The 70495-nt window shown below is 40.7% G+C and overlaps 1 pseudogene; it reads right to left on the bottom strand.

Moving 5' to 3' along the window:
• Positions 1 to 11506: 11506 nt before the first annotated feature.
• LOC112615254 lies at positions 11507 to 24484 on the bottom strand (annotated as a pseudogene).
• Between the last annotated feature and the right edge of the window lie 46011 nt (positions 24485 to 70495).

Genomic DNA, 70495 nt, shown 5'->3' with positions numbered 1-70495 from the left:
TATTGGGAGGGCAGGGAGGAGACACAAACATTTAGTCCAGAGTAGCCTTCAAGGCCTGTTATAATCCTGCTGCTTAGAGCAGTGCGGTATTTTCCAAAGTGTGGTAGGCAAACCACCAGGGAGATATGAGATGATTATTAGTCACACCCAGATGAACATTTTTAATAAGCAGTTACAGGTATATTATTATAATTTTCTTCTATTTAGGGTACTTGATACTGGATTTCAATGTATGGCAGTGACAGAGATTTTCCTTTTAATGAAAGTTTAAAAGTTGATTCAAAAATATTAAGGAAATAATAGTGTAGACACAATGCAGTACTATTCAGCCAAAACATAGAAATAGATCCTGTCATTTGCAAAAACATGGATGGAAATGGAGAGTATTATGTCAAGTGAAATAAGACAGGTGCAGAAAGACAAACGTCACGTGTTCTCACTTATTTGTGGGATCTAAAAATTAAAACTATTGAACTCACGGACATAGAGAATAGAATGGTTACCAGAGGATGGGAAGGGTAGTGGGAACCTAAGGGAGGGAGGTAGAGATTGTTAATGGGTACAAAAAAATAGTTAGAAAGAATGAATAAGACCTAGTATTTGATAACACCACAGGGTGACTATAGTCAATAATAACGTAATTGTACAGTTTTAAATAACTTAAAGAGTATAATTGGATTGTTTGTAACACATAGGATAAATGCTTGAGGGGATAGATATCCCATTCTCCATGATGTGCTTATTTCACATTGCATGCCTGTACCAAAACATCTAATGTACCCCATAAATATATATACCTACTATGTCCCCACAAAAATGAAAAATTAAAAAATTTTAAAAAATAATAGTGTAGGCAGTACATGATATGGCAAAAATCATGAAGGTGGTATTTGAGAGGCTGAAGACTGAGAAATGGTGGGGTAATGGTTTAAAGCTTGAGCTTTGAAGTCAGACAGATCTGGTTTCCAGCACTGACTCTACTACTTACTAGCTGGGTGATGTTGAGCAGATATGTATGTGCTTCAATATAGTGCTAGGCACCCAGATTTGACCAAAGCTTCACACTACTGAAAGCCTATGAGGACCCACCTCAAAGGCTACAGTTGTCCCTCCCAGAAGAAAAAGGCAGCCAGTGCAAAGTACCTCAGTGAGAGCTGATCTAGGGCTGGCCTCAGACCCCAGACTTGATTTTAGAGTTGTGTGTGGAAGATCATTTTATAAAGTGCTGCCCAAATGCCAGCTAAAACTCCTCCAGCCCTAACTGTAGATGGTTAACCACATGCCAGAGTGTCCTAGTCTGACAATGCTGATGAGTCTTTAGCCCCGGTCTGGCCAACATTCTGGCTCAAGCCCATTGGGCCTCTCTTCTTAAGCCTTGCCTCTACCATGCTTTTGTGGACCCAGCCCTCATATCTTCTGAGATTGGGGGGAAAGGAACTAATTGAAAAAAGGCCACTCATGTCTACCACAGGTGGCCTAACAGTGTCTCAGAATCATTGTACTTCAGGGTTTCTTGGGAACAGAACAGAGGGACAGAAATGATCCATGACCACCCCCTCTCCACATCTTTTTATTAACCCATAAAACCAACCAGGTGTCTGTGCCTTTCAAACAACTCCTGAGCACAAAACCCTGGGAAGGGTATTTAAAGTCTATTGAGGGTGGTTTGCGTTCTTCTCAGGGGCCTCACTCTCAAGTAGGCCAACTTGCCCTTTTGTGCTGTGAATAGGCTAGGGTAGGTAAGTTAGCACTAAGCCTTCCCAGTCCAACTCCAAAGAGGATGTGGGAAAAACTCCTTCCTTACAGGAGCCTGCAAGACATCTGCAGGGAAACAAACAGCCCCTCCTTTCAGCTCACTAGTCCAAAAGCAACTTTTGCCAAGCATGGACGCCGCTTCAGGTTCCATCTGTCTTTCACTTGAATCTGCATCATTTCTCTTATTTAAATAGCCAAGTGAGGCCCTGGTGGTCCTCTCTAATTCCCATATTTGGTTTCTTTATTTCCATGGGAATAAGCATGAAGCCTGTAAGCAAGTGTCCTTTTTGCTTTCTCCTATTGAATATTCTACATGTAGTGGCTTCCTTTGAGTCCTACATTTTTGTTTATCAGGATAAGTTGACTTTAGGCTGAAAGTTTCAAAGGTCCTACATTTTTGTTTATCAGGGTAAGTTGACTTTGGGCTGAAAGTTTCAAAGGCCTTGACTGATTTGGGTTGGCTGTTGGGAAAAGAGGTTTAAGGTAGAATAAAGTAGTAGGGTTTTCTAAGGCACACAAAAAGGAGAAAAGATTAGGGGACAGGGCTCCTGAAAGACCAGCTGTTCCATCCAACTCCATCCTTATGCACACTATCAGTAGGGGCTTATTTAAGGCAACATTCCACCTCCACCCCCACACACAATTCAGCTCATTAGGGGGTCTACTGGCTTCTCATAGCTTCCAGCAGTACTGACGGAGATGATCTAACTCCAGCCGCTAAGGGTGTGCCAGTAGCAGAAGGCTTCTTAGGCATTTTGCCTTATTAAGCAGACCAACAACATGGTGCTCCAAGGGATAATTACCTGGGAATAGGGTTGCCAGATACATTACAGGACGCAACATTTGGGATATGCAAATGCTAAAAAAATCTCTTGTTTATCTGAAACTCAAATTTAAGTGGACATCCTATATTTGTATTTGCAAAATCTGGCAAATTGGCAGATTTAGCAAAACCCTATCCAGAGACCCCATATGCAACTCTAAATTGTCCTCTGATAAAGAGGTGAGAAATAAGGGTCCCCTAAGCTAAAATCTACTTTTTTCAAATTGTCTAATGAGAGTGAAACTCTCCAGCCCTAACCCCAGTCCCCAAACATGCAATAAAAACGCATGACTAGTTTTTCTATGTTAAGAGCAGCTGGCTATCTCCCTGGCTCCAATTTTCACTTGCCCTAGGTTAACTATCCACTTTTCTCACACAAAATGCACTCTTCCCAGGTGAACTCTGCCATCTGCAAGTTTTAGAGAAATGTGTAGAATGTCTCTTCATGAGGCTAGGCATGGAGATAGTCACTTAGAGGTCTCCAAGAATGTTCTCTGATTGTTCCCCATGGAATCAGCAGAGTTCAGGAGGAAGAAGGAGGGAGCTATTGTCCAGCCTTTCCCCTGTGACTTCTAAGTCCATCTCTTCAGGCCACTGCAGCCTGCAATTCCCAGCCTGGCTCCAGTAGCTTTGTTGGTGGAAACATCATTTTGCTCACAAAGACAGACTGAGATTTTCATTTTATTAAAATAAAAGAAATTTAAGATAAGAGTTTATGAGTATTCAGAAAAGCAGCATATTGCATGATATAAGACATATTTACATGCCACAAAAGGAGCACAAATATTGTACTTCCAGGATGCTTTGAAAAGTATTGGACTGTTCACTGTTTACTAGCCTCCAGGCATTATTACACAAACTAGCTTGGGAAAAATGGTGACTGCTACAGAGGCTTAGAAAATGTATAGGACACTTTCAGATTTAAAGCTGCTCCTCCCAGTACTATTTGGCCCACACAGCACACAGAAAAGAGACAGGTAAGGTGGTGGGCAGGTGGGTTTCACTGACACCTCCTGAAAGGGACATCATCTGAAAGTGACCGCAGGCCTTGGGGCTCTGGCTCTACAATTGTCAGCAGCTCATAGATTAAGCTTTAACAGAGGAATCCTGTCTGGTTATGGCTCCCCCAAGGCACCTAAGCTTGAAGTCTCTCACCATTTTATTCATTTAATCAACAAACATTTAATGAATTTCTACTGTGTGTCAGCAGAACTGAGAGAGCAGTGGAAAAAACGGATATAATCCCCAAACTTGTAGAGCTGAGGGACTAATGGGAGACACAGACAAGGAAATGAGCAATTACAATACATGATGTATAAGTGTAAGTGCTGGCTGGGCACGGTGGCTCATGCCTGTAATCCCAGCAATTTAGAAGGCCAAGGCAGGCGGATCACCTGAGGTAAGGAGTTCGAGACCACTATGGCCAACATGGTGAAACCCAGTCTCTACTAAAAATACAAAAATTAGCCGGGCATGGTGGTGCACGCCTATGATCCCAGCTACTCAGGAGGCTGAGGCAGGAGAATCCCTTGAATCTAGGGGGCAGAGGTTGCAGTGAGCTGAGATCGCACCTCTGTACTCTAGCCTGGGCAGCAGAGTGAGATTCTGTCTTAAAAAAAAAAAAAAAAAAAAAAAAAAAAGTGTAAGTACTATAGGAGCACAAGGAGGAACCCCTTACCCATTCCAAGAGCATCTGGGAAAGGACCCCCATGGAAACTGATGTCTGAACTGAGGCCTAAACAATGAAAAGGAGTTAAGGGGGAAAAAAGCTGTTTTAAGCAAGGGAACATGTCCCAGTGACCAGAAGGGAGTTTGAGGAGTAGAGGAATGGAAGCATGGAATTCGAGGGTAACCATCATCATGCATAGCATTTATCTAGGAGGTCCTGTGTGCCAGTGCTTTGCTAAGCATTTAGCCTCATTGGAGCCTCACAGCATCCCTCAGATGAGGCACAGGGAGATTAAGGGCCTTACCAAAGTCAAGCCTCTGGTAAGAGATGAAGCCAGAATTGAACCCCAGCCATCTAGCTCCAGAGCCAACATTCTTAACCTCCACTCTATAAAGCCAAATCTATATATCAAATGAATAAAACAAATGGTGGAACTTCAGCACAGGACTCTAGCCTTCACTCCTGGAGCCACCAACCCCAGCCATAGGTCCAAATCTATCCCAGCTTCTGGCCCTTTTCTGACCTCAGAACCTCTGTCCAGTCCCTGGTTTCTTGCCAATTACTCATGCCCAGTCACGACTCTCCCTTTCCCCTAGATCCCTGGTCAGCATTCCAGGTTCCCAGAGCTGAGACTGACTCCCTAATTCTCATGAAAACTAAAAGTCTTTCTTGCCTCTGAATCCTAGTTCCTAGTCCCCTCTTATCAGACCAACTGGTATCACACTATGCCTACTTCTCTGGATTTCTTACTATTCTGGTTTCCTTGACATCCGCAGATCGCTTCTGTGTCTCTGTATTTCCGGCCGACCTCTAAGGTCTAGCCATCCTCAGTCTAGGCTGACACAAATTGGGAGGAGAGAAGTGGAAAGAGACAGAGACTTGTGAAGGCAGGAAGGACAACTGTATGACAGGCTGAGTGAGTGGAGAGATTTGGGAATATGGGTAGGGCTGAGGCTGAGAACCTAGAAGCAGAGCTGGCCTTATTCTTAGGTGGAGTATGTGACCCAGACCCTTCCAAAATACCATATTCCAATAGCTACTTGGGGAATGAAATTCCCGTTAGAGGATGTTTGCAAAGAACTGAGAATATAGAGCCCAAGTGAGGAGAAACACCTACTGTGCTTAACGTTACAGTACAGTACATGCCTTTCTAAATGTTCACTTTGGTTGAGGAGGACACTCAGTATCTGAAATAAAAAAGGAGAGAACCTTGTAGTGAAGAATTGTAGCCAAAAGGGAGAGTTCAAGAGTATTCACAGGCATAGATATCCCAACCAGGCAGAGACGACAGCTTGACTCAGGTCCAGCTTTGCCTAGACATACTGCCTTCATCATACTACAGATGTGGTTTCTTTTTGGATGTGGTTTCTGACTTTATTTTAGCTCATGGCCCTGACAGAAAATGTAACATTATCTGCTATTTATTACGCACTGCCCTGTAAGACCACTGAATGTGTGATAGTCCCTACAATATAGAAGCCAATGGAAGAGTTCGTATTTTGGGCAACTCTACTCCCTTTTTCCTACTCCAGAGCTTATGGACAGCTGTTGAGCAAATGGAGAAGGCAGTTAGCAACCAGCCCAGGGCTTCTCAAATTTTAGTGTGCACATGATCACCTGGGGGTCTTGTTAAAATGCAGATTCTGACTCAGTAGTTTTGGGGTGGGATTCAGAGTTTGAATTTCTAACAAGCTCCAAGGTAATGCTAATGCTATCAGTTGGGGGACACACTTTAGATAGCAAGGCTATTTCTGCCATTCTGCATTCTAATACATTAACCTGCTTCTTCGTAACCTGTGAAGTGCTGAACAAATATGAAGGAATCATATTGGACTTTTATTTGATGAACCTGGCAACCCTAAATAGAATGAACACATAAACCCCATGCAGGAGAGAGATGAAGTGGTGGCTGCCCATTAACAACAACAACAACAACAGTAAAATTATACAGGCCAAGAGGGAGAGTTATATTTTCCCCAAGTTTCCTACAGCTGTTTATTGGTCATGGGACACATAAAACATCTTATGAATGTTTCACTGTGGAAGAAAAATTGCTTCAAGCTGAGCTAGGAGTTAGGTATTGCCATGGATATGGATATATTTTCACAGTTCAGCTCAATTACCACATTGCTTATCATGTTGCTTTACAACATTGTAGGCTATTAAAACTACTTTTTCATTTTACAGTATAGGAAACTAAAGCTGGCCAAGCAGGTGATTCAACTTGCTCAAAGTCACATGGCTAGTTAGTATCAGAACTGAACTAGAACCACCCAATGAGCACAATGCTCTTTCTACTGCAAGGATTTGTTAAAATAGTGTCTGAACAGGGGAAAGATTTTGAGTTAATTGACCACAAGTGGTCCCCATACCCTGCTGTGGGGAGCTTAGCAGAGGTTCCCTGAATAAAAACATAGCTTGGGACTGGAGAAGAAATTTTCCAGGCTCTCGGTCACTCAAACAAATAGACATCATTTTGAGCACGGATTGCCTATTTGTTTATTCAACAAACACTTGTTGAGCCCTGTGCTGGGTGGGGATAGAAATTTTTTTAAAACCCACAGTCCCTGCCTTGACAGAGCTTAGAATCCACTAAGGAGAGACTGATGTATAAATACATAAGTTCAATAAACTTCCATAGCTATAGAGGGAGCATAAGAGATGGTTTCAGAAAGGAAGTAATCAACCAAAAAGGAAAGCAGGCCAGGTTAATCACTAAGCATGATGTGAGGCAGAAACTTAAGCACAGCATGGTCAGAGTTCAGTGTAAAGAGGGAGGGAGGGATCTTTGTAAGCTACAGAGTTCAAGGAAGGCTTTTTGGAAAGTTAAGTCTAGAAGTAAGCTTTGGAGTATGTGTAGGAACCATATAACCAGAGAGGATACTTCAGATGAGGAACAGCATGAGCAAAGGTATAGACACAAGAAAGTATATTGTCTATTTGGGGATGGCCCTTTAGATATTAAGTTTAAAACTGTTCTTAAATCACGCTTCACCTTTTGCTTCTCTTTTGCCTTTCCTGTAAGTACCTCTGGCCAGCAGGTCACATTTGAATTGTTTCTTTACTCTCCAATCTCACTCTTCATGCTCACTGTGCCTCTGGTAGTCTGCAAGTCCACCATGTACAGTTGTGCATGTTGTTCACTGCACAAAGGATACCCAGTCATGGAGGTGAATGGGGGCTGAAATCCATACTGCACTGTACTCACCAAGTAATGCGTTCTTTTCCTAGTTTGATACATGCGTGCTTGCTAGGCCATGCCCCCAACCCAAAAAGGAGCACCTTTTCCAGTTTACAGAAAGGTACCCTAGCAGTGGCTGAGGCACTAAATCATATGTAGATGAAAGGTAAATAAGTGAGATAAATGAGATTTATCTCTGATTTGTGCCGGCTTCAAGTCTTTACAGCTGAAGCCACTAATGAAGCCACCACAGTTCCACCACAGTTTTTATACTAATCATGACTAAAGTAGGAAAAGTAGCAAGAGCCCCAGGGACCCTTCAGGGAGCTTAGAACTGTCACTTTCCTGGATCCTGTATGAGGTCACCCAGAGATGACCTATACCTGATGTGGCTCCCTTGATTTGATTTCCCTCTTATCCTAAACTGGATGACTAAGTGGTACCAGTTCCCGTGACTCAGTAATTCTTTCTCATAGGAAAACTACATTTCTGTATGACTCACAACCAAGCTTATTCCTTATTTCTTATCTCCCTGCCTGGCAGTACCACCAAAATCATCCTTAGAAATCAACTGGACACTTACTTGCCATACCCACCTACCATGGTTGGTAGTCTTGCGCCAAGTCCTGACTCCCTTTTCCTTCCCACCTGTCCTGTGCCACCAAGAGCCACTCTTCCCCACAAGCTAACAGTCAGAGCTTTCAGACCTCCAAGTTTCCCTGGCTTTATCAGCTTAAAGGGCTAAGCCGCTATAATATAAAAACCTAATAGTATAGGGAGTCAAAGAACTCACCACTTGTCAAGTTTCTCTCCACTTGACAGTCCAGGGCACATAGGTAGCCTACTCAGCTCATTCAGTCACTCATGGACTTGGGTTGATTCCTTCATGTTTCTCTACCCTTCTCTAAGGCAACAGCCTTATCTGCCAGTTTCAGGCTATATAAACAAAGCTGAGTAATGTGTGTTATAGGCATATCCATATTTCTTCTGTTAGTGGAAAAAAGTAAAGAGGAGCACATGTGCAAAGTTTAAAGGGCTGGGCCTAGAAAAAGGACACATCACTCCTACTTACATTTCATTGGTCATAGAGCCACACCAGACCACAAGGGGGACTGGAAAATGTACATAAGTACCTAGCTGGACATCCTCACCCTGGCTACAGGTCTATTATTAAGGAAGATGCCAAACTATCAGTAAAAAGCATTTATTTTGTCATAATTTTTTACCCTAGGTAGAAACTTGATGATCAAGTATAATAAAGTTTAACCAATTTAAATAGAATCAAACTTAATATATTAATAAATGTGTTTAAAGCAAGGCATATACTTTTCCCTTAGGCACTGTTTCTCAAAGTGTGGTGCATGGACTCTGGGTGATCCAGGGCCACTGATCATTCCCAGAAACCTAGCCAGTGACAGAGGAAAAAGCAATAATATTATTTCTTTACATATCTTCCACATATTTGAGATGTAAGGCTAATTATGATTTTTTACAGCAATCACATTACGTTCTTTTTTGTCAAATTACATTCTTAACAATCCTTATGTTTTCTTTTTTGTTTTGTTTTTGTTTTGTTTTGTTTTGTTTTGTTTTGAGACAGGATCTTGCTGTGTCACCCAAACTGGAGTGCAGCGGCACGATCTTGGCTCACTGCAATCCTCCCAGGCTCAAGCAATCCTCCCACCTCAGCCTCCTGATTTTCTGGGACTACAGGCATTCACCACCACACCCGGCTACCTTTGGTATTTTTTTGTGGAGACCAGGTTTAGCCATAGTGCCCAGGCTGGTCTTGAACTCTGGAGCTCCAGTTAAGAGAATAAACTTTCGGCTGGGCGCAGCGGCTCACGCCTGTAATTCCAGCACTTTGGGAGGCCGAGGTGGGTGGATTGCTTGAGGTTAGGAGTTTGAGACCAGCCTGACCAACATGGTAAAACCCCATCTCTACTAAAAATGCAAAAATTAGCCAGGCGTGTGGCACATGCCTGTAATCACATCTACTCGGGAGGCTGAGGCAAGAGAATCACTTGAACCCAGGAAGCAGATGTTGCAGTGAGCCGAAATCATGCCACTGCACTCCAGCCTGGGTAACAAAGCAAGACCCTGTCTCAAAAAAAAAAAAAAAAAAAAAAGAATAAACTTCTCAGGAAGTCTAAGACCCCAAGAAATGAGGTGGTTTTCCTAACATCAAGCACTGGGTGTGCAAACCGGCAGCTGCCGTGACAGTTTCTGGCAGTGAGTCTCTGACTCCCTCTGTTCAGGGAGGACCTGGGCTCCCTCACTTTGAGTCTTGCTCTTTCTTTTCATCTAAAAGGGTGGAGCGGATCCCCAGCTTTTTCAGTTCTTCCAGCAGGTCCCCATTCTGGTGCATCTGGGCCCCATTCCTTTGTTCTTCCCTCTAGCTGAGGAAAAATAACCACTAACGCTGAGGAGACAGGCTGTGAGGTTTAGCTCATAACTGATTAGCTCATAACTGACACGTGGGTCAAGTGAGGCAAACTGAATGGATTCCAACACCATAGTCTGGCGTTGCTATTCACCCCCCTCTACTAAGAACAAAATTCCGTCTAGTTCATGACATCTGAAAGGAGGTATCTCATGCTGCCTGCTTGGAGGGCAATTCATTTGGAAATCTCTCTGGGAAAGCACAGAGCAGAGCTGATTTATGGCACCACCACAAGGTATCACCACAAGCATCAGGACCAAGTGGAGCAAGTGCCACTGACCAGCCCTGAGGCCAGCATTCCAGCCTGTGAACAAATCCTGTGGGTTGGAATGCTGCTGCTAACCCAATGAGATGGACTACTGGCCCATGCAGCAGCCTCTGACAAGACTTAACTGTGAGAGACCTGGGCTCTGGGGAGGCCTCTTCCTGCTGTGTCACGGTGATGTGACCATGAGGGTGGGAACTGAGCCCAGGAAAAGTTCCTTCTGGACTAAGTCGACCCTTGTGCTGAATACTGGCTCATGCTGAGTGCTTTTCCCTGAGACTTCAGGGCCTGTGTCGCCCTTTCCAGACCAGTCCTTCTGGCCACTGCCCAGCCAGGATGTATCTTATGGCACTCTTGGGACTCTAGGGTGAAGAACCCACCAGATTTAGAAATTTTGATGACTCGGGTACATGGAAATTTGAAGGTCTCTCAAGCTATCAATAAAGCAAACAAATTAAAAAAATGAACAAAATCTCTATCAGAAGACAAAAATGTCAATGGGATTTTGGGGGCAGTAAAATTACATTGATTTTTCCTTTTTTTATTTTGCTGTATTTTCCAAGTATTATATTACTTTTATGTTGGAAAAATAAAGTTTACTAAGAAAAAAAGGTTTGTTGAATATTAAAGTAACAATAAAAATAATGATTTAAATGTTACAACTCAGTAAACACCATAAACATAAATAGTGAACAGGTCTCCAGTACAAACACAGAATGTGAATCTCTATGTCCTAAGAGAAATAAGCCTGTGTGTGAGTGACAATATCATATAAGAAGTCGAAAATGCAAACATGAAGTAAGAAGATAAATGTCTGAAAATTTGATTTTATTAGACCTGCCATCCATTTGCCCCAGTCTCCAGCATGCTCTTTATAATAAAATGTATCAAATTGTAGCACGAAGTCATCAAAGCTTTTACATAACTTTTTTCCTGTGTTGGCAATTTACTTACAATTTCTTCTTTGTCCATCGTTTTCCGTAACAGAGGAAGCTATACATAATTTGGGGGAAGATAATGTCTTTGCAGACTGACATATTTGCAGAGGGGTCATGAATAATGATTCCAAAGCTCCTAGTTTAACTCCTGAATCAGGCAAAAAATAAATGGCATTATAAGAACAAATTTTGTTTACAGCACTATCATAATACAGCACTGAATTATTACGGCGCAGTGGTTGCAATTAAGTTCACAATAAAATCTTCTTAGCCCAAACACCAGACAAACTAAAATCACCCGACTGCTCATGAACTGAAATGATCAGTGCAAGGCAGTTGTCTCAGTAGTGAAAACCAAAATCGGTAAGATTTTTCTGGCGGTGAGTCTCTGACACAAACGGCTCCCTCTGTTCAGGGAGGACCCGGGCGCCCTCACTTTGAGTCTTGGTCTTTCTTTTCATCTAAAAGGGCGGAGTGGATCCCCAGCTTTTTCTGTTCTTCCACCAGGTCCCCATTCTGGTGCATCTGCAAAAGAATGTCACAGCCCCGCACAAACTCGCCGTTGAGGTACACTTGCGGGATGGTGGGCCAGTTGGAAGAGTCTTTAATGCCTTGTCGCAGCTCGGGTTCGTCCAGCACTTCGTAGGCCGCGTAGTCGCGGACGCTGTGCAGCCACAGGATCTGCACCACGGCGTTGCTGAAGCCGCACTGGGGTTGCTCCGTCGTCCCCTTCAGTGAAGACAACTACTTTGTCCTTCTTCACCAGCGCGTGCAGCTGCTCTGCCGAGCCACCACCGCCCGCACCCGAGCCCGCCGCTCGGCCCAGGGACCCGCTCATCCCCGCAGGCTCGCGGAAGCCCACGACGGCCCAGGTCTTTGGCTGGCCACCCAGAGCTCTCCTCGGCCCGCGGCCACTTTTACATAATTATTAATCAAAGTACAGTTAACCCTGTGATAAGCCAATTGAATATTTTGAAAGCAAGCACAAAAGTAATTCTTTGCTGTATGAAGTTGATGAATATTGTGACGAAGATAGGGAAGATACTAAAGCTATGGGGGTGTCATTCAACATTATTAGACCTCTTGGCAAAACAAGTACAAATCACTTCATTGCCAAGAAGCTTATAAAACCAGGCACAATATCAATGACAAAATGACTTAGCGAAAGCAGAGTGAGTCATCAGCAGAATTTTTATAACGTCATAGGACATCCGTAATATCTATGGCACACAATATAAAAAACAATTATTATCACATGTGGACACCAGCAGATATTCTACTTTAGAGACAGGCAAAAACACTGATATGCAGACTCTTGACGTAGTAAGAGTAGTATGTACACACACACACACACACGCGCACACACACACACAAGCACACACGGGAGAAGTGCTCCACATTTTTGACCCTGAAATTCCATGCTATAAGAGAAAAGAGTTTTTTAAAAAATATATGCTTGTTACCTTAGATACAGATTTTCATGCAGTTGTTGTAAGAAATACTGCAAAGAGAAACCATGTACCATTTTCCAGGTTTCCCCCAACGACAGTGTCTTGCAACATCATACAGTATCACAACCAGGATATTGGCATTGATACAGTCAAGATACAGAATGGTTCCACCACGCAAGTATCCCTTATGTTGCTGTTTTATAGCCACACTCACTATCCCCACCTCCACCCCCTTCTTAACCCCTAGCAACCACTCACATGTTCTCCATTTTTATAATTTTGTCATCTCAAGGATGTTATTCATTTGGAATCATATACAATTTTGCCATTGCCTTTTTTCACTTAGTACAATTTTTGTAGATCCACTCAAGCTGTTGTACATACCAATAATATGTTCCTCTTCATTTGTGAGTAGTGTCCTATGCTATGGATATACCATAATTTGCTTAACCATTCACATGTTGAAGAACATTTGGATTGTTTCCAGTTGGGAGCTATCAGGAATACATTGCCGTGAACATTTGTGTACAGGTTCTTGTATAAATATAAGTTTTCTTATCACTGGGATAAATGCCCATGAGTGTAATTGCTGGGTTGTATGGTTGTTGCATGTTTGGTTTCATTAGAAACTGTCCAACTCTTTTCCAGAGTAGCTGTACCATTTTACATTGCCACCAGCAATATAGGAGAGCTCTAGTTTCTCCTCATAAAAGGAAAGGTTTTTAATTTAGTTAACAAGTGGTTTTCTTAATGAGTCATGAAGTAGATTGGAAAAGGGGCACTGCGGCCAATTCTGAAGAGCATTAGCCATGACTGCCGCCCAGAAATATGCTGCAAATAATAGAGGTTGCACCCAAATGTGAAGCCACTCACGACTTGGTTAACAACGACCAGCAATATGCCTTCTGATCACGATTCGGTGTTGAAAAAAACAAAGATTGTGAGTATAATAAAATTTTGGCCCCTAAGAAGATGTCTTCCCAGCATGCTGTACAAAGAAATAAGCAGTAAATACTAATCTCCACTTTTCCACACTAAGCGTGCCAGCTGTTGAGAGAAGCTGCTCTCCCATAATTTTTTGATACAAGGGATAGGGAAAGGGACCTTATGAAAATGATAATGCCACTAAAGAGCATTTGTCAGATTCAAATGCCTTGCTCAAGACGTATTTTATAGCCACATTTTCAGAATATTAAAGAACCTGTAATTATTAGTTCAGTCGTGAAATACTGCCATGTTTGATGTTAAAGATAAAATAATCAGAATTTTTTAAGAAGACTGAACTATGGTGCAAACAGTCTTATCACTAAGAATTTGATTCTGTCCCAACATGTGGAGACTTTATGCCCTTCTTGAAGAAAGAAATTGACTATGTATGATTGGGTATATGTAAATATCACGTTCAAGTTTTTCAGTAGAACTTATAACCACACTTTCTTGAACCAAGTGCAATCAAAGTGGTAATTTAGGAATGCACACCCATATATTTCCCAAGTTCAACTATTCTGTCTTCCAGCCTTTGCGTGTGATTTGTTCAGGGACTTTAGGATCTGATGGAGTGCTTCAAAGTATTATCAGGGAACTGTCCTTGTGATATCTAGCTTTTTGGATGTATAATATCTATAGTTTTGATAAGGCCACTAAATACTTGAGGCAGTTCCCAATGACCTAGGATTCTGAATTAGAATTTTTAACTTTTATTATGAAAAACTTCAAACATGTGCAAAAGTAGAGTAGATAGGATAATGAATGTCCAGGTATTCGCTACCCAGATTCAATAGTGGAATAAATGCTTCTGGCGCACTACATCACAGCCTCTTTCTCCACCTTGCTCAGCCAGAGCTGGGATAGACAGTTCTATGTAAGGTCAGACTCACATCATCCTAACAAACAGTATCCTGCCCCAAAATCAAGTTTCTCTCCTCTGCTTCTGCCCTCAAGGCCTTCATGAAAGCCAATCCACATGAAAACACATCCCAACCTTGGAGATAACCCTCAAATGAGGGGGACAAGAACTGGTGGATGAGAGCTGCAGCCTCTCATCCATCAAAGGGAGAGTTCTGGGAGATGTTCTATATCTTCCCCCAAGCAGTCTAACCAGAATTCAGCCCTTGTTGCCCAATGCAGCAACCTCATAATGCACCTTTCCACTGACTTTTTTTCTTTCTCTAATTCCCCTTACTACCTCACTCCTGCTTCCTAGAATAACACTCTAAATATACTAACTGCAGCCATGTCCTTGCCTCAGACTGCTGTGGAGGAATCCAACTAAGACAAATAGTGTAAAATTTTTAGAATTCTTATTTCACCTATCCTATAATATTGTGGAGCATTTAAAGCATTTTAAAGTGTTGTAAAGCTTGACTTTTTAAAATTTAATAGAAGTAGGAAGGAAAGAAATCAACTCAACATGGAAGCTGATCTGTGATCAAGCTGTGTGTCACCAAGGTAGACCTATATACCTTGGTGAATTATTGCCCCTAAATATCATCTCTTTCCTTAATATAAAACCATTATTAAGTACATTATTTTAAATAATACTTTAATGTGATGGTGAAATGAAAAATATGGAGCTTCATTTTAGTTTACCTCAAGGGTGGTATGTGTCAGCAGGGTGTCCTTTTTTTCCCTGAGACAGAGACAGAGTCATGCTCTTTCACCCAGGCTGGAGTGCAGTGGCACAATCATGGTTCACTGCAGCCTCAAACTTCTGGGTTCAAGTGATCTTCCTGCCTCAGCTTCCCAAGTAACTGGGACTACAGGTGTGCACTACCACACTCAACTAATTTTTTTGTGTATCTTGTTGAGATGGGGTCTTCTATGTTGCCCAGGCTGGTCTCAAACTCCTGGCTTCAGGTGATCCTCCAACCTTGGCCTCCCAAAGTGTTGGGATTACAGGCATGAGCCACCATGCCCAGCCCAGGATGCCCATTATGTGGCTCTTGAAAATGAACTATGAGGCCAGGTGCAGTGGCTCATGTCTGTAATTCCAGCACTTTAGGAGGCCAAGGCGGCTGGATCACCTGAGGTTGAGAGTTTGAGACCAGCCTGGCCAACATGGTGAGACCCTGTCTCTACTAAAAACACAAAAATTAGCCAGGCATGGTGGCATATGCCTGTAATCTCAGCTACTCAGGAGGCTGAGACAGGAGAATAAATTGAACCCAGGAGGCAGAGGTTGCAGTGAACCGAGATCGCGCCACTGCACTCCAGCCTGGGCAACAGAGCAAGACTCCGTCTCAAAAAAACAAACAAACAAACAAAAATGATGAGAAATGCTGACTGTTCAAAAACTCCCCAGGGCTGTTCACAGGAGTCTGTGAACTTCAGGAAAATGTATGCTGATGTGTGTATCCACATGTTCAGTCATTTTCCTGGAGGAAAAAGTCAGTAGCTTTCACCAGATTCTAAAGCAAGTCCTTGACAAAAAAAGGGTTAAGAACCACTGATGAAGGGATATCGGGCACTATGACCTCTGAGTAGGGATGACTTTATTGTAGAGAGAAAGCGCTTCTGGAACTCTAAATCATGCTACATGGCTGATCATCATCTTCACCAAGTTGCACAGTTAGCCTCATTATGTGAATCTAACTAGAATTGATATGATTACAATAAAAGGATTTTTCCTGCTCAAGGTCTAGTTTATAAAGAAATTGAATTTTCCCCTCAAGGCTTCATTTATAACAAAAGGGTTTTTTGTTTGTTTGTTTGTTTTTCATTCTCAAGGCCTTGTTTTCAACATCTGGATTACATGATCTGGTTCCAATTTTTTCCTCAAAGCTATCACTCTTAGCCTCAAAGAACTTTTGAGATTTTGCCAATCAACAGGAAAAATATTTAGATTACAATATGTGCTCTTTCCAGACTAGCCCTAGTTCTCTCAGATAGTTCTGTACCCTGAACTGGTGCACTTCCAGGAATGTGAGGGATTTTGCACCAGCTGTTGATGAAACAATTCCTTCCACCTGTGTCTTGTCCAGTCCCTGAATTACTAACTCAGAAAGGAAGTTGGAAAGTTAAACAGGCACACTTTCTCTAAGGAGCCTTAATTAGGTTTGGCATTTGAGTTTGTGGTTTTTTTCTTTCCCTACTAACAAAGGACTATTTGTACATCATAAATAGAAGTAGAGGAAGAAAATGATGTCTTAAATCATCCACTTAAAAACCAAGACAAAAATGGTACAGGTGGCTTTTTAAAAGAAGGAGGAAAAATCCCTTCCACATAAGCCCTTTTCTTGAATAGGCCTCTAACTAGCCCTGGTGCAGCTGCAAGGATGCATTTAATGATCCTGTGATTTATTGCTCTACAGAGGATATTCTCAGCCATCATCTGCAGAAGAGGCCCTAGCAATATGTAGAATGGGAGACTAAGAACATATTGCAATGGGCTAAATTTTCCATGTGGTTTCCATTTTCTTTCTTATTGTACATCAAAAGTATTTTTTTTTTAAGAAAACGATTTTTAGCCATCGCAAATATCCCCAAAGCACCCTGCCCCTAGGGCAGCTTGCAGCAGGCCTGAGCCAGAAACTGTGACTAGAAAGAGGAGGAGCTCAAAACATCCTCCATCTTGAAAGGCGAAGCTTCCTAAAGCCAGTTCTTGGCACAAAATCCTTTCTGACCTGAAGACCTATGACTTCTATTGGGTATCCCCAGACCAAGTCACAATTGTAAAGTAGTAAAGAGCAGCTAATATCGACTGAGCACTATGGGACACCAAATGCTCTGGGTCATTTACATGGATTATTTCATTTAATACTCAATTTATTGTCTCCATTTTACAGAGCCGAAAGAAGTTAAGTCACTTTACCCAAGGCCACAAAGTCTATGAATGGAAAGCTAGGACTTGATCCCTGGTTTGTATGATTTCAATAGTAGTGCTTTTAACTACTACATAGTTGTCACCCCTTTCTTTTCTTCTAGGGTCCCTCCCTGACCACAAATATAATATAATGTCAGGCATTCCTTATACTAGCCCCTAGCTACCTAGGAACTAAAACTACAGTAACCATCTATGCCTGTCCTCCAGAGTAATGCCCCATTGTACAAAATTTCCCATGTTATCTAATATCTCCCCATGGAACTCTGGGTTTCCCATCAAATCTTTCAATAAAATTATGGCTTTAAATAATAAAAATCATTTCAGATCCTCCTAATACTAATTGATAAATCTTTCTTGTATATACCCACCTACCCACATAAACACGCATCCTCTTATTCTACTAGTTCACCTATATTGAGTACTTACTATGTGCCAGACATCAAGGTAATCACTTCACATGAATCTTCTCATGTGCTTCTCCACAGTAACCCTATGAGGTAGCTACTATTATTACATCTGTTTTACATATGAGAAAACTGAAGCTCAGAAAAGCTCCAAAGTTCAGAAAAGCTCCAAGCAAGTGGAGAAGTTAGGGTTTGAATTCAGATGTGTTTCACTTGAGAGCCCAAACCCCTAAACCACTACATTCTACTTCCACTTCTCTTAACAGTGTTGAGTCATATTGCTAGTACATACCAGTCATATATGTGGTCAAAATAGCCTTTTACTTCTATGGAGTTCCTCCCAAATCCCACAGCCCCAGCATAATTATGAGAAAAACATAATACGAATATCAGTGGAGGAACATTCTAAAAATACCTAACCAGTACTCCCCAAAAATACCTAACCAGTACTCCCTTTTTATGTCAAGGTCATAAAAAAATAAGGAAAAAATTCCAGGTGACATCTATGAAAATGATGGAGTAGGGAACTCCTGTGAAAGTTCTCAGAATCAAAATGGCATCACTGTGGAAAACAAAAACAAAAACAAAAACCTGACAAATAGACCCAGGGAAGACCACAAAGGGAGGATTCTCATGCATAAATGACAGATAACAAGAACTTTCGGAAAAGACTGCAAAAGTCACAACCTTGCACAAAGCCCATCACAACCTCACACACACAAAAAATACTTCTGCAAGGATATTGACCCAGCAACTGCCTGTCCAGCCTTGGAGTGATGCTGCCCTTGTTACTGATCCTTGTAGCCAAGGATAAGTAACTCCAAACAATTAAGTAATCCTCATTTTTCTTTTAAAAACTTTGTCTTCATCTGCCTCCCCAAACACGCACATAGTTTACTATGACACATATTATCATTGCAATGCTCTATTCCTGAATACATATAATTTTCTTTTGGAGGGCCTCTCTCTGTTTATTGTTTAGGTTGACATAAATGGCGTCCAGAAGTGGGACCTGAAAAAGATCTCTCTCAGAAGGAATTGGTGATTCTTGGAATTAGTGTACAGTACTCACTTGAGCCCTTTGAGCTCTCTGCTTCTGCAGCCTACATTTTCTGCCCTAGTGAGTCTTCTGCCAGGCCAAGCCTCCCTCTTTTTGGTAGGTGATTTTGACTTTATTCAGGACTTGGTAATAAAACCACCTTAATAAAAGACCTTGCATGCCTCCTAGGATGATAAAAGACTTTTTGTCTTTCTGGTATAAAGACAATATCCTTCTGGTTTGAGTACTCTAGCTTCTTTAGAAGTTACACCCTGTCTGTGAGACATGTCTTTTCTGGTGAATTTACTTTTGGTTCTTTCTACATGCCCAATTTAATATTTTATTTAATCTCCATGCTTCATTTAAAATTCTTATGAGCACTCTAATTTTGATTTCATTTTGGTTTGGTTCTGCATCTCTATAAATGATTTCTCTCTTTTCCCTTGCTTGTTTCTAAAAATCTTCTGAGAGCAAAAATAAAAAATTGTAAATGGTGGGCACAAGGAGGCTGGTCAAAAGCCACTAGGGTGGCTGGGCATGGTGGCTCATGCCTGTAATCCCAGCAGTTTGGGAGGCCAAAACAGGAGGATCACTTAAAGCCATGAGTTTGAGACCAGACTAGGCAACAAACCAAGATACCCCCATCTCTCCAAAAACAAAAACAAAAAACTAATAAAACTAAAATTATTTAACAGCCACTAGGGTGATTACCACCATCTAAAACATCAGTCCAAACTCCTGACAGTCTCTAATAGGATTTATAAGATTTTCTTTGCTTTCAAGAGATTAATAAGAAATGGAAAGAGATTCTTAAACATTAAGGCATCCAGGTTTTCTGGGATTCCAGCCAGGTATATTAGAGATTCTAGTGCACATGGTTTGGTTTTCTTGTTTTTTTGTTTTTGTTTTTGTTTATGTTTTGAGATGGAGTCTCGCTCTGTCGCCCAGGCTAGAGTGCAGTGGCGCAATCTCAACTCACTGCAACCTCCGCTTCCCAGGTTCAAGCGATTCTCCTGCCTTGGCCTCCCAAGTATCTGGGATTACAGGTATCTGCCACCACGCCCAGCTAATTTTTTGTATTTTTAGTAGAGACAAGGGTTTCACCATGTTGGCCAGGATGCTTTCGAACTCCTGACTTCAAGTGGTCCGCCTGCCTCAGCCTCCCAAACTGCTAGGATTATAGGCGTGAGCCACCGCGCCAGGCCTAGTGCACACGTTTAAAATAATGGATAAACTACATCAAGAAAAATTCAGAGCTCAATGGCCATTATATAAACTGTCCGAGCTTATTTAAAAACAAAAACAAAAACTGAAACCAACTATAGAGTTAATATATAGAGCCTTCTAAGTTCTCTCTCTACTGTTTTTCTGCGTATTTTGAATCTGCTGACTTTTCTGCTGGTATTGAGATTAACTCACAACTTGTGGCATTCCAGCCAAGAAATAAAAGGTCTTAAAAGGCTTTCAAATTAACGGCTTTACAAATTACAACATCTCTATGGCAACCAACAACCTAGACCTAAGAGACATCCCTTTTAATATAAATTTAGGTTTGCCTAAATAACAATAGCTTAGGGTGATGGAACAGTTAATTGAAGAATTAATATTCTATAAGAAATAGAACTAGCTAAATGTCTATAAAAGCCTCTCTACTCAAATAGGACAAAATCTTAAGCTCAGAGCAATTATAATATAAGCTATCTTTGTCCAACATAAAAATTGCTTTGTCTGCCATGCAGGGGCCAAAAAAAGCCAGAAAAAAAAAACTGGTAAGATGCTTCCCTGCCCACATTAACTTGTCAAGCAAACCAAACCAACAAACAAAAGACAGATTTGCTAATAAAAATTTAAGGCTACTTGGAGATTTGGGTTTCCTCATACACTTTATCCAGTTCTACCTAGAATGTACACATTAAAATTTTAACGTTACATTCCTTTGAAACTGAAAAAAAAGGGGTAAAAGGCAAAAGGGATTTAAAGAAAAAAAAAACAAGCTGCTTTACTCAAAATTTTGGTCCACAGCCTTCATTAGACTACCTATTAAGGCAAATAAAGTTTAGCCTTATAAATAGGTTCCATTTTTTAAGAAGTATAATTTGGATCTAATTACCATTTATAAACTGATGAGTTTTTATTATTATCTCATGGCTAAAATTCTAAAATGAAAGTTATAAGATTATATGTGAATGTGTGTGTATATATATGTGTGTGTGTGTGTTTGTTTATGCATATGTACAAGTATTATGTTGTATGTTGTGTCTACATAGTAAAATCTGGTGTAGTCAGCCAGAAATGCCTTAAGAAATTCTATTCAGATTGGTGTAAATACGAATATCATTCAGGGCTACTATGAACACCTTTATGGGCATAAACTAGAAAACCAGAAGACAGGGATAAATTCCTGGAAATATACAACCCTCTTAGATTAAACCAGGAAGAAATAGAAACTCTGAACAGGCCGATAACAAGCAGCAAGATTGAAATGATAACTAAAAAGTTACCAACCAAAAAAAAGTCACGGACCACATGGATTCACAGCTGGATTCTATCAGACATTAAAAGAATTGGTACCAATCCTATTGACACTACTCCAAAAGATAGAGAAAGAGGAAATCCTCCCTAAATCATTCTATGAAGCCAATATCATCCTAATACCAAAACCAGGAAAGGACATAACAAAAAAAGAAAACTACAGACCAATATCCCTGATGAATATAGATGCAAAAATCCTCAAAAAATACTAGCTATAATTGAATCTAACAGCATATCAAAAAGAGAACACAACATGATCAAGTGGGTTTCATATCAGGGATGGTGAGAGGGTTTAATATATGCAAGTCAATAAATGTGATACATCACATAAACAAAGTTAAAAACAAAAATCATATGATCATTTCAACAAAAGCAGAAAAAGCATTTGACAAAATCCAGCATCCCTTTATGATTAAAACCCTCAGCAAAATCAGCATACAGGGGATGTACCTCAATGTAATAAAAGCCATCTATGACAAACCCACAGCCAACATTATACTGATTTGGGAAAAGTTGAAAGCGTTGTTCCATTCCTGAGAACTGGAACAAGACAAGGATGCCTACTTTCACCACTTCTATTCAAAATAGTACTAGAAGTCCTAACCAGAGCAATTAGACAAGAGAAAGAAATAAAGGCCATCCAAATCAGTAAAAAGGAAGTCAAACTGTCACTGTTTGCCAGTGATATAATCATATACCTAGGAAACCCTAAAGACTCATCCAAAAAAATCCTGGATCTGATAAATGAATTCAGTAAAGTTTCCTTTACAAAATAAATTTACCCTGCTATATGCTATACACCAAGAGCGACCAAGTTGAGAATCAAATCAAGAACTCAACCACTTTTACAGCAGCTGCAAAAAAAAAAAAAAATTAGGAATATCCAAGGAGGTGAAAGATCTCTACAAGGAAAACTACAAAACACTGCTGAAAGAAATCATTGATTAACACAAACAAATGGAAACACATCCCATGTTCATGGAGGGAAGAATCAATATTGTGAAAAATCACCATATTGCCAAGAGTAATCTACAAATTTAATGCAATTCCCATCAAAGTACCATCATCATTCTTCACAGAGCTAGTAAAAACAACCCTAAAATTCATATGAAACCAAAAAAGAGCCTGCATAGCCAAAGCAACACTAAGCAAAAAGAACAAATCTGGAGGAATCACATTACCTGACTTCAAACTATACCACAAAGCAATAGTTACCAAACCGGCATGGTAGTGGTATAAAAATAGGCATGTAGAACAATGGAACAGAATAGAGAATACAGGAATAAAGTCAAATACTTACAGCCAACTGATCTGCAGCAAAGCATACAAAAACATAAATTGGGGAAAGGACACCCTATTCAATAAATGGTGCTGGGAAAACTGGCAAGACACATGTAGAAGAATGAAACTGGATCCTTGTCTCTCACCTTATACAAAAATCAACTCAAGATGAATCAAAGATTTAGATCTAAGACCTGAATCCATAAAAATTCTAGAAGGTAACATCAGTAAAACTCTTCTAGACGTTGGCTTAGGCAAAGAGTTTATGACCAAGAACCCAAAAGCAAATGCAACAAAAACAAAAATAAGTAGATGGAACCTAATCAAACTAAAAAGCTTCTGCACAGAAACAGAAATAATCAGCAGAGTAAACAGACAACCCACAGAATGGGAGAAAATATTCGCAAAACTATGCATCCAGGGAAGGACTAATGCCCAGAATCTACAAGGAACTCAAATAAACTAGCAAGAAAAAAAAAAAAATAACCCCTTCAAAAAGTGAGCAAAGGCATTAATAGACAATTCTCAATAGAAGATGTACAAATAGCCAACAAATATGAAAAAATGCTCAACATCACTAATGATCAAGGAAATGCAAATTAAAATGACAATGAGACACCACTGTGCTCCTGCAAGAATAGCCATAATTTAAACATAAATAATAACAGATATTGGCATTGATATGGTGAAAAGGGAACACTTCCACACTGCTAGTGGGAATGTAAACTAGTACAACTACTATGGAAAACAGTATGGAGACTCCTTAAAGAAGTAAATGTAGAACTACCATCTGATTCAGCAATCCCACTACTGGGAATCTACCCAGAGGAAAATAAGTCATTATATGAAAAAGATACTTGCACACGCATGTTTATAATAGCAGCACAACTCGCAATTGCAAAAATATGGAACCAACCTAAATACCCATCGACCAACTAGTGGATTAAGAAAATGTGGTATATATACACCATGGAATACTACTCAACCATAAAAGGAAATGAAATAATGGCATTCGCAGCAACCTGAATGGAGTTGGAGACCATTATTCTAAGTGAAGTAACTCGGGAATGGAAAACCAAACATCGCATGTTTCACTTATAAGCAGGAGCTAAACTATGAGGATGCAAAAGCTTAGGAGGAATATAATGGACCTTAGGGACTTGGGAGGAAGGGTGGGAGGTGGGTGAGGAATTAAAGACTACACATTGGGTTCAGTGTACACTGCTGGGGTAATGGGTACACCAAAATCTCAGAGATTACCGCTAAATAACTTATTCATGTGACAAAAAACCACCTGTTCTCTAAAAACTAATGAAACAAAAATAAAAAATAAAAAAGAAGCTCCTTCAAGTAGTTTTTGGAACAATTTCATCTCATTGTGTTCAAGTCATACCATGTCTATCTTAAAATGAGATGTATGTTCATTGCATACATAATTTTGTTGAACTCCATCTTTGCCAGGCACTGTTCTAAGCATCTTACAAAGATCACTACAAATATTTATGAATTCCCACAATAACCTTGTGGATAGGTACTATTATTATCTCTGTTTTATAGGTATAGGAAATGAGGATCGGAAGGTAAAGTCATTTGCCCAAAGTCATGCAGGTAAGTTGTAAAGCCAGGATTTAGAGTTAGATCTCTATGATTCTGGAGCTCTAGCTCCTTTCACTGCACCCAGAACCCCAAAGTTCATTCCATTTACCTTATTCTTCCACTCTCCTTAACTGCTATTAAGCTGTTCCAGATGCTTCTGACAATGCTATTCTTTGTTTGAATGCTTGGTTGCCTCTGGCAACAGCTATGGCTGCCGTCAACATACCCAGTGTCTCTGCTGCTATCACTGCTGTTATCCCACCAAGGTGTCAGGGATACTCCCATTCCCTACAGTAGTTACAGGAATTTTCTTCCTGACTCAGATTCCTGTATCTCTGTATTCTAACTATAAAGGATTCAGTACTATATACTGACCAGGGGACCAAGGCATATACCACATCCCTGCATTTAATATATATCTGCCAGCCCTACAAAGTTTTATCCTCCTTCTGGCACCTTTGCTGAGCCTCCAACAGCTTGTCCTTTTATTCTACCAAGCATTCTGTAAGCCCTCAGACAGTGGTGCCAGCATAGGCCATGTGGGCAGAAAAGGCCAATCCATATCTAGAATAGATAACCATTCTGCTGAAGAAGAATTGCTGTCCCCTTCAGGATAGAAAGGACCTAAGTAACTGACCTGACATCAGGTAACCAGTTGGTCTCCCTAAAGAATGATGCTGGATGGAGGGCTGCTGGCAGGTTGAGATCTTACCTGTGGATCTTAGCTGTGGCAGGTGCTAGGTCAGTTTTAGTGATAGGAAGCCTACCCACTAGGAGTATTTCCTTCACCTTTGTTCTTCAGAGCTACTGTAGAGTGGGGCTATAATGAGACAACAATTCCTTTCCGCATAGTGCCAACATATTGCACTGACCCATCTGTGAATTAGACCTGAATCCTTTCCTTCTCTATCAGATGACAACAGCAGACCCCTCAACATGATGCAACATAGATTTGGGCTGAAGGAGGAGTGGTGGTGCAGTGGAAACTGTGACTTCTGTCTGGGCCATCTGCTCCTACATTTTATTCATGCCTACTAAATCCGCTTAAGCCTAGGCCCCGACAGATTGTTGTTGCTCGTGCCCATCCTTATAGCTTGGTAGGTGAGACTATACCCAATTTATTATGAGAAGCTCACACTGCATAGTCATTTGATGCCTGTAGTGGAGACACTCTAAGGCCCCCTCATGAGTCACACTTGTATAATTCCCTCCCCTTGAGTATAGGTGGAACTTGCCCCTTGCTTCTAGGCAATGGCGTATGGCAACAGCAATGGAATAATCCCTCCCGTGATTATGTTACATTATATATAAGACTCAATCTTGCCAGGCTGAAGTGAGAGTTTCTCCTCCTGGCCTTTAAGAACTAAACTATATTAGCCAGGTCTGGTGGGGTGCATCTGTAGTCGTAGTTACTGGGGAGGCTGAGGCAGGAGGATCACTTAAGCCCAGGAGTTCGAAGTTACAGTGAGCTATGATGGTGCCACTATGCTCCAGCCTGGGCAACAGAGTGAGACACAGAAAGACCCTATTCTGTCTCTAAAATAAAAAGAAAAGAAAGAACTAAACTTCAATGTTGTAAAACGACCTGTGAGAGGGACATGTGGCAAGGAACTCTGGGCAGTCTCTAGGACTGAGAGGTCCCTGGCCAACAACCAGAAAGAAAACAGGGACCTCAGTCCTATAGCTGCAAGGAATTTAATTCTACCAACAACCATGTAAGCTTGAAAGAGGATCCCAAGCTCCAGAAAGGAATGCAACCTGGCCAACACCTTGATTGCAGCCTTCTAGCCCTAAACAGAGGACTCAGCTAAGCCAACTCCAGATTCCTGGAGGAAATTATGAGATAGTATGTGTGTGTGTGTGTGTATATATATATATGGTTTTTTAGGTGCTAAGTTTGTGATAACATTGTAACTCAGTAATAAATAACTAACACGGTGCTCCACGATCAGACACTCAGTCTCTACTAGCACACCAGATAATGTTTTTAAAAGAATAGTTCTCTGCCACCAAGGGTATGGCCTTGCTCCAGAACCTTACAGATCTACACTGTGACTTTCTAGTGGATTGCCAGAGGCTTAATCTAGATCTGATTAAGATCTATTGGGTCTGATAGATCACATGGCCCATGAGGCAGTCAGCCTGTCAAAAAAGCCAGAGCTGCTGCAGAGCCCTCTCTTGCTCTGGACCTCACTTGAAAGGAGCAGCCTTCAAAGGTTACTGAATACATGGATCAGAGTAGTATTCCCCTATACAGTTTATGCTGTATCCCAAATCTCAAAAGATCTACCAGTGCTGTGCCTCTTTCTTAGCAGTAGGGGCGCAAAGTAGAGTATTTTTACTTTTACCTTAGAAAAGATGCTCTGCCTCAGACCCCTAAACCTGTAGAAATTCACAATGTGAATATATTCATCAATATAGTGGGCTAGTGTGATATTCTGTGGACAATCATTTCAAGCTTCCTACATACAATGTTATAGAAATCAGCAGAGTTAAAATACCCCTGAGATGACACTGAGTGTCTCCTTGCCATATAAACTGATTTTTAATTTTTATTGATGTATAATTGATATACAAAGAAATACAGAAACTTTAGTTTTGATAGTTTCTGTACCCATGTAACCACTCAGAACAAGATATGTAACGTTTCCATCACTCCGGAAAGTTCCCTCATGCCCTTTCTAGTTAATCCCCTTATGCCCACCCAGAGGCAACCACTTTCTGATTTCTTCCTCCATAGATTCGTATTGACTGTTCTTGAAAGTCATATAAATGGAATCATTCAGTATGCATTTTGTGTGTATGTCTGGCTTCTTGCATGCAAATAATTCAGATGTTTTTGAGATTGTGAACTGCTTTTGACTCTCCTCATTAATGAGCACAAAATAATTGCTTCTCTCTCCAAGCTGTGCTGAGATCTGATTCTGGTTACTTACCAGGAGGCAATGAGGATGGTGGGGTGGATCTAGAGAAAAAAATACCATCTCACAAGGAAACTTCTTCGCGTGAAACCATTACCTGGTCTCCATGAAAAGTTATTCTTCTCTGGCAAGGAAAAGGAGCTGCTTCTACTAGAAAAAAATAAAAAATAAAAAAAATTTTAAAAAAGGACATTCAGAGAAATTTGAGAGGTCATAACACTTAGGTTCATATATATCCCAGATCTCCATGTTCCATTCTTTTCCCATCTGATTTTGGCTTAATGAACCTGACAAGGTTGGACATTTAGTCCTCTTCACAATTCTGTCACCCTTATTATCAGATCTGGAGCCTAGTGTTTAATACATTCTGTCCCTACAGCTGTGGGAGATAAGACTCTCCTTTAAAGCTGCTATAGAGGCAGAGCCTCTACTGCCTTCAAATCAGCCATTCTACTCCAAAATCCTTATTAATAACATTGTTTATATATCAGTTAGGCATCACAGCCACTTGACCTCCCCATATCTTTCCCTCCACCTACATGTCATTCTAATAAAATAGCACACACCACAGGAGAAAGCTCAAGTATTTGCAATGTCACCACATGCCAGGGTTATGGCCATACCACTTATCACCAGCAATAGGGTCCCTATTGCTTTTAGGCAAGTGAAAAATCCAATTCCCAAATCCTATCCTGTCTGTTTTCTAGAACCACTTCTAATATCAAATGCCTTTGCCAGGGTCCTCTAGAAGACAGAGTCTGAGCAATAATTCAAATACTAATCATTTGAGTGTGTGCAAGCCCAAAGCAACAGGGGTGATGAAAAAGGGTAAGTCAGGCAAAAAAGATGCAAACCAATGTGATGCAATGTATTACCTCACTGGCCGTTACTTCAAAAAATCACAAGTCACTTTCCAGATATGTTTGCTCAGCACATGGGACTTTTTCCAGAATGATTGAAAGGAAAACACACACATACATGCACAAACACACATATTTTATAGTAGCTTTATAAGGGTGAAGTGAACTGTCTGTCTGGCTCCCTCATGCCTCTTGAGTTACACGAGTTAAGGTTCATACCCCAGAGAGCCGAATCTCCTTCACTTCTAGGTTGCATCATTTGGTCCCTTGACAGCTTCTCACAAAGCCAAATCCCATACCCATGGTGTAGCATTTTACCGAAGTATGGAAGCGGAGTGATAACTTGGCACTGATAGGCTCAGAGTGTAGAACATGAAGGCCATTCAGGTGCAAGGCTTCAACTGAGAATACCACATAGCTCTGGGAGCTCACAAGGGATGCCAAAAAAAAAAAAAAAAAAAACCTGAAATGGTAGCAGCACAATTTGTAAAGCGGATAGCATCTTGGAAAAGAATCTAAGAAGGTACACAAGTTTGTGCCCAAAACAGAAGGTTAGTCCAAATAAGACAAAATGGTAATTTGGACTAGGTTGGTGGCAGTGGGGATGGAAAAAAAAGGACAGATTTAGTGTACAATTTGAAGATAGAGCCAACAGCACTTTCTAGTGAACTGAATGTGAGGACTCAGAGAAAGGGAGGATTCCTGGGTGACCCCTACATTTTTTTACTTGAGTAACTGAATAGACTGTTATATTATTTCTGAGATATAGGTTATGGGGGAGGAATTAGATTTGGCATTGAAGGAATCAATATTTAATTAACAATGTCCAAATATTTGGTCAAAAAACTTTGTGTGTTTTTTTCTAAAAACTGAAACATTACACTTAATAATTACATCCCATGACAATTTCATCTCATAATTCAGCCAAAGATCAGTCATACAAATGTATAGAACCAGTTACCACTTACGTGGTATAGTTGGCAGAGCATGGAACAGCATGTCCCCAAAAGATCTCCCCCGATCTACTGGCCAGATGTCCATAGCCTGTATTTTGATTTTCTATTCCTGTAACTTAAAACAACATTTATGTTGGTCACTGATCTACAACATGGACAATGTTTGTCACAGTAGTATCATGTGGTATCAGCTGGGGCAGCTCAATTGGGAGCTAGAGGACCTGTATCCAAGATGGCTCACTCACATTGGCTGGCAAAGTGGTATTGGCTGTCAGGTGGGAGTCCAGCCAGGGTGGAAAGCCAGGAGCCTTGATTCCTCTCCACAGGAACCTCTGCATGGGCTTTCTCACAGCATGTGGCTGGATTCCAAGAGCAAACACCCCCAGAACAGGAAGATGCCAGTTTCTTGAGATATAGGCCCAGAAACTGACACAGTGTCACTTCTACCATATCCTATTGGTCAAACATTCACAGAATCCAAATTCAAGGGGAAGGGACTAGGCATCAACTGTCAATGAAAGGAGTGTCAAAAATTTGGTGATCACGTTTTTTTTTTTTGTTTTTTTTTTTTTTTTTTTTTTGAGACGGAGTCTTGCTCTGTCACCCAGGCTGGAGTGCAGTGGCCGGATCTCGGCTCATTGCAAGCTCCACCTCCCGGGTTCATGCCATTCTCCTGCCTCAGCCTCCCGAGTAGCTGGGACTACAGGCACCCGCCACCTCGCCCAGCTAGTTTTTTGTAATTTTTAGTAGAGATGGGGTTTCACCGTGTTAGCCAGGATGGTCTCGATCTCCTGACCTCGTGATCCGCCCGTCTCGGCCTCCCAAAGTGCTGGGATTACAGGCTTGAGCCACCGCGCCCGGCCTGGTGATCACGTTTTTAAATGATCTTAGTACCCATACTCTGGTACTAATGGTACTTTTGGTTTTATGGGGCAGGTAGGGAGGAGACACCTAAACCTAAGTGTCTGTTTATATGATTTTGTCAGATGAGCCACTTGATACCCATCAGGGCCCTGAGAGAATAGGAGCCGGCATAGAGATAATAATATAGATTATAATATAGCTACCACTTTTGGGGCACTTACCATGTGCCAGACATTATTCTGAATGCTTTACATGTATCAACTCATTGGATTCTCTCGATAATCTCAAAAGGTAACTTCATATTATTAACTTTATTTTACAGATAGTCTAGGTAATTGAGACATAGATGGGTTGAATGATTTGCTGAAAGTTATACAGCCACGAAGTAGGTGAGCTTGGATTCCAACCCAGATCTAACTCCAGAGTCCACACTCAAAAAAAAAAAAAACAAATGATGCCATATTGGAAAGGGAAGGGATGGGCTTGTCAGAGACAGATGGGCTACTCCAGGTCACAACCCCGAGAGGGCCCAATGGTTCAGTAAGAGTTCCTTGGTAGCAGCCTTACAGGAATAAATACATGTAAAACATTAGAGTGTTAATTATTGTTATTATTGTCATTTTATACCTGAGGAAATTGAGACTTAGATTATCTAATTTATGCAAGATCACACAGGTGGTAAGTGGCCATTCTAAGGTTTTAGCTGAGATTTGAGATGAAGCTTCTACTCTCGATCATTACACATGAAACCTTGGGTTGATGCCTACAAGCAGGGTAGTCTCAGGATTGGGACTGTTATGTGGGGCCCTGGGAAAAAGATTGCTGGAAAAAGTTGGGAGAGAATGAAGGATAGATACCCTATGCCTATCTAGTCCATCATATTGCTCTTAACCAAGCATCACCTCCAGCCAGTTGCCTCTTTTTAGAATGTCTCTTTGTGACTACTTTCTTTTGTCCAAGATGTCATTAACAGCCAAGAATATTGACTCTACAGGGCACAAGATAGCTGAACAAATTCATCTCCAATTATTGTCCTCTTTATTTCTAGTTAATTAATAGCTAACTATTGAAGAGAGATTAAGGTAATTGACTTCCTGATGACATTGAGCAATTAAATTCTTAGCTCTATCCACAAGTCTAATCACTGCCTAAGTGGAGATTAATAGAAAAGGATCCCTTCTCCATTTGCATTTCCATTTTGCAGCCAACTACCCATTAAAGACTTCTGACTCTCCAAGGTGCTTTCCTGGAAGCAAGTTTAAGTATTGCCCCAGGGTGTTGGGTGCACCAAAATCTCACAAATCACCACTAAAGAACTTACTAATATAACCAAACACCACCTGTTCCTCAATAACCTATGGGAATAAAAAAATTTTTAAATAAAAATAAATATCAGCCCAGTCAAGCAAATATTTCCAAACAATTAACTCATTGCTAATTGCAAATAACTGGCTGTCCAGAAAAGGGGGAAGGCAGAAGGGAACCCAGATTTTAAGATGCCAGTTGGGCCACTTAAACAATTCTTAGAAGTACACCCAAACTGATTAGGTTCAATCCTACCTAGCTTTTTCCTCTGCAGATTTCTAAATCCTAGTAGCCTGAACCCTTTACCTTCAGCTTCAACCCCTCTCTATTTTGGAAAAACACACAACCTCTAGTCTGAAAAGTTATAAAAACCTAAGACTAGAAACGCACCACTCTAAGGCCAGAAGTAGAGTCCAAACTAGGCTTTCAGATTAGTATCCCAGTGTTATATTTGGCCTTCCATCCCACTAATAGGGTATCTCCCCATTCCAGCCTGACCTCAACCTCAATATGCTTCTAGTCATTTTTTTTCCTTCCAAAATAGCTCTCATACTCAGCCTGCCTCACTTTCACTGGCCAGACCTAGACATCAGTCCATGAACCACTTGTCCTAGAGACACCTCCTATGCATTAGTCTATTCTTGCACTGCTATAAAGAAATATCTGAGGCTTTGTAATTTATAAAGAAAAGAGATTTAATTGACTCACAGTTCTGCAGGCTGTACAGGAAGCGTAATAGCTTCTGCTTCTGGGGAGGCCACTGGAAACTTACAATCATGGTGGAAGGTGAAGGAGAAGCAGGCACATATTACATGGCCAGAGCAGGAAGAAGGGGTGGGGAGGTGCTACACACTTTTAAACAACCAAATCTCATGACAACTCACTCATTCGTTATCACAAGAACAGCACCAAAGGGGTGGTGCTAATCTATTCGTGAGAACTCGGCTCCCATGATCCAATGACCTCCCACAGGCCACACCACCAACACTGGGGAATACTATTCAACATGAGATTTTGTGGGGATACAGATTCAAACCACATCATCCTGGAAGAGTTCACAGCAGCTGTCATTCCTAATCCTAGTTATCATAAGAGCTGAGAGAGGAAGCTACCACTTTCTGACTGATGGCATCAGTCTACTAAGTAGTTGGCAAAGACAGATCTTATAGACACAAATATCCACCTCTCCAGCAACAGCCCCAGAAGCATTGTCTGCACACAGTACTTCTGTGGGAGCATCTCATCACTGTCTGCAGGGACTTGGCATGACCTGGATCTTGCTTCTGAAAATCTAAGGCACCTATGTAGAGGAACAAGCAGAACTGCTATCCTTTTTTTCTGTGTTCGCACCTGTTAAATGTCTGGTTCTAGGTCCAAACCTGGAGCTCCGAAGAGCGGTATGTTTCCTCTTGGCCTATTTCTGTCCAAACCACCTCTGGCCTGTAGCAATAGCAGCAGCACAGCCCACCCTGACTAGATTTAATTGTTTCCAGTAGTTCTGTGTCTTCTTTACTGGGTAAATTCTCAGAAATGGAAGTTCAGGCATTGTTTCCCCAAGAACATAAAATTGCACCATTGGTCTGAGTCTCCTCAAAATATATACACTTTCTCATGGCCAGAAAAATAAAACAGCAACCTCCAGATTTGCCCCATTTTTATCCCACTGTTTACAGCCTGAGTGGTAATAGTAAAGGGACAAGTATCCACATACCCTCATCTCCAACCGGCTGGATAATCCTGAAGGGATGGCATACATATTTAAAGTAAATAAATACCAGTGAATAGAAGAATACTTACAACTTTGCCCACACATACACAAAAGTACAGCCTTTCAAATACAACTGAGCCAATTGTGAGATTGGTATATATGTTGCCAGCCTGGTTGTTTCATTGACCTACTTTCTGTAGAAAAGAAAGTTCACCTACACTGCAGTAATGGACAAAGGCATTTGGCATTCTATCAGTCCTTTGCAAAGCCAGGAAGTAGTAGGAAGGCAGTGGCCATTTGGCCTGGGCCTTAAGCAAAAGGAGTCCTCAAATATGGGCTAATGTACAGAGACAAATATAAGCAGGGGAATTGAGTGAAGCTTCATCAAAAAGATTGATTCTAATTAAAATCCAACAAGACGTTACACTAATTGGGCCTGGCTCCGTGGCTCACACCTGTAATCCCAGCACTTTGGGAGGCCGAGGCAGGTGGATCACGAGGTCAGGAGATTGAGACCATCATGGCTAACATGGTGAAACCCCATCTGTACTAAAAATACAAAAAATTAGCCAAGTGTGGTGATGGGCGCCTGTTTTCCCAGCTACTTGGGAGGCTGAGGCAGGAGAATGACGTGAACCAGGGAGGCAGAGCTTGCAGTGAGCAGAGATCGCATCACTGCACTCCAGCCTGGGTGACAGAGCGAGACTCTGTCTCAAAAAAAAAAAAAAAAAAAAAAAAATCCAAAATGCCATTACACTAATTAAATCTGAGGATAGATAAAAGGGTGAAGGACCTCAAGATCTGAAAGTCCTGGGACTTTAACACAGCAACAATAAAGCTGATTATTAATGAGTGTTTGCTGTGTGGAAAGCATATTACGCATATTATTGCATTTAGCCTTCAAAGCTATCCTAGAGATAAGTACTACAACTTGATTGTCTGAAAACGGAGGGCTCCAAGAGTAGGAGGAAAGTTGATGACTCTGAGGGTAGAAGAGAGAAGAGCTAAATCCCCTGAGCCAGGGTACACAAAGATATGGGAGGCAGGTTCTGAGAGAATCTGGGTTCTGTATCCCATTTGAAATCCAGAGGTAGTAGTAGAAATTCTGCTTGGGGCAGTGTTTCCCTCTAGACTTAATTGTCCTCTCCATCTTAATCCTTGTCAACTTTCATGGTGCCTTTAGCTGCTTCAAACAGAGGCTGATCCCTTCTAGATTTCATCTGCTCTTGCGCCCATAGAGATCTGCTTCTTTCGGTTTTCTCCTCTGGGTAATAACTCATCCTTACTTTTGACCTTTCAGCAACCTCTTTCATCTGATGGAACTTTAAAAAATATTTATGGTAGGCCGGGCGCGGTGGCTCAAGCCTGTAATCCCAGCACTTTGGGAGGCCGAGATGGGCGGATCACGAGGTCAGGAGATCGAGACCATCCTGGCTAACAGGGTGAAACCCCGTCTCTATTAAGAAATACAAAAAACTAGCCGGGCGAGGTGGCGGGCGCCTGTAGTCCCAGCTACTCGGGAGGCTGAGGCCGGAGAATGGCGTGAACCCGGGAGGCGGAGCTTGCAGTGAGCTGAGATCCGGCCACTGCACTCCAGCCTGGGCTACAGAGCGAGACTCCGTCTCAAAAAAAAAAAAAAAAATATTTATGGAGGCCCGGGCATGGTGGCTCACATCTGTAATCCCAGCGCTTTGGGAGGCCGAGGCAGGTGGATCACCTGAGGCCAGGAGTTTGAGACCAACCTCGCCAACATGGCAAAACCCCATCTTTACTAAAAATACAAAAATTAGCCAGGTCTGGTGGCAAGCGTCTGTAGTCCCAGCTACTTGGGAGGTTGCGACAGGAGAATCACTTGAACCTGGGAGGTGGAGGTTGCAGTGAGCTGAGATCATATCACTGCACTCCAGCCTTGACGACAGAGCAAGAGTCTGCCTCAAAATATATATATATATATGGACAAAACAGTGAAAAGATCAGTACTTGCTAACAGTTCAGAGAGACGGACATAGAGATAAATAGGTGATGCACAGGGTGTTTGTAGGGCAGTGAAAGTATTCTCTATGATACTGTAATGGTGGACAAATGACATAATGTGTTCGTCAAAACACAGAACTATACCACACAAACAGTGAACCTTAACTTTAGTTAGTAATAATGTATCTATATTGGTTCCTTTTTTTTTTTTTTGAGACGGAGTCTCGCTGTGTCTCCCAGGCTGGAGTGCAGTGGCGTGATCTCGGCTCACTGCAAGCTCCGCCTCCCGGGTTCACGCCATTCTCCCGCCTCAGCCTCCCAAGTAGCTGGGACTACAGGCGCCCGCCATCACGCCCTGCTAGTTTTTTGTATTTTTAGTAGAGACGGGGTTTCACCATGTTAGCCAGGATAGTCTCGATCTCCTGACCTCGTGATCCACCCGCCTCGGCCTCCCAAAGTGCTGGGATTACAGGCTTGAGCCACCGCGCCCGGCTGGTTCTTCAATTATAATAAATGTACCACATTAATGCAATGTGGTACATTGGATTAATTACCACAATTAATTAATGGATGTTAATAATAGGGGCAACTTTGGGAGGGGTAGGGAAGAGTGATATATGGAAAATCTTTGTATTTTTTGCTCCGTTTATACTTACACCCTAAACTACTCTAAAAAACAAAGTCTATATTTTATGCTCATAGCATTTCCCACTAAAAGGATTCATGGCTCCCTGAAGAAATGGCTGATTCCAAGTCTGGGGCAGGAAATGTTTGAGATGAGCTTGGGGATATTATCATACCACAAAGCAATCAAAGACTATTGAAGATGTTTTAAAAGGACTCAAGAGCCAACTTGAAGGGGCTTCTGGCCAAAGAGTATCAACATGAGCATTTTTAAAAAATAATGACTAACTCTTATTCATTGCTGGTGGCATAATAGTACAGCCACTTTGGAAGACAATTTGATAGTTTCTTGCAAAACTGAACATACTCTTTTGGGAGGTTGAGGTGGGAGAATTGCTTAAGCCCAGGAATTCGAGATCATCCTGGGCAACAAGGTGAGACCCCCCGTCTCTACCAAAACAAAATTTTTTTAATTAGTGGGGCATGGTGGCATGCGCCTGTGATTCCAGCTACTCAGGAGGCTGAGGTGGGAGGATCACTTGAGCCCAGGAAATCAAGGCTGCAGTGAGCTATGATCATGCCACTGCACTCTAGCCTGGGAGGCAGGGCAAGACCCTATCTCAAAAAAAATTTTAAAACTGCACTAAATATACTTCTATCATAATAATCCAGCAAACGAGATCCTTAGTATTTACCCAAAAAAGTTGATAACTCATGTCCACACCAAAACCTGCATACGTATATTTATAGCAGCTTTATTCACAATTGCCAAAACTTGAAAGCAACCAAGATGTCCTTCAGTGGGTGATTACATTAGAAATCTGCAGTACGTCCAGACAGTGGAACATTATTCAGTGCCAAAAAGAAACAACTATGAAAGCCACAAAAAGACATAAAGGAAACATAAATATATATTACTAAGCAAAAGAGGCCAATGTGAAAAGAGTACATACAGTATAATCTCAACTATATGACACTCTGGAAAAGGCAAAACTATGAAGACAGTAAAAATGGGGGTTAATGGGGGGATAAATAGGCAGACCACAGAGGATTTTTAGGACAGTGAAACTACTCTGTGTGATACTATAATGGTGTATAAATGCCATTATACATTTGTCCAAACCCATAGAATGTACTACACCAAGAGTGAACCCTAATATAAACTATAGGTGATAATGATGTGTTGATGTAAGCTCATCATTTGTATTCATGTACCACCCTGGTGGCAGATGTTGATAATTGGGAAGGCTATGCATATGTGGGGACATGGGGTATTTGGGAACTCTCTGAACCTTCTGCTCAATGCTGCTGTGAATCTAAAACTGCTCTTAAAAAAAAAAGTCACAAAACATAAAATAAATAATGACTGTGATTGACCAAAACATATCAAATATATAAAATTCTGCAAGTTTATTATGATACTCAAGGAAAAAATACTCATTGATCATCATTAGAAGTTTCTAGAGAAATACTTCATTACACTAAAAGCTAATAAACAAAGGTAAAGAGTTAAACATTAGTTCTGTGTTTCCTAGTTAAATACTATTTCATTAAATAGTTGATGAGGAAAGTTCTTCATTATGGAAAATTCTACTGATCAATGCAAAAGGAATGATGAGATTACAAAATCACCATTTTGCAGCTCCTAAGGAAATAATAGACTTGGGCAAAGGTCGTCAATGAATGCTAAACCCATTGGGAACAAAATTTAATAAGGAACAGACCAATTACATCTTATCACTAAATCAATTTTTTCACTAAAAGTGAGACAACCAGACATGATGTGTCTACTGATTGATGCAACAGAATGCACACAGCACCACTTACAAAGTATTTTTGCCAAAAGAAATGAAAATGAAACAAATTATTCCTGTAGTCTAGATCTAAATACTACTTTATCAGAAATAAAAAAGAGGAGCAAATTAAATGGTACCTGGTAATCAACTACATGCAATAAGTGGGACATTTTAAGGGACAAGTGACCCAATTTATTCAACAGCATGGGAAGAAAAGGAGAAGGAAAAATTGTTATAGATATAAAAGACTTAAGAAACACAGTCACAAAAATGTGTGTGGCCTAGTTGGATCTTAATTCAAATGAACAATTTTTGAGGAAAACAGAAAAATTTGAATATCGGCTACATATTACATTATATTAGTCAATTATCATTGATCTTGATAGAAGTGATAATATCATTGTGATTATATTTTTTAATTTCTTATTGGATTTTTAGAAAGTTATTTAAATTATATATGTGTGTCTATGTGTACATAGTCATGTGCATGCAGACACACATATACACTATATATTTTTTTTTCTTTAAAAATACATTGATTTTGTCCAGGTGTGGTGGCTTATGCCTGTAATCCCAGCACTTTGGGAGGCCAAGCCGGGTGGATCACTTGAGGTCAGGAGTTCAACACCAGCCCGGCAAACATGGTGAAACCCTGTCTCTACTAAAAATACAAAAAAATTAGCCGGGCGTGGTGGTGCATGCCTGTAATCCCAGTTACTCAGGAGGCTGAAGCAGGAGAATCACTTGAACCCAGGAGGCAGAGGTTGCAGTGAGCCAAGATTGTGCCACTGCACTCCAGCCTAAGCGACAGAGTGAGACTCTGTCTCAAAACAAAGCAAAACAAATACATGGATTCTAAGAGTGGAAAGGTTAGGTATTGGTTGAAAGAGCAGCTTTGTTTTCTTAGTTTGGTTACTAAGTTAGGTTGCTAAGCAGCAGCAGAGAGAGATACAGAAGCATCTTAAGCCTTTGGTTTGAGAACTTACATTTAAGCCTTTAATCCATTTTGAGTCAATTTTTGAATATGGTAGAAGATAAGTGTCCAATTTTATTCTTCAGTATGTGGATATCCAGTTTTCCCAATACCATGTATCGAAGAGACTTTCTTATGCTCATTGTGTATTCTTGGTGCCCTTGTCAAAAACTAGCTAACCATATATGCATGGTTTTCTTATTTATGAGGTTTCTATTTCTTTCCATTGGTCTATGTGTCTGTTTTTATGCAGATACCATACTATTTTGATTACTATAACTTTGTAATATAGTTTGAAATCAGGGAGTGTGATGCCTCCAGCTTTGTTCTTTTTTCTCAAGATTGCTTTGGCGATGCAGGGTCTTTTGTGGTTCCATATGAACTTTAGAATTGTGTTTTCTATCTCTGTGAAATATGCCATTGGAAATGTGATAGGGGTTGATGGCATTGAACCTGTAGATCATTTTGGGTAGTACAGACATTTTGACAATATTAATTCTTCCAGTTTATGAATATATTTTCCATTTATTTTTGTAATATAATTTTCCATTTATTAAATACATTTTCCATTCATCTTTATAATACAATTTCTTTCATCAGTGTCTTATAGTTTTCAGTGTACAGATCTTTCACCTCCTTGGCTAAATTTATTCCTAAGTATTTTATTCTTTTTAATGCTAGAATGAAATCAGACCCTTTTCTTACACCATGTGCAAAAACTAACTCAAAATGGATTAAAGACTTAAATAGATCTGAAACAAGGTCTGAAATCACAAAACTCCTTGAAGAAAGCATAGGGGAAAAGCTCAATATTTGTCTTGGCAGTAATTTTTTTTTTTTTGACACGACACCAAAAACACAGGCAATAAAAGCAAAAATAAACAAATGGGACTACACAGCAAAAGAAACAATCAACAAAATGAAAATGCAACTTTCAGCATGGGAAAATATTACAAACCATATATCTGATAAGGAGTTAATATCTAAAATATATAAGGAAATCACACAACTCAATAGCAAAAATTAATAATAATAACCTGATTATAAAATGGGCAAATGATCTGAATAAACATTTTTCCAAGAAGATATTCAAATGGCCAGGAGGTGTATAAAAAGATGCTCAACATCACTAATCATCAGGAAAATGCAAATAAAAATCACCATGAGGTATCATTTCATACCTGTTCGGATGGCTATTATCAAAAAGACAGGAGTAACATGTGTTGGAGAGGGTATAGAGTAAAAGGAGCCCTTATGCATTGTTGGTGCAAATGTAAATGTGTTAAGCCTCTATGGAAAACAGTATAGTGGTCTCTTGTATTAGGACAGAACTAATAGGATATATGTATATGTAAAGGGGAACTTACTAAGGATTGTTGACTCACATGATCACAAGGTGAGGTCTCACAATAGGCTGTCTGCAAGCTGAGGAGCAAGGAAGCCAGTCTGAGTCCCAAAACCTTAAAAGTAGGGAAGCTGACAGTGCAACAGCCTTCAGTCTGTGGTCGAAGATCCAAGAGTAGAACTTACAGTCCAATGTTCGAAGGCAGGAAGCATCCAGTCGGAGAAAAAGATATAGGCCGAGAGACTAAGCCAATCTAGTCTTTCCACGTTCTTCTGTCTGCTTTTATTCTGGCCATGCTGGTAGCTGATTAGGTTGTGCTCACCTGGGCAGAGGGTGGGTGTGCCTTTCCCAGTCCACTGACTCAAATGTTAATCTTCTTTGGCAACACCCTCACAGACACACCCAGGAACAATACTTTGCATCCTTCGATCCAGTCAAGTTGACACTCAATATTAACCATCACATCACTCAAAAAATGTAAAATGAACTACCATACAATCCAGCAATACCACTTCTAGGTATATATCCAAATGAAATGACATCACTAGGTCAAAGAGATATCTGTGTTCCCATGTTTATCGCAGCACTATTCACACTAGCCAAGATATGAAATCAACCTAAGGGTCCAACAATGGATTAATGGATGAAGAAAACGTCACACACGCACAAACACACACACACACACAGAGAGAGAGAGAAATATTATTCAGCCATATAAAAGAAGGAAATTATGCCACTTGTGACAACATGAATGAACCTGGAGGATATTATGCTAAGTGAAATAAGCCAGATACAGAAAGACAAATGCTGAATGATCTCATATGTGGAATCTTAAAAAGTTAAAACTGCAGAAGCAGAGAGTACAGCAGCAGTTGCCAGGGGCAACCTGTGCCAGAAGAATGGGGAGAAGTTGGTCAAAGAGTACAAACTTTCAATTATAAGATGAACCAGTTCTGGGGCTCTAATATACACCATGGGTGGTCAGAGAGGTGTTAATTAACTTGATTATGAAACATTTCACAATGTATATGTGTATTAAGTTATCACACTGTACACTTTGATTATATTAAATCTTAGTCTATTAAATATTTCTAAAAGACTTTATTATTGGGTTAAAGAAAATGAGTGACCCTGTATCGTTCACAAATCCACCACTTGAAAGCCCCACAAAATTAACTGGCCACTAAGGCTGCCAAGGGTTTAGAAAGCCTTGTCTTACAGGCTGGAAAGCAATAAGGCTTCTGATGCAGAAGTTGATGAGGGAAATCATCCAGGACTTCAAAATAGATTTCAGTTTCCAGAGTGCAGCCACAGAGTGCTTCAGAAGACTGGTGAAGCATACGTGGTGCTGTTATTTGAAGATTTTAACATGTGCGTCACCTGTGATGAGAGAGTCTCTAACGTGCCTTAGGATGCCCTGTTAGCCTGCTTGATATGGTGAAAAAGAGCTTAAATTAAGGCAGTTTTTATGGTGTTTAGTAGCAAATTATGCAAGATGTTTTGTTTTAACTTGTGACTTTATTGCAAGGAAATATTTATATATTGCATTTGAGCTTAAGTCATCCCCTCACTCAAGATGGTGTGAAAAGTAACTACTCAGATTCAGTGACGTAAACACTGTTGTTCAAGAGTGGCAAATTCCTAGTATGAAGAAGGGGTGGATGATAGTTTTTCCATGTTTCTGTATATTAATGAGTTGTTGGGTACTAATTATAATAGTAGAATTGATTAAATGCATTAAAGGGTCTTTTTTCAATTATCGGTTATGAGTTGATCTGAGTGTTCAATAACTGAGGCTATTAAAAAAGAACCTGAACCTGAATAAGCATCAACAGTCAACCACTAATTTACAGGAAATAAAGAGGACAGAGAAAAAAGTTAAACACTATGGGAAAGCTTTCAGCAAAATCCAGGATGTGAAAAACTCGACTAAACAAACCATCCAGTTTCTTCAACAAATAAATTGCCAAAAGTAAATAGATAGGAGGGTAACCTATAAATTAAAGTAAATATAAGAGACGTATCAACCAATAATAGTGTGTGGATGGCAAGTGTGGGATAGGGTAGGGTAGAGTTGGGAAAGTAGTGGGGATATAGATGTAACAAGATTGATCATTAGTTAAGAGTTGTTGAATCTGGGTGATGGGAACATGGGATTTCTTTATACTGGTCTGTCTACCTTTGTATCATAATGAAAATATAAAGTATACGCACCAAAAAAAAACCCAGGGTCTGAGGAATTTGACCATATACTTTCGTGATAGAACATGGGCTTTTCTGGGCCAGGCGCAGTGGCTCAAGCCTGTAATCCCAGCACTTTGGGAGGCCGAGACAGGCGGATCACGAGGTCAGGAGATCGAGACCATCCTGGCTAACACAGTGAAACCCCGTCTCTACTAAAAATACAAAAAACTAGCCGGGCGAGGTGGCGGGCGCCTGTAGTCCCAGCTACTCAGGAGGCTGAGGCAGGAGAATGGCGTAAACCTGGGAGGTGGAGCTTGCAGTGAGCTGAGATCCGGCCACTGCACTCCAACCTGGGCGACAGAGCGAGACTCCGTCTCAAAAAAAAAAAAAAAAAAAAAAGAACATGGGCTTTTCCATAAGTGAAATTTAAAGTTTCCTTAGATAGATAGATAGATAGATAGATAGATAGATAGATAGATAAGATTTTTTATTTTTTTATACTTTCAACTTTTATTTTACATTCAGGGGTACATTTGCAGGTTTGTTACACTGGTATATTGCATGATGCTTAGGTTTGGGGTACAATTGATCCCATCACCCAGGTAGTGAGCATGGCACCCAATAGGTAGTTTTTCAATCCTTGCCCACCTCTGTCCCTCCTTGCTCTTACTAGTCCCCAATGTCTATCGTTCCCATCTTTATGACTATGTGTACTAAATGTTTAACTCCCACTTACAAGTGAGAACATGTGGTATTTGGTTTTCTGGTCCTGCTTTAATTTGCTTAGGATCTTGGCCTCCAGCTGCATTCATGTTGCTGCAAAGGGCATGATTTTGTTCATTTTGTATCATTGTGTATATGTACCACATTTTCTTTATACAATCCACCATTGATGGGCATCTAGGTTGGTTCCACCTTTTGCTATTGTGTATTGCGCTGTGATGAACATATAAGTGCATGTGTCTTTTTGGTATAATAGAATGATTAATTTTCTTTTGGATATATACCCACTACTATTTGACCCACTGGGTCAAACAGTAGTTCTAAGTTATTTGAAAAATCACCAAACTGCTTTCCACAGTGGCCGAACTGATTTACATTCACACCAACAGTATGTAAGTGTTCCCTTTTCTCCGCAGCCTTGTTAATATTTGTTGCTTTTTGACTTTTTTAATAATAGCCATTCTGACTGGTGTGAGATGATACCTCATTGTGGTTTTGATTTGCATTTCTCTGATGGTTAGTGATGTGGCACATTTGTTCATATTTTTTTTTGCCACTTGTATGTCTTTTTTTTTTTTTTTTTTTTTTTTTTTGAGATAAAGTCTTGCTCTGTTACCCAGGCTGGAGTACAGTGTCACGATCTCGGCTCACCGCCACCTCCGCCTCCTGGGTTCAAGAGATCCTCCTGCCTCAGACTCCCGAATAGCTGGGATTATAGGCGTCCGCCACGACACCCAGCCAATCTTTGTATTTTTAGTAGAGACGGGTTTTCACCATGTTAGGCAGGCTGGTCTTAAACTCTTGACATCAGGTGATCCACCCACCTCAGCCTCCCAAAGCGCTGGGATTACAGGCATGAGCAACCGTGCCCCGCCTGTTTCTTTAGTTTAACTACAGTTTCTTTAGTTTATTTAGGTCCCACTTGTCAATTTTTGTTTTTGTTGCAATTACTTTTGAGGACTTAGTCATGAATTATTTCCCAAGGCCAATGTCCAGAATGGTATTTTCTAGGTTTTCTAGGATTCATATAATTTAAGATCTTACATTTAAATCTTTAATCCATCTTGAGTTAATTTTTGTATATGGTAAAATTTCTGGGTCCAGTTTCATTCTTCTGCAAATGGCTAGCCAGTTATCCCCACACAATATATTGAATAAAGAGTCCTTTCCCATTGCTTACTTTTGTTGACTTTGTCAAATATCAGATGCCTGTAAATGTGCAGCTTTATTTCTAAGTTCTCTATTCTGTTCCATTGGTCTATATATCCGTTCTTGTATCAGTACCATGCTCTTTGGGTTACTCTAGTCTTTTAGTATAGTTTGAAGTTAAGTAGTATGATGTCTCCAGCTTTGTTCTTTTTGCTTAGGATTGATTTGGCTCTTCAGGCTCTTTTTCAGTTCCATATGAATTTTACAATAATTTTTTACTAATTCTGTGAAAAATGATGTTGGTAGTTTGATAGGAATAGCATCGACTCTGCAAATTGCTTTGGGCAGTATGGCCATTTTAACAGTACTGATTTTTCCAAATCATGAGCATGCAATGTTTTTCCATTTATTTGTGTTGTCTCTGATTTCTTTCAACATGTTTTTAGTTCTTTTAGTAGAAATCCTTCGCCTCCTTCACCTCCCTAGTTGGCTGTATTCCTAGGTATTTACATTTTTGTGGCTATTATAAATGAAATTGTATTCTTGATTTGATTCTCAGCTTTAACATTATCAATGTATATCCAGGGGCCTAAGCTAGTTCCCTCTAGCCCTTTTAAAAAACACTAACATATTCAAGGGGGTGTAGCCCTCATGACTTAATCACTTTCCCAAAAGCCCCACCTCTTAATTAAGGATTAAGGATTAAAGAAACTTAATTGAGGATTAAGTTTCCACACATAAATCTTGGAGGACAAATTTGAACCGTAGCAAGAAGACTTCCATCAGATTCTCAAAGAATATCAACAGTCACTGCCTTGAACAAAGGCAACACACACACACACACACACACACACACATATCCTGTCTTTAGGGATGTTTCAGTTTCTGATCTCATCCTGGCAGGTACTATAGTTGCTTCTGCACATGAGAAATAGTTGACCTGATCTCACCTACCACTTCTTTTCTTTGTATTTTGCTTTTGCTTTTCTTTTCTTTTCTTTCTTTCTCTCTTTCCTCCCTTCTTTATTTCTTTTTTCCTTCTTTCTTTTTCTTTCTTTCTTTTTCTGGCACTTCCTTTAGGAATCTTCCCTGTCTTGATGTTTACTTCTCTGGCTATAAGGCCTTGCACTATGTGTCCATGGTTATACCTCATATTATAAGTCATTTCCAGCCACATCATTCTCACACCTACTCACCCTGAACTCTACCTTCACCTCATCCTACTTGGGTTGTCCCAATCCTATGTTCTTGCTGCTGGTCCTTCCAAGCATACCTACTAACAAATGATCCCTACCTAAAGTCTCAGATCTCTGTCCCTAGCAATTCTTGGTCTGAGTTCCTCACCTGGCCCTCAGCATCTGATGAGTACAGAATGATGAAGAAAGCAATCTAATTGGGAAAAAAATGGTTCATGGAGTGAAGCAAAGGGAGATGAAATTGGACTGGATTAAGTTCAGATCAAGTTCCAAAGGTCCTTGAAGTAAGGTTTTTTGTTGTGAATATTTCCACCATGGGAAAATGAGGAACCACTGGACACATTATAACTGGGAAAATAACGTGACTAAAGCAATGCTTTAGTACAGCATTTCTGAAAAAAAGGTGTTGTATGTAATATTAAATGATGTTACATGAAAAAATTATGTAGGCAACTAAGTTTGGGGAATGTAGGGTTAAAGTTAGAGATGGTTCTTTATTGCAGGACTTCTCAGACCCTTTAACATGGTAATAAACACAGTGAATGTTCAGGAGGGATTTGAATGTGCCGTGGTTCTTAAACTCACATTAGCACAAAATCCTCCTTTTAATGAGGAGGATGTATCAGGGCTAATGTTCCCCAAAGCACAGGTTGAGAAACAGGATTTTAGGGAGGTTGATCTGGCAAAGGTGTGTAAGAGAATTTGAAGTGAGATGAACCTGAGCCAGGAGACTATTGGCAGCAAAGCAGGTATAGTGGAATAGCAGACCACACTGCCCTCAGCAGTGAGAATTAAGTGGAACAGATGATCCCAGAGGCTTCGCGAAAAACAACAGTGGGGATTGGGGTTAAACATCTGGTGGAAGATTGAAACCGTGCTTTATAGTTTTATACTGTAGCATCAAGCAGAAAACTTTGTATGTGAGAGAAAGATGTACTCTTTTGGTCACTAGTTTATTTCCATCCCAGGGATTTAATAAAATTATTTTTTCTATTCCACGTTAAAATTTTACCTTGTGTTGGCCAGGCACAGTGGCCCACGCCTGTAATCCCAGCACTCTGGGAGGCCGAGGTGGGTGGATCACCTGAGGTCGGGAGTTTGAGACCAGCCTGCCCAACATGGAGAAACACCGTCTCTACTAAAAATACAAAATTAGCCAGGCGTGGTGGCACATGCCTGTAATGCCAACTACTTGGGAGGCTGAGGCAGGAGAACCACTTGAACCCGGGAAGTGGAAGTTGTGGTGAGCCGAGATCGCGCCATTGCACTCCAGCTTGGGCAACAACAGCGAAACTCCGTCAAAAAAAAAAAAAGAAGAAGAAGAAGTGTACCTTTTGTTTTTGTACAATTGATACAATTTGCAAAATGTCTCCCACTTTTCATTAGCTGGCTGTTCACGTTGCAACTAAAAAGGAGATTGGAAGCTATCTAAACAGACAGAGTTTCTTTCTATCCAGTTACAAAGCTGATTGTGTATTTTGGTAAGAGTTTTGGACTGAGAGCATTTTCTTGAAAGAAAAGAAGCGGGAGAGAATAAGGAGGAGTAAGATAAAGAGGGAACAGTCTATCCCAGGGATGTTTTAATTTGTTACTCAGCCCCTCATCCCCACTCCAAGAGCTGTCTAGGATAGCCTTTAGCCAAAAGTTATATAGGTTACAATGTTAATTTCATTAAAAAACACTCAACATTAACAGTTAACAAGTTCATAGCCAGAGAAATGTGACTGAAGTAAGAAATTCCTAAGCACAACTAGAGGTAAATTTGCTTGGTTAATCAGAGTTTCCAGAGTTAGTATCTATGACTTAAAATTCTCATGCCCTGGATCTCTTAGTTGATGCTAAGTCCGTTAAAACAAATTGTGGAGTTAAGGCTGTTCTCCCAAAAGATTACATTAGCTTCACCTTTCTGGTAACATTTTAAAATTAACCAACATGTTTCTAAGACTTCTGATAGCCCCTTTAAGCAGAGTCAGTCCTGGTAAAAGCAGAAGGGGAATGGTTTCCTTAAAAAGTTCAAATAGTCTCCAGCCTTTCATCCACACCATCAGGATCAACACGGCCACCAGAGATTCTTAGATGATAAACGCAACCCCAATTTAGGCAGAGCTTGACTGGACTGGCATCCTCTTGAGAGAAAACATCCATCCCCAAGAATGCTGCTTTATTTATATAAACTTACAGACAGCAAAATCCATGTATCAGTCTGTGCCTGTTTCCTCATCTGTAAAATGGAGATAACAGCACCTACTTCGTATGGTTGAGGTAAAGATTTAATGAGTTCATATATGTGAAATGCTGAGTACAGCTTCTGACAACAGTAAGTGCTCATTAAGTATTAACTATTTTTTTCATTATTTATTATGGTTAGTGTTAGATTAATACATTATCAAAGCCCAACAATCTAACAAGATACAACCACATAGCGGTTGGCAGAGAGATTTCCTTTTAGGAGCTTAGCTAATTTATGTCATTCATATCTATACATTTCTAATCCAGCAATCTCATTTCTGGGTATTTACCCAAAAGATTTTATATCAGTTTGTCAAAAAGATGTCTGCACTCCCACGTTCATTGCAGCACTGTTCATATTAGCTAGGTTATGGAATCAACCCAAGTGTCCATCATCAGATGAATGGATAAAGAAAATGTGGTATATATACATAATGGAATACTATTCAGTCGTGTGTGTGTGTGCGTGCGTGTGTGTGTGTGTGTGTGCATGCTAAGTTTTATTTTAGGTTTGGAGATACATGTGAAGGTGTGTTACATAGGTAAACACGTGTCACGAGGGTTACTTGTACATGTTATACCACCCAGGTATTAACCTCAGTACCTAATAGTTATCTTTTCTGCTCCTCTCCCTCCTCCGACCCTTTCCACTCAAGTAGACACCAGTGTTTTTTGTTTTCTTCTTTGTGTTCATAAGTTCTTATCATTTAGCTCCCACTTATAAGTGAGAATATGTGGTATTTAGTTTTCTGTTCTTTCATTAGTTTACTAAGGATAGCCTCCAGCTCCATTCATGTTCCTGCAAAAAAAAAAAAAAAAAAAAAAATGCTATCTCATTCTTTTTCATGGTAGCATAGTATTCCATGGTGTATATGTACCATATTTTCTTTATCCAATCTGTCATTGATGGGCATTAAGGTTGATTCCATGTCTTTGCTATTGCGAGCAATGCTGCAATGAACATTCACGTGTGTGTGTATTTATGGTAGAATGCTTTATATTCCTCTGGGTATATACCCAGTAACAGGATTGCTGGGTCAAATGGTAGTTCTCCTTTTAGCTCTTTGAGGAATAGCCATACTGCTTTCCACAACGGTTGAACTAATTTACACTCCCACCAAAAGTGTGTAAGTGTTCCCTTTTCTCTGCAACCTCACCAGCAGCTGTTATTTTTTGACTTTTTCATAATAGCCATTCTAACTGGCATGAGATGGTATCTCACTGTGGTTTTGATTTGCATTTCTCTAATGATCAGTGATGTTGAACTTTTCTTCATATGCTTGTTGATCGCATGTATGTCTTCTTTTGAGAAGTGTCAGTTCATGTCCTTTGCCCACTTTTTAATAGGATTGTTTGTTTTTCTCTCGTAAATTTGCTTAAGTTCCTTATACTTGTTGGATATTAGACCTTTGACAGATGCATAGTTTGCAAATATTTTCTCTCATTCTGTAGGTTGTCTGTTTGCTGATAGTTTCTTTTTCTGTGCAGAAGCTCTTAAGTTTAATTAGATCTCATTTGTCAATTTTTTTTTGCTTTTGTTGCTATTGCTTTTGGTGTCTTTATCATGAAATCTTTGCTCACTCCTATGTCCAGGATGGTATTGCCTAAGTTGTCTTCCAGGGTTTTTATAGTTTTGGGGTTTACATTTAAGTCTTTAATTCATCTTGAGTTAATTTTTGTTTATGGTATAAGGAAGGAGCCCTGCTTCAATCTTCTGCATATGGCTAGCCAGTTATCCCAGCATCATTTATTGAATAGGGAGTCTTTCCCCCATTGCTTGTCTTTGTCAGCTTTGTCAAAGATCACATGGTAGTAAATGTGAAGCCTTATTTCTGGGCTCTCTATTCTCTTCCATTAGTCTATTTGCCTGTTTTTGCACCAGTACCGTGCTATTTTGGTCACTGTAACCTTGTAGTATAGTTTCAAGTTGGGTAATGTGATTCCTCCAGCTTTGTCCTTTGTGCTTAGCATTGCCTTGGCTATTCAGAATCTTTTTGGTTCCATATAAATTTTAAAATAATTTGTTCTAGTTCTGTGAAGAATGTCTTTGGTAGTTTGATAGGAATAGCATTGAATCTGTAAATTGCTTTGCACAGTATAGCCATTTTAATAATACTGATTCTTCCTATCAATGAGCACAGGATGTTTTTCCATTTGTTCTTCTCTGATTTTTTTTGAGCAGGGTTTTGTAATTCTCATTGTAGAGATCTTTCATCTCCCTGGTTAACTGTATTCCTAGTTATTTTATTTTTTTGTGGCAATTGTGAATGGGATTTCCTTTCTGGGTCAGCTCTCAGTTTGGTTGTAGGTGGTGTATAGGAATGCTAGTAATTTTTGTACATTGATTATGTATCCTGAGACTTTGCTGAAGTTGTTTATCAGCTGAAGGAGTTTTTGGGCTGAGACTATGGGGTTTTCTAGATATAGAATCATGTCATCTGCAAACAGAGATAGTTTGACTTCCTCTCTTCCTATTAGGATGCCCTTTATTTCATTCTCTTATCTGATTGCTCTGGCTAGGACTTCCAATACTATGTTGAATAGAAGTGGTGAAGGATAGCATCCTTATCTTGTGCTGGTTTTCAAGAGCAATGCTTCCAGCTTATGCCCATTCAGTATAATGTTGGCTGTGGGTTTATCATAGATGACCCTTATTATTTTGAGGTATATTCCTTCAATAACTAGTTTATTGAAAGTTTTTAACATGAAAGGATGCTGAATTTTATCAAAAGCCTTTTCTGCATCTATTGAGATAATCATGGTTTTTGTCTTTAGTTCTGTTTATGTAATGAATCACAAGTATTGATTTGCATATGTTGAATCAACCTTGCATCCTGGGGATGAAGTATACTTGAGCATGGTGGATTAGCTTTTTGATGTGCTGCTGGATTCAGTTTGCAAGTATTTTGTTTAAGATTTTTGCATTGATGTTCATCAAGGATATTGGCCTGGAGTTTTCTTTTTTGTTGTGACTCTGCCAGGTTTTGGTATCAAGATGATGCTGCCCTCATAGAATAAGTTGGGGAGAAGTCTGCCTCCTCAATTTTTTGGAATAGTTTCAATAGGGGATAGTACCAGCTCTTCTTTGTACATGTGGTAGAATTAAACTGTAAATCCATCCAGTCCTGGGCACTTTTTTTTTGTTAGTAGGCTATTTATTACTGATTCAATTTCAGAGCTCATTACTGGTCTGTTCAGGGAATCAATTTCTTCCTATCTCAGGAGGGTGTACGTGTCCAGGAATTAATCCACCTCTTCTAGGTTTCCTAGTTTCTGTGTGTAAGGTCGTTCATAGTAGTTTCTGATGGTTGTTTTTATTTCTGTGGGGTCCATAGTAACATTCCCTTTGTCATTTCAAATTGTGTTTATTTGGCTTTTCTCTCTTTTCTTCTTAATTAGTCTATCTAGTGGCCTATTTTTTTATTAACTTTTTCAAAAAACCAATTCCTGGATTTGCTGATCTTCTGAATTTTTTTGTGTTTTGATTCCTTCAGTTCAGCTCTGATTTTTGTTATTTCTCATCTTCTGCTAGCTTTCATGTTGATTTGTTCTTGCTTCTCTAATTCTTTCAGTTGTGAAGTTAGGTTGTTAATTTGAGATCTTTCTAACTTTTCAATGTGGGCATTTAGTGCTATGATTTTCCCTCTTAACACTGCCTTACCTGTGTCCCAGAGATTCTGGTATGTTGTGTCTTTGTTCTCACTATTTTCAAAGAACTTCTTGATGTCTGCCTTAATTTCATTATTTACCCAAAAGTCACTCAGGAGCATGTTGCTTAATTTCCATGTAAGTGTATGGTTTTGAGCAATTTTCATTGTGTTGACTTCCATTTTGATTGCACTGTGGTCCGAGAGTATGTCTAGTATGATTTTGGTTCTTTTACACTTGTTGAGGATTGTTTTATGTCCAATTATGTAGTTGATTTTAGAGTATGTGCCATGTGGCAATGAGAAGAATGTATATTGTGTTGTTTTGGGGTGGAGACTTCTGTAAAGGTTTATCAGATCTGTTTGATCCAATGCTGAGTTTAGGTCCTGAATATCTTTGTTAATTTTCTCCTTAGATGATCTATCTAATACTGTCAGTGGAGTGTTGAAGTCTCTCACTATTATTGTGTGGGAGTCTATGTCTCTTTGTAGGCCTCTAAGAACTTGCTTTATGAATCTGAGTGCTCCTGTGTTGGGTGCATATATATTTAAGATAGTTAGATCTTCCTGTTGAGTTGACCCCTTTACCATTATGTAATGCCCTTCCTTGTCTTTTTTGACCTTTGTTGGTTTGAAATCTGTTTTGTCTGAAATTAGAATTGCAATCCCTTCTTTTTTCTGTTTTCCATTTGTTTGGTAGATTTTTCAGCATTCTGTTATTTTGAGCCTATGAATGTCATTACTTGTGAGATGGATCTCTTGAAAACTGCATGCCATTGGGTCTTGATTTTTTATCCAGCTTGCCATTTTGCGCCTTTTAAGTGGGACATTTAGCCCATTTACATTCAAGGCTAGTATTGATATGTATGGATTTGATCCTGTCATTGGGCTATTAGCTGATTATTATGTTGGCTTGTTTGTGTGGTTGCTTTCCAATGACACTGGTCTGTGTGTTTAAGTGTGGTTTTGTATTAGCTAGCAGTGGTCTTTTCTTTCTATATTTAGTGTCCCTTTCAAGACCTCATGTAAGGCAGATCTTGTGGTAATGAAGTCCCTCGATATTTGCTTATCTTATTTCTCTTTCACTTAGGAAGCTTAGTTTGGCTGGATATGAAATTATTGGTTGAAGATTTTTTTCTTTAAAAATGTTGAATATAGGCCCCCAATCTCTTCTGGCTTATAGGGTTTCAGCTGAGAGATCTGCTGTTAGTCTGATGGGGATCCCCTTATAGGTGACCTGCCATTTCTCTCTAGCTGCCTTTAACATTCTTTCTTTCATTTTGACCTTGGAAAATCTGACAATTATGTGTCATGGGGATGATCTTCTTATGGAGAATCTTGTAGGAGTTCTCTGTTTTCCTGAATTTGACTGTTGGCCTCTCTAGCAAGGTTGGGGAAGTTTTCATGGATGATATCCCAAAATGGATTTTCCAGGTCATTTGCTTTCTCCCTCTCGCTTTTGGGGATGCCAGTGATTCATAGATTTGGCCTCTTTACATAATCCCATACTTCTCAGAGGTTTTGCTTATTTCTTTTTATTCTTTTTTGTTTATTTTTGTCTGACTCTCTTATTTCAAGTTCTGAGATTCTTTCCTCAGCTTGGTTTATTCTGCTGTTAATACCTGTGATTGTATTGTGCAATTCTTGTATTGTGTTATTCAGCTGCATCAGACCTGTTATGTTATTCTTCTCCTTTTTTTTTTTTTGACAGAGTCTTGCTCTGTCGCCCACGCTGGGGTGCAGTAGCACAATCTTGGCTCACTGCAGTCTCCACTGCCTGGGTTCAAGCAATTCTCCTGTCTCAGCCTCCCGAGTAGCTGGGATTACAGGCGCCTGCCATCATGCCCAGCTAAGTTTTGTATTTTTAGTAGAGACGGGGTTTCACCATGTTGGCCAGGCTGGTCTCAAACTCCTGACCTCAGGTGATCCACCTGCCTTGGCCTCTTAAAGTGCTGAGAATATAGGTGCAAGCCACCATGCCCAGCCTAGGTTCTTTTTTAAACTGGCTGTTTCACCCTTCAGCTCCTGCATCACTTTATTATGGTTCTTATTTCCCTTTGATTGGGTTTTGCCATCCTCCTGAATCTCAATAGTCTTTGTTCTTATCCATATTTTGAATTTTATTTCTGTCATTCTAGCCAGTTCGGCCTGGTTAAGAGCTCTTGTTAGAGAACAAGAGGTGCGGTTGTTTGGAGGACATATGGCATTCTGGCCATTTGAGTTACCAGAGTTCTTGCATTGGTTCTTTCTCATCTCTGCATGTTGGTAGCAATAAAGATGCCCAGGAAGATCAATACACCCTGCAAGAGATGTCCTGTAGGGTAGATGGACAGGGTCTGGTATCAGCTATGGAGAGGTGGTGATTTGATGGCTGCTAAAGGGGGAAGACAGCTTCCCAGCAGCTGAGAGGTGGCATGGGCTACTTATCAGGTGGTTGCTTTCTGCACATTGGCTGTGTTTAATCACAATGTGGGCAACCACTTAGAGAAACTGTATAGGAAATTTAAAGCCAGATGCACTGTTGGAGTTGACAGCATTTATGGGGACTTCCAACCCTGACATTTTCAATTTGTGCAACTCTTTGGCATTTCAAAGAAAAGGAAACAGTAAGAAACATGAAACTGCAGTATAGATAGAGTACAGACAATAGACTTCTTTTCTGGATGTTTTCACTGGGCCAAGGCTTTGTGTAGAGTCTTTATTTGAAGCTGACATCTTGTCTCTGGTTTCAAAGAGAGATATGTTAGTGAAGTATTTTTGGTGTTGAAGCTTTGGGGTGTGATCCAGCAGGTGACACTTAGGCTTATTAGTCAGTTGGTAAACTCTTGTCTGGTTGTGTGGCTCCCCTATGTTTCCTCTCAGTTGCAGCTGTGTTCCCTCTCAGTGCCCTGAAAGTGTGGGGTCCTCTCCCCCTTAAGTGCTGGCTGTAGTTCACGACTTGGCACTCTTGGGCTGCCCACTGCAGCTCTGGGGCAATCTCAGTGTTTGTGTTCCTTCTCCAGCTTAGAGGCAGCAAAGGAAGAGATCTTAGTAATGGTTGTGGCCCAGGGTCATTTGCTCAACTCCTGGAGCCTCTATGCCAGAGAGATGCAGGTCAGCAATTGCTCAGTGCAGTCAGCCCAAGATAGAGGGTTTGTGCTGTGGACCCAAGCTAGGGGTTCCCTGCCTGGTGATGAGCCATGGTGGGTGTGTGGGACCCGTGGGATACAGATTGGCCACCTCTCCTTGGGTCGACTGCTGCTTCTTGGAGGTATGGATAAGGCACTTAGAGTCTTTGTTCCTTTGTTAGTCTGACGGTGGCAAGGACATGGCAGAGAAGCTTTCAGATGCCCCTGGAGGCACTTCAGCCCCCGATCACTTCAGACCCTCTGAAGCCCAAAGACTGGAATAGTTAAGTGGCCCAAACAGCAAAGAAGCAGCCCGTGCCTCCCTCTGGGAGCTCCATCCTAGGGAGAATTAAGATCTTTGTCAGCTGGAGAGCTCAGGCAGGGGTGGCCAGAGGTCCCATTGGGAGGTCCCATCCAGTAAGGAGGAATGGGATCAGGCACCTGCTTAAAGCAGCAGTCTGGCCATGTTTTGGTAGAGGAGCTGTGCTGTGCTGGGGGATCCCTTCAGCCTTCAGCTCAGACTCCAAAGCCTGAAGGCTGAAATGGCCAAGACATCCAAACAGCAAAGATGGTGGCCCACCCCTCCCCCTGGGAGCTCCTTCTTAAGGAGGTGCAATGCAGCTACTGGTAGCTGGCTGGAATTCCAAGCCAGTGGGTCTTATCTTGTGAGGCGCCGTGGAAGTGGGGTGTGTGGGCTGTTGTGGCTCAGCCCCCTGGATTCAGCCTCTTTCCTAGGGGTATGTACAGGAGTCTAAACTCCCATTCTGCCAGAACAGCAGCTACTTTTGCCAGAAAGCATAGATATCCAAGGCTCCTCACACATGCCTGAGCGGCGGCTCTGCCAAGACTTTAGGTAGCTCTGTCTGTCAGACTGAAGACTGAAGACCCTGGCAGAGTGGGTTCCCAAGGAGATCTCCTGGTTGCAAAGATCTGTAGGACAAGCACGGTTTCCCTGGGTCGCTCATTCACTCACAGCTTCCCTGGGGGGGCGGGGGCATCCCCTGGCTCCATGTTGTTCCTAGGTAGGCTGTTGTCCTGTCTTGCTTTTGTTCGTTCTCTGTGGGTCAGGTTGTTTCCTTGATAAATCCCAATGTGAATGCCTGGATGTTTCAGTTGAAGGTGTTGTATTTATTTGCCCCTTCTTTTCCTCTACCTGACAGCCATGCACAGTAGCCGCTTCTAGTCGGCTATCTTGGACACTCCCCTCCGCTCCCAACTCCATCATTCAGCCTTTCAAAAGAAGGAAATTTGGCTGGGCATGGTGGCTCAAACCTGTAATCTCAGCACTTTGGGAGGCCTAGGCAAGTGGATCACCTAAGGTCAGGAGTTCGAGATCAACCTGGCCAACATGGTGAAACCCCATCTCTACTAAAAATACAAAAATTATCCGGGCGTGGTGGCGGGTGCCTGTAGTCACAGCTACTGCTGAGGCTGAGGCAGGAGAATTGCTTGAACCCAGGAGGCGGAGGTTGCAGTGAGGGGAGATCACGCCATTGCACTCCAGCCTGGGCAACAAGAGCAAAACTCTGTCAAAGAAAGAAAGAAAGAAAGAAAGAAAGAAAGAAAGAAAGAAAGAAAGAAAGAAAGAAAGAAAGAAAGAAAGAAAGAAAGAAAGAGAAGAAGGAGGGAAGAGAAGGGAAGGGAAGGGAAGGGAAGAAAGAAAGAAAAGAAAAGAAGGAAATTCTAGCTACGCATGTTGGTATGCATCTGTAGTCCTAGCTACATGGGAGGCTAAGATGAGAGGATTGCTTGAGCCCAGGAGTTCAAGTCCAGCCTGTGCAACATAGCAAGACCCCATTCCTTTAAAAAAGGAAGAAAATTTTGTCATTTGCAACAACAACATGGATGGAATTAGAGAGAATTATGCTGAGTAAAATAAGCCAGAACAGAAAGGCAAATACTGCATGTTCTCAATTATATGTGAGATCTAAAAAATTTGAACTCTTGGAAACAGAGAATACAATGGTAGTTACCAGAGGCTGGGGGTGGGGCGCATGGGGAGATGATGGTTAAAAAATATAAATAGGCCAGGTGTAGTGGCTCATGCCTATAACCCCAGCACTTTGGGAGGCCAAAGTGGGAGGATCGCTTGAGGCCAGGAGTTAGAGACCAGCCTGAGTAACATAGCAAAACCCCATCTCTACTAAAAATGAAAAAATTAGCTTGGTGTAGTGGCATGCACTTGTGGTCCCAGCTACTCAGGAGGCTGAGGCAGGAAGATCACTTAAGCCCAGAAGGTCGAGGATACAATGAACCATGATCACATCACTGCACTAGCCTGGGCAACAGAGCTAGAACTTGTCTTAAAAAGACACACTCACACACATAAGCACCAGCTTATTCCTTAGGAGAAATAAGGGGTTTTTTTTGTTTTTTTTTTTTTAACATCTATTGCACTGCATGGTAACTATAGTTAATAATAGTGTATTGTACACTTCAAATTTGTAAAGACAGTAAATTACAAATGTTCTCATCACAAAAAATGATAAGTATTTGAGGTGATGGATATGTTAATCACTTTGAATTACTTTGAATTAATTATTACACATGGTATTCATAAATCATAATATCACTTTGTACCTTATAAACATATACAGGTATAAATTATCAATTTATAATAAAATAAATAAATAATAAATTTATTGAGACTTGTAAAAAATATCTAAGTATTTCTCACATGCATCCTTAAAGCCCATTTCTACTATGGAAACCTGGGTATATAATCCTGAGTTTATTTACCATGTAAGTTCCTTCAAATGTCCCCATAGGCCAGTACCAACTGAAACACTCAACTTTCCATAAAGACAGCAACAAAACAAGACTATGATGAGAATCCTTCCAAGTCTTTTTTTTTTTTTTTTTTTTTTTGAGATGGAGTCCTGCTCTGTCACCCAGGCTGGATTGCAATGGCGCGATCTCAGTTCACTGCAACTTCCACCTCCCAGGTTCAAGCGATTCTCATGCAGCAGCCTCTTGAGTAGCTGGGATTACAGTTGTGCATCACCACACCTGGCTAATTTTTGTATTTTTAGTAGAGACATGGTTTCACCACGTTGGCCAGGCTGGTCTCAAACTCCTGACCTCAAGTGATCTGCCTGCCTCGGCCTCCCAAAGTTCTGGGATTACAGGCATGAGCCACCACGCCCAGCCAGAACCAAGTCTTTTTCGTGTTTCATTCCCCAGTGTCTAGTGCAGGACCTGGCCTGAAATAGATGCTCAGTGAAATTTCATTGTATTATACAACACAAGAAGGAAGAAGCAATTCTCAGCCTTCCTTAGCACATGCCAAAGCATCAGCCAGTAAAGGATCTGAGAGAGGCTGTCATCTACAGCATGAATGGGAATATGGCAAGGCTTTCATTCAAGTAATTTTCTCTCACATTAGATACAAAGTCATTACTACTTCTAGACAGTTTCAACATTCTGTTGTCAACCACCAGCAGCATGGTATGGTGGACACCTAACAGCACCAAAAGAGCTTCCTGTCCAAAGTGGCCCCCAACAGTTGCCTGTCATGCTGCCTTATCTTCTTAGTATAGTTTTCACTCTTTAAAGGATTAGGTTTTCTTTTGTTTTGTTTTTTTGTTTTTTTTTTCTATCAAGGGTGAACACGTAGCAGAGCTAGGATCATCTGGCCAAGTGGAGAGAGCCAGATATCAGCTCTTATAGCTCTTTTGTAAGCAACCTGTGATTCTTCAAGCCTCTTGAATTCTGTATTACAATAGTCTGCTATGTTGGATTCAGTCAGGTATGTGCTAAGCACATGGTTCTCCTGCATAATAATGTAAGAAAACTTCCTCCTAGAGTTGATGGTCAATCATCTCATACTCTATGTTTATATCTGATATCTGTCTCTGACACACCGGCAGAGAGCACATAAGTTAAGTGAACCTTACCCATGGTTTCAGAGACATGATGGGTCCAAGGTCCTAGCTGCATAGGAAATCCAAGAGTGTAAATTTTTAAAAATTGGTAGGAATTTTATAAAACCAAATTTGAAGAAAGAGCCAAGAAAACTTATGAATCGAGAATGTCAAAAGCAGTAGACTTTAATTTACCCTATATACAAAAATTAACTCAAAATGGATCAAATACCTAAATTTAAGAGTTAAAACTATAAAACTTGTAGAAGAAAACAGAGGAGCAAATCTTGACAACTTTGAATTTGGGCATAGTTTCTTAAATCTGACATCAAAAGCACAGGCAACAAAAGAAAAAATATATTAATTGCACTTCATTAAAATTATAAACTTTTGTATATCAAAGGACATTATCAATAGAGTGAAAAGAAAACCCAAAGAATGGGAGAAAATACATGCAAATTACAAATCTGACAAAGGCTTAATATCCAAAATATATAAAGAACTTTTACAACTCAACAACAAAAAGACAATCCAATTTTAAAATGGGCAAAGGACTTGAATAGACATTTTACCAAATAAGATATGCAAATGGCAAGAAGCACATGAAAAGACGCTCAACATCATTAGTCACTACGAAAATGCAAATCGAAACCACAGTGAGGGCCAGGTGTGGTGGCTCACGCCTGTAATCCTAGCACTTTGAGAGGCCAAGGCAGGTGGATCACTTGAGGTCAGGAGTTCGAGATCAGCCTGGCCAACATGGCGAAATCCCATCTCTACTAAAAATAGAAAAATTAGCTGGATGTGGTGGCATGCGCCTGTAATTCCAGCTACTCGAGAGGCTGAGGTGGGAGGATCACTTGAACCCAGGAGGCAGAGGTTGCAGTGAGCTGAGATTGTGCCACTGCCCTCCAGCCTGGGCGACAGAGTGAGATCTGGTCTCAAACACATGCACACACACACACACACACACACACACACACAAAATGAGATATCACTTCTATCCTACTAGGATGGCTATAATAAAAAAAATTAGACAATAACAAGCATTGCTGAAGATTTGGAGAAATTGGAACACTCAGGCATTGCTGTTGGGAATATAAAATGATGCAGCCACTATGAAAAACAGTTTGGCACTCACTCAAAAATTTAATTGTAGAATTATTATATGATCCAGCAATTCTGCTTTGGGGTATATACCCAAATGAATTGAAAGCAGAGACTCAAACAGACACTTGTACATTCATGTTCATAAGCAACATTATTCACAACAGCCAAAATGTGGAAACAACCCAAGTGTCCATCAATAGACGAATGAATAAACAAAATTTGGTATATCCATACAGTGAAATATCACTCGGCCATAAAAAGCAGTAAGGCACTGACACATACTACAACATTCTGAGTCAAATATGCCAGACACAAAAGAACAAATACTATGTCACTCCACTTATATGAAAGATTTTAAATAGGTAAATTCATAGAGACAGAAAGTAGATTAAAGGTTATCAGAAACTGGGAGTAGGAGGGAGGGAAGAATGAGGAGCTATTGCTTACTGGATTCATAGTTTCTGTTTGTGGGGGTGAAAAAAATTTAGAAATAGTGGCAATGGTTGTACAACATTTTGAATGTAATTAATGCCATTGAGTTTTACACTTTAAAAGGTTAAAATAGCAGTCTATTTCATACATATTTTACCACAGTAAAAAAAAAAAAAAAAAAAAAAAAAGCAGTTGCTGTGTCTGTGTTAATGGTTCTATTTGAAGTGAGAAGCCAAAACAGAACTAGACGCAGCTCAAGGGCATTTTGATAGGGGACCTGAAAAAACAGTGCCAGCAACTCCAGTTTTGCTTTTGCACAAGGATGATGGTGGTTCATTGTGCTAGTTCACCCTTTGTCACATTCTCATCAGATGCTGCTTGGTTGAGCTTTAGGGTGAGATGCATGATCCATGACTCTACGCAGGAGACCTCTGAAGGCTCTGGAAAGTGAATGAGCTCAGCATTCTTGTTAGGGGAGGGAAGAAGATGTTCCAAGGACTGTGGGTGAAGCCAATATGTTTGTTGCCCGGGGTTATAATACATGGAGCCAAGGAGCAGATTCCAAATGTGGAGTCCTGAGGATGCCAAGATATTAATTGATATAGAGCACAAAACATAACTCACCAAGGCTGAAGGATTACCAGAAATATAGAACCAAGATATGAAAGCAAGAATTAAGGAGACAGGGAAGCTAACACATGAAGTGGGTTAGGGTGGGCTTGAATTGTTTCTGAGCTATCTGCCTCAGATTTTTATAGGATTCGCATGACTGACATTACATTTAAGGTCCTGAAAAGAATGGAACATTTAAGGTATTTTTGGCATTATAAACCATCATTATTAGACTCTTTTAAGAACACTCCCTTTTAAGGAGAGAAGCAACCTGGGAAATTGACAGGAGCTGTTAGCCTGAGAAGGGAAGAATCGGGGCATGTCAATCTTTCCTCCTCCACAAATAATCAATAGAAATAACAGCATTCCTCAGACATAATAAAAGAACGTAGATGACACTTTATTATAGGCACAGCGACTTTAGAAATGGAAGAGATAGCAATTGTCTCTTACATGACCCCTGGATATTGGAAATTGGATATCATATGAAACAGAGAGGCTCCTGGAGTGTTGGTACCTGCTATGGAAGCCCCACCTATGGAGCAACCAAACCCACATGCTATTTGTCCAGGTCAGGTCTATGTCCTAAGGCTAAGAGTGGTAGCAGGTAGATAAAATGGGGACAGCTGAGTGAAGTTGAGGCGAAGAGTCAGAAAGAAAAACCTGTGGTACAAGAAACTTATCACACAACTGGGATGGCCACCCCTTACAATCTGTGTGATGTTCCTATACCTCATGCTTGTAAATTCAGTGCAGAGGTCATCAGATTGTGAGACCAAGTAGATTTATCTCTTGCTGCCTAGCAGAGATCTGGACCTGGAGAGAATAAAACAGTCTTTGAGTAAGAAAGGGGAGAAGGTATTAACAAAAAAGAGGAGGAGAGAGGGAGATTGATAAAAGAAAATGTGAAGGGGAACAGAATTCCGTCTGCTTCTTTTATAATGCAAAGGGCAAGGCTAGGCTTGCCAAAATCACACAAGAGTCAGGGATTAAATATTTACCCAACAGTCAGTGGCTAAAATAAATTATAATATAAAAGCAACTGAATTATGAGAATTACTTGAGAAGTAGAAAACTGAAATATATTAAAGTCATCCATCAGGACCTCCTGTTGCTAGTAAATTATAATTGGCTAAATCTATTTTCTGGGGTTGCTGGCAAAGGTTGTTCTGGCTCCTGCTCTGGCAGGGAGTAAAAGGAACAGGTCCTGGGAAGCTAGCCCTGAACACAGGATTTGGAAGAGAGGTGCTTCTTTCCTGTGTATTACACAGAAGACAAGTAATCAATTATACTGGTTGTGGATGGTGGGGAAACAGCAAGTCAAAATTAGAATAAGGAATTCAAATGTGTTATCAACTAAAGTGTCTACATATTTTTTGAGCCATAGGACCCTTTGGCAGTTTAGGAAAAACCATAAATTTATTTTTAAAGAATAATATCTAAGTGTATAAACTAAAACATAATGAGCTACAAATGAAACCAAATATATCTCTGTACAATCATAAAAATATTAATATGTGATACAGCAATATATGTGTTTCCTTATTCACACATCCAATAACAAGATCTAGTAGAAGGTCTAATAACTATTATAATTCCAAAGTAGTGATTAGCATAAAAGGTACTTTGAAGCCTCTACAACTTCTGAAATTTGATATTAAAAGATTTCTACTCGTTTCAAAGTTGCAGATACTACACATACTACTGTGCTTCGTTGCTTATGTTCATAATAGAATTTTAGTTGGATGTTAGTGAAAACGAAGCTGTATTTTTTTCCATACAAGTTTATAGACCCCTTGATTTTTTACCCATTGACTCCTTGGGGATTTGTGCATCCAGATGAAGAACCCCTGGTAGAAGTAAAAAACAAGAGCCAAACAAGGAAGCAGGAAAGTTACAAACAAAGAGTAACAGACGGGGCAAGCAGGAGGTCTAAATTAAGTGCAGATACCTGTAGCAGTTTTTAAACTGTTCCCAATGTCTTAGTCCATTTGGGCTGCTATAACCAAATACTGTAAAGTAGGTGGCTTATAAACAACAGAAATTAATTTCTCACAGTTCTGAGGGCTAGAAAGTCCAAGATCAGCCAGCCACGGTGGCTCACACCTGTAATCCCAGCACTTTAGGAGGCCGAGGCGGGTGTATCACCTGAGGTCAGGAGTTTGAGACCATCCTGGCCAACATGCCAATACCCTGTCTCTACTAAAAATACAAAAATTAGTCAGGTGTGGTGGTGCACACCCATAATCCCAGCTACTTGGGAGGCTGAGGCAGGAGAATCACTTGAACCCAGGAGGCAGAGATGGCAGTGAGCCGAGATCATGAGATCATGACACTGCACTCCAGCCTGGGTGACAAAGCAAGACTCCATCTCAATAAAACAAAGAAAAAGAAAGAAAAAAAAAGGAAAGGAAAGAAAAGAAAAAAGAAAAGAAAAGGAAAGAAAAGAAAAGGAAAGGAAAGAAAAGAAAAAGTCCAAGATCAAGGCACTGGAAGATTTGGTGTCTGGTTAGGGTTCACTTTCTGGTTCTCAGATGGCACATTCTCGCTGTGTCTTCACAAGGTGGAAGGAGCAAGCTAGCTCTCTGTGGCCTCTTTTATAAGTGCACTAGTCCCATTCATGACGTAATCACTTCCCAAAAGCCTCACCTCCTAGTACCATCACACTGGTAACTAGGTATCAGCATATGAATTTCGGGGACACAAATATTCAGATCATAGCACCCATAATGCACTTGCTTGACTGAACTGAATTCAGCTAAAGGGCCAGACAAAAAGCAGACAGGTTATAAATGAAAGAAGAGTGGCTCCATGTTGGTAGCTATTGAAGCTGTGTGATACATACACAGGGATCGTTTGTACCACTCCCTCTACTCATCTGTATATTTGAAATTTTTCATACTAAAATGATTTAGAAGCAATAAACACAATAAAGGGGCTAGATGTCGTGGCTCTCGTCTGTCGTTCCAACTACTTAGGAGGCTTAGGAGAGAGGATCACTTGAACCCAGGAGTTTGAGGTTGCAGTGAGCTATGATCATGCCACTGCACTCCAGCCTGAGTGACAGAGCAAGACATTGTCTCTAAAAATAATAATAATAATTAATTTAAATAAAGGATCTGACAGATCGGGTGTGGTGACTCATGCCTGGTAATCCCAGCACCTTGGGAGACCAAGGCAGGAGGATATCTTGAGGTCAGGAGTTCAAGATCCGCCTGGTCAACATGGCGAAACCCTGTCTCTACTAAAAAATACAAAAATTAGGTGGGTGTGGTGGCACACACCTGTAGTCCCAGCTACTCAGGAGGCTGAGGCATGAGAATCACTTGAACCCGGGAGGCAGAGGTTATAGTGAGCTGATATCGTGCCACTGCACTCCAGCCTGGGAGACAGAGCAAGATTCCATCTCAAAAAAAAATAAAATAAAATAAAAATAAAAATAAGGACCTGACATCCTGTTTGATCATCAGAATTCCTCAAATTCATTAATTGATTCACTCACCTATCCATTCATTTATTCAATATTTATTGCTGCCTCTGGCACAATGTAGGTTACAGGAAGACTGAAACAAGAGTCATGTTGGGGTCAGACCAGGAGAAACATTAAGGAGGAATCAGTTCCAGTTCAGAATGAAAGTAAGAGAATGGTAGGAGGAAACCAGGAGGCAAAGTAGAAAACCCTGAAGGAGGGCATTTTGATAAGGGTGAAGTTCTTGAAAGAGAGTGAAAGAAGGTGGGGCACATAACAATGGGGTGGGCATTATGAGGTAACAAGCTGGCTGGAGTCAAGAATGGGAGATTGAAGAAAATGGCTGAAGACATGGGGAACCACCAATGGCAGCTTTGCAGCCTCCTTCACAACTGTGTCTATCCCTGCATGGAGGAATCGACTTGGCGGCTGTTTTCCACCCAAAAAGCTGTATTCAAGAATACATCATTTGGTAAACAAAAACAAACAAACAAAAAAGTCAGGTCTCATCAAAGCTCTGTCCTTAAAACATCATTTTAAAGTTCATTATGAATCTCAAAAGAAAAAAAAAATATATGTTTGTTAACTTGTGAAACAGAGAATTAAAAGGAACACAGTATAAAAGGAACATAGTATAACTTGGAACTAATGCAAATCAAATGTCAGAGAGAAGAAATTAATCTCTGTTTATATTTCATTTCCTCTAACATTTGCCTGAGAAAACAGCAGCTAGGTTTTAATAACATTGGAAGAGCAAAAATTCCCAGGATGTAACCCTTTAAACAAGTTTTCTTCTAAAGACCATTTCAATAATGGCTTGGTAATTATTACATTCACAGGAGAACTCTGGCTGGCACCTTCCAATAGTGGGGCACAGGACCCTGCCGGCAGCCAGATGCCCACATTCTACACTCCTGACTCTTTTAAGAAGCAAAGTCCAGACGAGTTTCATCAGGAAAATCTTTGGTAAGAAGATTGGCAAATGAGAGGAATTCTGTTCCAAAATGTGTTTCTCCTTCTTTGGCTACTACTAGTTATGTTTCCTTCAGCATTTCCTGTGACTCTGTCAGCCAGAACACAGTGACTTGAATTTGTCATCCAATTGGCAACTGTTTCATTCCCTTAGCTATAACTAAGGGTCCTAGTTATATCTGCCACAACATTTGAACAGTAGGTGGTCCAGTCCCTGGACCACAGTGACTTGAATTTGTCATCCAATTGGCAACTGTTCCATCCCCTTAGATATAACTAAGGGCCCTAGTTATATCTGCCACAACATTTGAACAGTAGGTGGTTCAGTCCCTCTCCACAAAGGTACACAATTCAGAGGGGACAATAATATCTTTAAAATATTCATCTCTTAAAAACCTTCTTACACCCACGATCATCAGCAAGAAAAGTCCTGTTTGCTACTACTAGCATTCAAATAGTTTAATGATTTGCAATCAAATTAGCCTAAACTATCCTGGTTAAGAACACAGGCTCTGGGGACAAACATGGGTCTTTATTTAAGAGACCACACACACACACATACTTACTAACTGTGTGACTTTGGACAAGTTACTTAACTCCTCTAAGACTTAGTTTCATAATCAGTAAATAGGGAATAGATAGATACAGCTATTTATCTCATAGAGTCATTGTAAGCATTAAATGAGAGATCTTGTGCAGATCTTCCCTGAAACCCCCATCCCTAAGTAACGCAGGCCTATCACTCCACTGACCAGTCAGACCTCACCAGCCCCGCTTCAGAGGTATGGATCTGAGAAGCCTCTCGGTACTCCACACAAACCCCTAGCATGAGCATCCAGAGCTCCTAGGTGCTCTAGGGAAATGTGAACACTTACTTCACCCCCATTCCATCACCAAGGCCAAAAAACAGGAGAATGGCCACCTGAAAAGCAATTAAAACCCGGCACTCACAGGCAAAGGGGAGTCTCATCACCTTAAATGGAACGGATGAGGCAGGCCAGGCTACCCCAGGTGCCACGAAACCAGCACTCAGCAATGTAAAGCCCCAAAGAGACTCAGAAGAAGAAAGAAGGGGAAGGATAATGAAGGAAAGGACAGAAGGAAAGAGGAAGGAAATGAGGAGATGGAGGAGGAGGAGAAAGAGTAGGAGAAGGAAGCTACATATTTCCCCTTATAGGAGCCTGCTAGAGACTGAATGTTTGTGCCCCCCCAACTATATATATATATATATATGTTATTTATTTGTTTATTTTTATTTTTATTTTGTTGTTTATTTTTGTTTTTTTGTTTTTTTGTTTTTGAGACAGAGTCTCGCTCTGTCACCCAGGCTGGAGTGCAGTGGTGCGATCTCGGCTCACTGCAAGCTCCGCCTCCCGGATTCATGCTATTCTCCTGCCTCAGCCTCCCAAGTAGCTAGTACTGCAGGCACCCACCACCATGCCTGGCTAATTTTTTGTATTTTTAGTAGAGACGGGGTTTCACCGTGTTAGCCAGGATGATCTCTATCTCCTGACCTTATGATCTGCCCACCTCGGCCTCCCAAAGTGCTAGGATTACAGGCATGAGCCACCGCTCCTGGCCCAAAATTTATATATTAAAACTTAATCCCCAATGTAATAGTATTAGGAGGTGGGGCCTTTGGGATGTGATTAGGTCATGAGGGTCGAGCCCTCATGAATGGGATTAGTGCCTTTATAAAAGAGGCCCTTCATTGGATGGACATACAAGAAAAGTAAAATAAAACGAGAGGCCTCAGAGATTTCCCTCTCCTCCTCCACCCTGTGAGTTTATAGTGAGAAGACAGCTGACTATGAACCAGTAAGCGGGCATTCACCAGATATTGAATCTGCCGTTGCCTTGATCTTGGTCTCCCCAGCCTTCAGAACTGTGAGAAATAAATTTCTGTTGTTTATTAATCACCGACTCCATGGTATTCTGTTATAGCAGACTGAATAGACAAAGATGGAGCCGTTCAAATACAGGCCTATCTTTCAAGAGAAACCAGAAAGAGGTTGAAGATATTGTGTCTCCCACCTCACCAACCAAGAGAAGGGGAAGTTTGTGCTGGTGGTACTGAACAGTCTGCCAGGAAGGAAAGGCCACCACCACCACCTTCTCCCAAGGACCAGGAGTCCCAAGCAGAGGCTACCTCTACCAGCAATGCTGGAAACACAAGAGACAGGGCTCCAAGCCACAGAATTGTCCACCTTGTCAGGCCAGAGACCAGCCTGGGTCTCTGGGTCAGGAAGGTCAGGAAGGGTCAGGGTCAGGAAGCAGAATGAGGAGCTGAGTTGGGAGCACACAAGTGATTGCTAAGTTGCAAAAATTGTACTGTCATTGTAGGGTGACTAGCCAGACCTAGTACCCTCACTTTCTCCCCATGCCAAAAACAAAAACAAAACAAAACAAAACAAAAAAAACTGTCTTCTGCTTCCCTCCAGCCATGTTTTTCCTCTTTTCTTTCCTGAGGACCTTCCCATAATCCATCTTCCTCAAGGACAGTTGAAAATGATCTTTTACAGTTTTCTGAGTGAGTTTAGTCATGTAAAATACACCTGTCCATATCTCCATCTCTTTCCCTGGCTCTACACCTGCAGAGGTCAATTTCCGATTCTCCCCCCTACTTCTATTCCAGGTAAGTTTTGTTTACCTGCCCACTAAATCCCAGAGCCAGAGTGGAGTGTTTGCACTCCCAGACTCTGAGCATCCACCTCTGCCACCCCATGTTGAGTTTTTAATCTGTGCTTTCCAAGGGTCTCTGAGTTGGGACATTGACCTTCCCTATGTTTATGCCTCCAGACTGGGAATCAACTGTGTGTCCATTTTAGACATGGTCGGGGAATGGTTAGGCTTTCAGGCTAAGGCAGGGAGAGAGAAGAAAGTGTCTAATGTAATACAACTTATTTTTTGTCTCCCTTGTTGTAAATAACATATAATGGCCAAATTCTGAAGATGTATACATTCTAGTTGCTAAAATCATTCCCACTTGGCTCCATTGTAACATTTGGAAAGAAAATAAATATTGATGCCTCTATAAAAGAGAGAAAATTAAATGAGATAGAATATGTATGATCCTTAGCAAAAACCTAGCACAGAGTAAGTGTTCAATAAATGTTAACTTTTGTTATTTTAAAGACTTCTGAATTCTATTTTCATTACTCCATTCATTTACTCACTCAAAAAATATTGTTTAGGCCAGGCACAGTGGCTCATGCCTGTAATCCCAGCGCTTTGGGAGGCCAAGGTGGGCAGATCACTTGATGTCAGGAGTTCAAGACCACCCTGGCCAACATGGCGAAACCCCGTCTCTACTAAAAACACAGAAATAATTAGCTGGGCATGGTGGCACATGCCTGTAATCCCAGCTACTTGGGAGGCTGAGGCAGGAGATAGCTTCAACCTGGGAGACAGAGGTTGCAGTGAGCCAAGATCGCACCACTGCACTCCAGCCTGGGTGACAGAGTGAGACTCCATCTAAAAACAAAAAAATTATATATATATATATAGTTTGGGTGTTTACTTTATCACAAACATAACAAAATATTAGACATTGGAGGCTGGGAATTGGAGTACAAAGAAAGATAAGAACACCTCTAAATAGTCTCTACTCTGCAGGACTTTACAATGTGATTGTGGAGACAAGGTGTACACATGAGTGATAGTGTCAGAAACCCCGGCAAAGTATTAAGTGCCAAGTGAATGATATAGATTGAAAGGGAGCACTTGGTGGAGTTGAGGTAAAAAAAAAAAAAAAAAAAAATGGCTGCATGCAACTTTGTGTTGATCCCTGAAGGATGGTCAATCTTTGTAGTGGCAAGGGACATTATAGACAGTGGCAAAAACATGAGTATGAACTTAAAATTTCAAATAAGTACAACATATTCAAGAGACAATGAGAAAACAAGCCTATAGAGGGGCCATGGCAGAGACAGTAAAAAGTGCAGCTAGAGAGATTTGGGTTACATCAAGATACATGGCTAATAGGAGTTTAAGATACGTAGCCCAGCTCCTGACATGTAGGGGCCAGAAGGAAGATGGTGTTTATGGGGAAGAGGCACTGATAGGAACAACAGAGGAAGGCAAGAGTCGGGCATGGTGGTGCAAACCTGTAATTCCAGCTCCTTGGAAGGCCAAGTTTGGGGGATTGCTTGAAGCCTGGGCTTTGAGACCTGCCTGGGCAATATAGACCACGTGTCTACCATAAAGTTAACAGTTAGCCAGGCATGGTGACTATAGTCCTAGTCACTCAGGAGGCTAAGGCAGGAGGATCACTTGAGCCCAGGAGTTTGAGGTTACAGTGAGCTGTGATCACAACACTGCACTCCAGCCTGGGCAATGGAGCGAAACTGTCTCAAAAAAAAAAAAAAAAAAAAAAGACAAAAAATTTAAGTGCATCATCCTTTTGAAACCAGCCCAATTTTCCCAGAAAACTGATGTTTATGTTTTTTTTTAGATGAGAACATGTCCTGGCACATGAAAAAAAAGGAATTAAAAAAATGTAAAAACTGATGTTTATGGTTTTTTCTAAATAAACGTAGAAATTGAATCTCCTAGTCTCTCTCTTTTAAGAGATGGGGTCTCACTATGTTGGCAAGGGTGGTCTCAAACTCCTGGCCTCAAGTAATCCTCCCACCTTGGCATTTGGCAACACTTCTTAGTGAGCAGACTCTAACTAAGACAGAATTTTTCTGCTGTCAAATGGCCTGAAGTCAATTATGAAAAGTTAGGCATGTAGGGCATATAGTTGTCAGGTGAGCTGAGTGTGGACTAACCAGGGACATGCTATACAAGTTGATTTTTTAAAATAAATTCCTGATATAGCCTTCTTTTTTTATTGTTTACCTCATCCCCCTAAAAACTAGGCATAACAAGAAAAGAAAAACGGCCGGGTGAGGTAGTTCATACCTATAATCCCAGCACTTTGGGGGGCTGAGGCGGGTGGATCACATGAGGTCAGGAGTTCGAGACCAGCCTGGCCAACATAGTGAAACCCCATCTCTACTAAAAAGACAAAAAGCTGGGCATGGTGGCGGGCGTCTGTAATCCCAGCTACTTAGGATGCTGAGGCAGGAGACTCGCTTGAACCCAGGAAACGGAGGTTGCAGTGAGCCGAGATTGCACCATTGCACTCCAGCCTGGGTGACAGAGTAAGACTCTGTATCAAAAAAGAAAGAAAGAGAGAGAGAGAGAAGGGAGGGAGGGAGGGAGGGAGGGAGGAAGGAAGGAAGGAAGGAAGGAAGGAAGGAAGGAAGGAAGGAAGGAAGGAAGGAAGGAAGGAAGGAAGGAAGGAAGGAAGGAAGGAAAGAAGGAAGGAAGGAAGGAAGGAAAGAGAGAGCAAAGTAAAAGTCAAAATTCAGTTAATGTAACTTCCACTATGGCCATGATGGAAAACAAGGGGCTGGATTTATCCTACTACCTAAAAACTATAAAATTGTATGAAATGTATGAAAGAACTGTTTTTAGACATTGTGGCAACAAGCAGTGAAGAATAGTGACCCTCAAATGTCTGGAAACACACAAAGTTAACCCTGCCATTGCATAAGGCAGTTTCCAGTATGCAGCACAAGGAGAAGAGACCCAAACAGAGCCCAGCAGTCTCATTGAGTTGAGGAGACAGAGACTAGTGTTCAATGAGGCCAAGGCAACTATAATTTGTGGAACAGACTACAGAGAGGAAGGAGCTGCATAGAGAAAATGTTTCAGAGATTGGCAGAAGAGTCCCCTTAAGTCTTTGACTAAGTATTGGTCTGCACAGAAGTGAGAAGAAAACACCAAGAGCTAAGGAAAGAACCACCAGAAAAGGAGTAACTAGAATAATTCCTGGAGCTCACAGAAGGCTGGTAATAGTACATGTCTTCACCAGTCAGAGTAGAAAAATCTCCTAATACACAGATTATTTAGTAGAATCCTCAGAAGAATGATACCTTAGTAGGAGGGCAAAATTAACCCTAAACTAAAGGATATTCTAGACCTGTCCTAACAAAGCTTAAGAGCAAGCTGAATGAAAATGAAAGTAAAACATCAAAATTGTAGGATACAGCTAGTAGTGGTGGTACGTGCCTACAGTCCCAGCTACTCAGGAGGCCGAGGCAGAAGAATAGCTTGAACCCAGGAGTTTGAGTCGAGCCAGTGCAACATAAGATGACTGTATCTTTCAAAAAAAAAAAATGTACAATGCAATGAAAACAATCCTTAGAAGGAAATTTGTAGCATTGAATACTTACATAGGTTGAGCATTCCTAATCCAAAAATCTGAACTGCTCTGAAATCTGAAACC

The sequence above is a fragment of the Theropithecus gelada genome, chromosome X (assembly GCF_003255815.1).
Source record: "Theropithecus gelada isolate Dixy chromosome X, Tgel_1.0, whole genome shotgun sequence".
In the NCBI taxonomy this organism is placed as follows: domain Eukaryota; kingdom Metazoa; phylum Chordata; class Mammalia; order Primates; family Cercopithecidae; genus Theropithecus; species Theropithecus gelada.
The sequence above is the reverse complement of the archived record's forward strand: the minus strand, read 5'-3'. Positions and strand labels throughout refer to the sequence as shown.